Raw genomic sequence first — 72,089 nt, 5'->3', positions numbered from 1 at the left:
TTTAAATTAAGCTGCCTGTAAATTTTGTTATATAATTTGCTTTCTTTTTTTAAATGTAGGCTGATCCTCAGTGTATTTCTGCTGCTTCAATAGTTTGCATTTTGCACCTTGGCTAGTGCAGAAGATCTAGGGGTGCACAACTGGTGCAGTCACATGGGGCACAGAGCCTCTGAGGTGCCACCTCATCCAACTATACAACCCTGCTTTTTCTCCGCCCAGACTTCTTTGAATTATGGCAGCTGCCCACCTGAGGTCAGAGGGTAAGGTGATTTCTGCCAGATAGGGCCAGAGATCTATACAGACCAATACAGTGGTACCTCTACTTATGTTCACATCTGGTTACATATCCTTTGGGATACATACGCGGCAAACCTGGAAGAATTTTTCTGGGTTTCTCTGCGCGTGCATGCACAGAAACACTCTACTACCATGCACGCATGCGCAGAAGCGGTCCCTGCAGTTGTGGAAACCTCAGGATCCAACCGGAGCTCCAGAACGGATCCTGTCTGCAACCAAAGGTACCACTGTATCTTGTTCTCACAGTGGCCAACTATGGAAAGCCTGCAAGCATTACCTAACAACAACCCTCTACACACCTGCCATTTCCAGAAACTGGCATTCAGAGGCATACCACAGAGACAATAACCAGCCATCACACCTATTGAATTTGCCTACTCCTTTGTTGAAGTCATCCAAGTTGGTGGGAATCACCACATCTTACTTAGAATTAGGTAACTGCTGAGGTTTGGGTGGTTTTTACTAATTCCATAGTGAATAGTGTAGTAGTAGTTGCAGCAGCAAGAATGTTACTCGCCCCAAAATGGAAAGAATCAGAAGTCCCAACAAAGGACGAATGGATACCAAAACTTATGGAATATGCAGAAATGGCAAAACTTCCCGGAAGAATAAGAAATCAAGATTAACAAACTTTTTATAAAAGAATGGAAATGGTTTGTTGAATATTTACAGATAAATTGTAAACAGATAAGAACATTGGCAGGATTTTTGTAATAACCTGCAGTTACATAAGAGTATATATTTAAAGAAGATGAATAAATGAGCAAATTGAGTTAATTTGGATATGCAGAAGATATTAAAATAAATTCAAGGAACCACTGAAAGAGGGGGAAGGAAGTCAGGTTTTGAATTGTTAAAATGATTGTAAAATTAATGGAATGTATAAACCTGAAGGGGACATCTAGGACTTGCCGATCACATGGTCAGCGGTTCGAATCCCCGGGGCGGGGTGCGCTCCCGTCGTTCGGTCCCAGCGCCTGCCAACCTAGCAGTTTGAAAGCACCTCCGGGTGCAAGTAGATAAATAGGGACCGCTTACCAGCAGGAAGGTAAACGGTGTTTCCGTGTGCTGCGCTGGCTTGCCAGATGCAGCTTGTCACGCTGGCCACATGACCCGGAAGTGTCTGCGGACAGCGCTACCTCCCGGCCTATAGAGTGAGATGAGCGCACAACCCTAGAGTCTGGCAAGACTGGCCTGTACGGGCAGGGGTACCTTTACCTTTACCTTTATAAACCTGAAAAGCATAATTCCCCCCCCCCAAAAAAAAAAATTCATAGTGCATACTTGATGATGTGTTGCTTTTGGCACTGTGATGGCTGACATGATTTTGTCAATAGTGCCCAATACTGCACCTGATATTTATTTATTTTATTTATTATAAGGATGCTTGTAAGCAAAATGACTAGAATCACATGATTACATACCCAAGGGAAACTCCCCTCTGAACCTTCTTATCCTGACTTCCTTTAGTTTTGGTCAAATCATTTGCTATCTTTCCAAACCTATACTAATTTATAGTTTGGGACGATGTTGCTTCTGACACAGTGTCCTTTCAGGATGTTTGTCAGCACCTAAATGAAAGGAATTAACAATTTATCTGCACTGAAGGGGCTGACTGTAGAACAATCTGCGTAAGCAGTTTTACAAGCTTGTATTCCCTGTTTACCAGCCTGCAAATACATGTTCTTTTCCTTTATAATCACACTATTTGCCTCGGGAGCTTGTTTACGACACCACTCTCTTTTTTCACTCTGGCATTTTCTCATTAACTGCCCACTTCCCCCACACAACATATTTATTGGCGGTTTTAACATCATCAACATACTCTCATGAAAATAGGATCATTTGATTCTGCAAAATTTGAATTAAACGCTATTAGTGCCAAGGGAAAGAATAATTCAGAAAATGTATCAGGCATTCCCCCCCCCCACTCCAAGCGAAACTAGATTATGAGTGCTGTGTATCCTGGGGCACGGAACTACAAATAATTAAACAGCAAACACAAGTACGACATCCATGGTGTGTACACTCTATGATCATTCAGCACCACAATCTCATCAGAATGGATTTAATACGGAGAGACTGATTTGTTGATTTGATGGGGACACACACAAACACAACCTATCTCCAGTATTCCTATTTATCTTTTGCTTTCCCATTATTTTCAAGCTTAAAATAATGGAGCATTATCAGTAGTGTAGTTACACCAAATTACTATTACATCATCAGAGGTAGGCATTATTGGGCACATGCGAATGTCCACTCTCAGCAAGGGACCCACAGTCAACCTGTGGAGCCTCCTGATTCTCCTATTGTTCCTCCTTGCAATCACTGCCTGTTTACATATCCTCTCTAGAAAAATAAGCAAAGAGGGCAAGAAGAAGAAGAGCAAACCCCTCTCCCTCTGGGTTGCTGTGTGGATATAGTCCAAAGGAGGATGTAAAGTGAATGGGTGGTGGTGACACTAATGAAAGGGATATGGGTCCACTTGGTGGAGGAGGGGAAGGAGGCCACTGATGGGATCTTGCCCAAGGGTCTTCCAAAACTTGGAGCCAGTTTGATTGTCATCATCACCAACACCAAATTATTTCCACCATTATTATTCCTATTACAGTGGTACCTCAGGTTACAGACGCTTCAGGTTACAGACTTCGTTAACCCAGAAATAGTACCTCAGCTTAAGAACTTTGCTTCAGGATGAGAACAGAAATCGTGCAGCGGCAGCGCAGCAGCAGTGGGAGGCCCCATTAGCTAAAGTGGTGCTTCAGGTTAAGAACAGTTTCAGGTTAAGAACAGACCTCCAGAATGAATTAAGTTCTTTACCAGAGGTTGTTGTTGTTTAGTCATTTAGTCGTGTCCGACGCTTCGTGACCCCATGGACCAGAGCATGCCAGGCACTCCTGTCTTCCACTGCCTCCTGCAGTTTGGTCAAACTCATGCTGGTAGCTTCAAGAACACTGTCCAACCATCTCATCCTCTGTCGTCCCCTTTTCCTTATACCCTCAATCTTTCCCAGCCTCAGGGTCTTTTCCAGGGAGTCTTCTCTTCTCATGAGGTGGCCAAAGTATTGGACCCTCAGCTTCAAGATCTGTCCTTCCAGTGAGCACTCAGGGCTGATTTCCTTAAGAATTCCTTAAGAATGGATAGTAACCAGAGGTACCACTGTATTATAAATTGCATTAACTATGCTTGTGTAGTATGAACCCATTTTTTCAAAGACTGAAGCAGTGTGTTGGCATGTGCATGTATAAGCTGTTCTCACTGGCTTAAAGGTCGCCACATTATCCCAGTGGAATAGGGGAGTGGTCTGCCAATCTTGTTGGGCGTTGGGTGTATGCACCATGGAAGCTCAGTCAAGTGGTTAGGCCGACCACAGGAAAAGCTGTTTAGCAGAGTTGTCTTTACTAGACCAACACCAACATACACCACTATACATAAACACATTATTTACAGATGTTACAAGTAGTCTTATCTCTCGGAGCCCAGAAAGGGTTCTTTGTTTCAAAGTCCTTGCTGCGTTAAAGTCCACGGCCAAGTCCTAAATTCAATTGCTTTCAAAGTCCTGCAACTGATGAGTTCTGAAGTCTGGCAATTTCCCAACTCCTTCCTCAGGTGATCTCTTCAAAAACTCTTCACTCAGTTCTGCAGTTCCAGACAGATAGCGTTCAACAATTCCTGTAATCTCCTACCACGACCCACACAGTATTCTGTAACCAGAGCCTTTTTAGAGAGGGAGAGGAAGAGGGAGAATGCTTTGTCTGGTTCACTCTAGAAAAAGAGGCTTCTCTAGACACTATTATTCTGACCCAAAGGCACACATTATTGGTCTATGCCTAAGCATTTACTTGAAGGAGAATTGCACCTCCATTCTTTTTTTGACTTCACCTCCTTAACATTAAGCAACATGGTGACAGAATTGGATGAATTTGTTCCGTGTTCAGACCCAGAGACCTCCCCCCTAAATAAAGTCACACTTGACTCAAATTTTAGTTTTGGTTTTTGGCAGAATTTAGGCCACAACTTTATTGATTACAGTAGGTGAGTGGTTGCATAGGCTCTGGTTCAACTAGCTCCCTACACCCTCGCAGGCAGCGCTGACCCAGGGCACCAGCATAGGTCAGCCAGGGGTGAAAACCTGGGTAGGTGAAAAGCCAGGAACAGACTATGTTAACCTCCCTGATGCCCCCCTGGACTCAGGCATGGGCACAACTCCCTCTCGGGGGTTGACCAAACCAGTTGAGTCCCTGGATTCCTTTAATGGAATACCCTTCACATAGGGATGGCGAGACCGTTCTCCCATCCCTATCAGGTGAACCAGTACCTATCCGCAACCTTACAAGTTGTGACAATTTGCTACGTGGCAGGCAAAACCCAAATGGCAACAGCCAATCAGCCAAGTGGGGAAATTCCTTCCGTTCCCCTGTCCCAATGACAGACGACACACGATGGCATAGCAAGGTCAATCGCAAAATGCCCTAAAAGTAGGGAGAGGTGGGCGGGTGTTCCGAATGCACAAGCCAAAAGAGAAGCTCTGGGTCACATGCATGGGCATAAATAGGTCCCTTGAACCGTTTAGACTGCGCCCCATTGGCCAGATTGAACCCAGCATCGAGGGACCTACCAATCAGGTGTTGTGGCCGACCAATCTTACCCACCCACAACACAGGTTGTCAGTCTCCAGGTCTCACCGCAACACGTGCCCTCTTTTAGGGAGGACACGATAAACTGGAGAAGGATTTTAAAAATCCCAAATCATGCCTGGTTTCAGCCATTTGTTTACAACCTTTTCCTACTATCTCTTCCTTGACTTCCTGTGAGATCATTGATGCTGCTCTCCATTTTAACTTTTATAGAAATATGTAACATCTCTAGGTCAGTGGGGGGCAACTCTGCCTGTTTTCCACACTAATTCAGGTGGATGTCTGTGTGGTATAACAATGCAGGCATTCAGGCCTTGAAACACTTGCATTTGATCTGAGCAATTAACTTGCCTTGGCCACAAGGAAGGCAATTACAATGTTTGTGTGAGAGAGAGCATAGAGGGGACAGCATTTCATGTCATTCACAAATCCAGCGACACATTTCTTCTTATTTTCCCAATTCCTTTGTGCTCAGTGTTCACCCTGGCTTCCGTAATCATCGCTGACAGAGCCAATGCAATTGCAAGCAGAAATTAAAATTGGCATTTTTTGAGGTCATTTGTATGTCAGCACTTATACACTGAACAAGAATTACTTTGTGCTTTCCCAATTAGTGTTTTTAGAGTGTGGGATTTCCCCGCCCACCCACATCAAGTTTATGAGATTCTGAAAAATCATTTTTGTTTTGCTGCTACTGATGTCTTTCTTTTGTACTTCAGTTTTGCTGCTCCTCTCTTAATGGCTGCAGCCATGGATCTTGTCTTTACATGCTTGGGTGAGAGATAAAACTATGCCTTCTTAAAGTTGTTTTTAGTTTCAGAGAGCCACTGGAGGAAGCTCTCATCATAAGTGGTGAAAATAACACCCTACCTGTTCCTATTTACAGACATCCACTCCAAAGCAAACCGAGGTAGGATTAAATTTGCTCTGCTGTGCCCTCATGTTTTAACTATTTCAAAGGTTGCTGTTTTTGATTTAACCGTTTTGTTAAAAAATGCTTTAATTGTATTTCTCAAGGTATTTGTGCTCTCCTTTTCTCCTGTTTCAGTTGAAGGTATTTTCTTCACTGCTTTTGATATAGGGTCATTTAAAAGTTGAGAGTGATAAAATAGACATTGTTAATTTACTTGTTGAAAACAGGTTAGAGGGTCCCAATTATGGTACAAGTTTTTAAGGAACGGGGGGGGGGGAAGAGTCTGTGTTGAATAAGAAAACTGGGTTTAGCACATAGCTGTCAACGTTTCCCTTTTTTAAAGGGAAATTCCCTTATTCCGAATAGAATTCCTCGCAAGAAAAGGGAAAAGTTGACAGCTATGGTTTAGCAAGTGGGCCTTGTCTCAACTTGTCAAAGCAGAACCACATGAAAGTGAAATATATTTTCTTCCTTAGCATAAATTAACTAATTTGCTTCAACTTTCACTGTTTGCTGCTCACTGGGTTCGTTTCAGATCAGGGGTGGGAAACTTGTAGGCCTGCAGACATGGCTAAACTACAACCCCCATCACCCTGGACCATCGGCCATGCCTGATGTGGCTAATGGGAGCTGGGAAACTAACAACAGAACCCCTGTTTTCGATGCTACATTTTCTTTCTTGTCTCCTGTTGCAACTTATTATCTCTGTAGATGTTGCTGTGCTCATGACTACACAGCTATGGGCAGCCTGAGCCAGTTCAATCTGGTCTAGTTGTTGGCCCCCAAAAGCAAGTCCTACTGTGGGAGGTGGGATCTTGGTTGTAGGGTTGCCTCCAAAGGGAACAGCCCCTTTGGTTCTTCCATTGCCATAGGGATGGGGTGCCAGTTTCTTAAATTCTGACAGCTATGATGAATGAGGTCTGAACCCTAGAGTAAGAGATTAGAGTGAGACCAACAGATTCGCGAGACTCTCTCTGTTGTGAGAAGTTCGAGGGGGCACTGTTTGTTTGGGCTCAGGGTGAGAGCCATGAGGTCAGTGCTGAATTTAAGGTGGCATGTGTGGTTCTCCTACAGGGCACTGTGCTGAATGAAGGGGTGTAAAAATGTGACACAGTACGCTTCAGAGCATGCGCAGAACTGAAGGCAAGAGGGGAGAGGGCGCCAAATTTTGTCCTTACTCAGGGTGCCATATTACCAAATCTGCCCTGGCATGAGGTCAAGAGATGTTGAATTGGGAGGTGTATCAGAATAAGGGGTGTGTGGTACTCTCATTGCCCAACTATGGTATACTATGTCAGCAGGTAGCACTTGATTAGTGCTTTGTGAGATATTGTTAGCACTTTTCTCAGTAGCCCGCACCTTGATATGAATAATACATCTTCCAGTTTGTATTTTCTACTCTAGCAAAGCACTGTACGGTTTTTAATCCTGCATTTTGCACTTCATTTTGCACTTTGCTGTATGGCACTTTGAAAGCAATTTACATTTCCCTTGTTAGGGCTACTTACCAATACCGCTTCTGTAATGAATCAATGAATTCCTTTTGTAATGAATTTATTTTGGTATTCACCCCATAATGTATTCTGCAAAGTTATTGTCTTGCGATTATGGGTAGGCAGAGTTGTTATTTATTGCTGTTTTTATTGCATTGTGTTTTTACATACTGTAAACTGTCCTGAGAACTTCTGATAAAGGGCGAGTAAGAATTAGTAATATTAATAATAATCCCCTGCTGGCAGGGCAGAGTGGGTGAAGTGGTATTGCTTACCTGGCTTCCCATCATTTCAAATCATGGTCCATTGCCCCAAACAAATAATAGTGTGAGTCTGGTAAGGCTTGGGCATGAAGACAAACCAGCATTCAGCTAAGCAATTCATGGCTTAGTGTTACATATGGACCAAGCCAAAGTTTTCTGTCACACTGAAGAAACTGGGGCAGATTCCCCCCCCCCAGGAATTCCATGAATAGCTAGAGTCCAATTACTATTGTGATTGAAATTGCCAAGTGTTATAAACATCTTTAGTTTTATCACAGAAATGGACACTTTCCGAATGGCATAGCAGCATCTGAAGAAGAAGCAAGATCTACAAGCCTCGGAAAACCAAAACAACATTTTCCCATATCTAAATATCTGGTATGTGGCATAGGATTGTAAGCATCTTATCCTGCTGAAAATTCATAGAGCAATTTAAGCATCTATATTGGAAACTGACTAACATGTTAGCACTAAAACTCTCAAGATTTTTGCTATAGGAATTGTAATGACTCTGAGGTTTCAACTAAGCATCTCATTCAGAGGACACACAATTTTAAGGAAAATTCCTATTGGAGCATTTATCCCTTCAACAGGTTCAACTTATGAGCGTCATTAAAAAAAATAATCAATGGAGTTACATTTTAAGAGTTTCTGTTCAACCACTGACCAAACCTTGAGTCTATTTGCTTTTAAGGCACAAATTAATTACAGCCTGAAGTAGTAAACTACAGTGCCAGTTTGACTTCTGGGATAAAAATAGAGAGAGTTTCAAATTGTCATGAGAGGAAACAGATTGGCACTGGCCAATTCATTTATTCATCATTAGAACCAAATGCATTCTGTAACTATCTTCATTGTGAAGAACAAATCCCTTATTAATTATAGGCCTATCTCTGCAGAACACTAGAAAGATTGGTAAAGTAAAATAGAATAATGAATGGCAGACACCACGAACAACACAGGGTCTGTCTTCGGGGAGTTAATTCATCACCCATCAGGAAATGCGTAAAACCACACTTGAACTTTCCAAGGCACTGAAAAGCAGGACCGAGAGGGAAAGGTACATGCACCATAATTAGAAGCAAGAAAGGAATCAAAACCAGCAATTATTGTTGCTATCTATGGCACTTCTAGGTTATCTGATTGTTGCTAAGCACCCGCCCTATCTCCTCTAGTCATCCTGGGCAGGCACAATAGGCAGCAAATTAATAGGCCCTCCAAACAAAACAGATTTTTGGCCTAAAGCCACAAGTCGAAAACGAATCCAGGAATCTGTAGTCCTTAATTTCAATTTCAGATTAAGGATGATTCTAAAGTTTGCAAGGATCATATATTAAATCTAAATGTGGAAGTTTGCAACACCCAAGCCAGCTATGATAATTTGACCAACCAGTTGAACGTCGTGGGGGCAAAAAAACATACCTTCAGATTCCATTCAAACATTTAATAAGGAACATCTCTCTGGTGGGGTGGAGCCAGAGCAGTAGACTCCCAGCAGCGGAATTTCTGCTGCTTACCAAGAGGGGTGAGGCAGTAGCAAGGTCAGGACTTCATGGGTGTGCCAGCAGGAAAGTAGAACTAGTTCTGTTGCTGCCTCTTCGCCACCTTGACCTCACTGCCATTTCAGCCGTCCCCCTCGTAGTAAATGGCAGCAAACAGTTGAGCCACTCCTGCATTTATTTCCACACTTCTGTTTTGCTCAGTCATGTTTGCAACGACGTAACTTAACTGTTTATTGCAATTGAAATTTTTCTTTCTAAAAAAAACCTGCCCTCCAAAAGAATACATAGTAATAATGCCATGTATGCATGTATCACAGGTATACACGTGTCAGCCAAAGTGAAAACCCAGATCAGTAAGAGGTTTCTGGGCAAAATGCAGGAATACATGGAGAGCATGACAGCTGAGGAAAAGAAGAAGGAAGAACCAAGCAGTCGATGAGAGAGCTCAGTAGGAGCCCAGCAAGGGGCCCAGCAGAGATTGCTAGGAAGAACCCCAAAGTTTCAGGTGGGGTTTATGAGCAGCAGTTTGTCAGAACAGAAGGTCATTAATATGTGCAATCTGCAGTGATATCGCTGCTTGAAATGCAACTGCACAGTAAATAAAACCACTTGTGTGAAGTGACTCTCCACATGGTGTAAGTTAGTTCAGCCATGTGATCAGAAACCACAGGGAAGCACTGATATTCAGGCTGTAGTTCAAAATGCTGCCTTGAAATGCACATTCTCCTGAGAAATGCCATCGGTTTTACCAAAATTCCTGCCTTGCCATATTTTACTTAAAGAAGAACTTCAGGGCCCTCATTCTTTTTTTGTTTTGTTTTACAACATATGCCAAATCACCAGCAAGAATTTCAGCTGGTCTTACTGGGACTTCATGTTCCCCCACATCGTTTGGCCCCCACCTCACTGAAGGAGAAAACCACATATTGCTTTGTTGTTGCTGTTTAGTCGTTTAGTCGTGTCCGACTCTTCGTGACCCCACGGACCAGAGCACGCCAGGCACTCCTGTCTTCCACTGCCTCCTGCAGTTTGGTCAAACTCATGTTCATAGCTTTGAGAACACTGTTCAACCATCTCATCCTTTGTCATCCCCTTTTCCTTGTGCCCTCCATCTTTCCCAACATCAGGATCTTTTCCAGGGAGTCTTCTCTTCTCATGAGGTGGCCAATGTATTGTAGCCTCAGCTTCACGATCTGTCCTTCCAGTGAGCACTCAGGGCTGATTTCCCAAAGAATGGAATGGGAAATGGAATCCATTTCCCAAAGAATGGATAGGTTTGATCTTCTTGCAGTCCATGGGACTCTCAAGAGTCTCCTTCAGCACCATAATTCAAAAGCATCAATTCTTCGGTGATCAGCCTTCTTTATGGTCCACCTCTCACTTCCATATTGCTTTAGGCTCTTTCAATGGCTGCACGTTCTTCACTGAATGCAATCCTCTACAGATGCAGATCATTACTAAATGGCACAACAAAACCCACAGTTTGATTGAGCTTGCCTTATCCATCCAAACAAACAGGCTGGTTTTTTACACAACCATCTGACTCAACCATCTGCTGGAGCCAAAATAATTTAACTGGTAGACATCTAGCCATGAATGAGAGCCAGAGAGTGCATTAATGCTTTGTATGGGTTGTGCTGTCAGTGAAAATACGATGCACTGTGCTGTTATAACTGTAGCCTATTGTTTCATTCACTATCTTGTGTTGCCAGGCTACAGTCAATGTCCAAAGACATAGGGGCAGAGCCACTACCCTTGAGACAGTACACAGACTGCAAAGAGAGGCTGTATTTACTCCTCTAAAAGGGCTTTTGGTTTGTTTATGCAGCAAAATACAATCTCTGCTAATTGTTGCCCTTTCCTGTTATGACATTTAACGTCCATTCCTAAAGTCTGAAAATGCCACCTGTTCAGGGGATTTCTAGTTCTTCAAGGTAAAATATATTCAATAGAATTTCAGTCCTTGAGAAAACAAACACTCCCTGCTGCGATATCAGCAGACTATGAAGAGGCTGGAATACGAGTATATTAGCATTTCAAAGACTGATTACAGCTGGATAAATTTTTATCAGAGGTGGGGGGGGGGACTTTGATGGGAGGGATTATTATTAGACAAGTCAAGAATCTGTTGAAATTTGGACTCAGTGTTAGCAATTAGTTCTGTGTTTCTGTCCCAAGCCAGTATCACTTTGGCTCAACAGGAGCTCTGATCGGCTGCAACGTTGGAGAACCTAATTTCTGCAATGCAACTTTGCAACTTTGGTTCCAACACATTGCAGATGCGATAGTATTTGGTACACAACACAGATTTCAACTTGGAATGCAGATGTCTTGTGAGTCAAAGCAGGGTAGCGAAAGAAACAGTTGCCTCAACCAATCATAAACATCATATTTCCAATGAAAGTAGCTCAGGAAAAGTTCCTGCGATTATCACCAGGGCCAAAGCCTTCACATTTTTGCTCTTGAGCTAGTTAAAGGACTGCAAAGTCCTCTGTTTTTCAGGACCAGGAAGCTTTCTGCGTTGTCTCTTTGCTCAGAGAATCTTATTTATTTTAAAGTTATTTATACCATGTAACCAACAGACTTTCTGAGAAGTGTACCTCTTAGGCTATCCTCATAAGCCCTTCCCCACTCCCTCATGATTGGTTTTATTTTCTTATAGTTTGCCTCCTTTTTCTTGAATAGATTTTGAATAGATTTTGGTAACAGGACTAGAAAATTCATCATGAAACTAGAATATCCATGGTGAATTTAGGATAATAAACCCAAAGTGGAGCACTTTATGACCCAGTTTTGTATTTTATAAAATTGAAGGTGTCTATCTTTGATGCATGAAAGTTGGACTTAGCATTTTTATGTAGAAATTCTTGGATATGGTTATATTTAAATGGTAAATATAGGCAAAATTTCTCTCAGCACTACTATTTTAAATTCATTCATAGCCATTAAACTGTTTTCTGAGAGTTTCTTATTTTGTTTTGTTTTACAATCAAGTGGTGTATAATTTTTTATTAAATAAATCAATAAATATAAAATGTTTGGTAACAATGGTTGGGAGTCATTCTGGACTCACAGCTGTCCATGGAGGCACAGGTCAATTTTGTGTCCAGGGCAGCTGTTTATCAGCTCCATCTGGTATGCAGGCTGAGACCCTATCTGCCCACAGACTGTCTCGTCAGAGTGGTGCATGCTCTAGTTATCTCTCGCTTGGACTACTGCAATGCGCTCTATGTGGGGCTACCTTTGAAGGTGACCCGGAAACTACAACTAATCCAGAATGCAGCAGCTAGACTGCTGACTGGGAGTGGCTGCCGAGACCATATAACACCGGTCTTGAAAGACCTACACTGGCTCCCAGTACGTTTCCGAGCACAATTCAAAGTGTTGGTGCTGACCTTTAAAGCCCTAAACGGCCTCGGTCCAGTATACCTGAAGGAGCGTCTCCACCCCCATCGTTCTGCCTGGACACTGAGGTCCAGCGCCGAGGGCCTTCTAATAGGTTATTGTATTTTAGTATTTTGTTGGAAGCAGCCCAGAGTGGCTGGGGAAACCCAGCCAGATGGGCGGGGTATAAATAATAATAAATAAATAATAATAATAATAATAATAATAATAATAATAATAATAAAAAACATAAAAAGAGTGTCATTGGACCTTTTCCTAGGTAGGAATTGCCAAATACAGGACTATATCAGTTTCCAGGTAAAGGTGATTTATAGAATTAAAATGTTCATGTACTATTAATAATCCTAGTCTGCCTTGAGTATTAGGCCATTTTATAGTAATTAACTGATGTAAAAGGTCTTTTTCCCCATCAATTAAACTAATTGCTTTTCATACTAAGTGTAGATTGGATATTGATCTTTTTTAATTCTGCTCAATTACATAAGCAAATTACATCTAATTGCATGCTTACCACATCATTACTCATTTATCAGCAACATCAGAAAGACTATAGATCATGTTCCTCCAAGGTTTCCTTTGTGATGTTTTGAAGAGTTTGTTGTTGTTAACAGCAGTGATGGAACATGCCTACCCCTAGCTATCAAAATATTGTACTTATGCAACTTGAACGGCAGGAAAAAAACCAAGAAAAATTGTAACTGAGAAAGCCAAACTATCATCAAAAAGAGATATCCTATGTAATGTGATGTGACTAATAAACAACCACTGCTGTAAAGAACAAAGAACAAATCACATATGCTAAGTATCACATCTATAAATTCCACAAAATGGCACCAGCTATCAAGACATACAATAAGATGCTCAAAATGCTGAGCACATATGCATTCTATCTAAAACAACGTCTCTGCTAAACTAATGCATAGCTGGTGGTATTTAAGCAGAAGTTGGGTGGTAATCTGTCAGGGATGCTGTAGATGCAACCTGTATTGCAGATCACACATTATGGAAGGAGCAGGACCCGATGGCCCTTAAGGTCTTTCCAGCCCTTTGACACTGAAGGGAACTAAATACATCTATTTAATTTATTTTTATTAATTAAATTTGTACACAGAGCTTCACCTGAAGAGTGCAGGGCAGTTTTTAACATGAAGAAAACGAGAACACAAAATACATAACAAGAAAACAGAAACAAACCAATAACCCCCTCCCAACTATGTGGTATTCCATGAAGATCTATGCTGCCTGCTGTCTCAAAAATGCTGGCAAGTATAGTCTATAAATCCACCATTGTTAAAGAGCATAACCTGCATCCGTTTGAAAAGCTGTCCTTGGCCCATGTAGAGCAGGACTCTCGAGTCCACAGGGATGCAAGTCTATACTCTGATTTTGACTGTGCATTCTTAATCACGAAACCACGCTGCGTGGCATTCAAGGCTCTTCTGCAGGATGCCAGAGTCAATACTTAATGAGTGGATAAGCCATGTCTTCTCCACTGGATCACAAATAATTGTAGTCTTACGGAACAGCCACCCTAGTCTCACCATTCTAGTTAGTCAAGAACAGGAAATAATGAGAAAGTGGGACATTTACACAGCAACCAAGTAAAATCAAGAAACAAATGCAGTATTGAATTTGACTTGAAAACAAACTACATGATGTGCTACACTGGGGTCCTACCTGCCTCCCAGCAGTGTACATGGGTCTCCCAGCTAATTCCTCCATTCAAAGAGTTCTTGGTTCCTGAACTACTTAGCTTCTAGAGGAGAAGAACAAGAGTTCAGTGGCGCAGGTATACACAGGAAGTCTCTGGCATCTCCAGTCAAAAATGATCAGATGAGGTGAAACATCTCTGCTGGAGACCCTGGGTTGTTGCTAAGCTATGTAGGCACAGCTATGACTACAATCCTAACTCCACTTACTGGGGAGTAAGCCACACTTAATTCAATGGGATTTATCAATGGACGTGGTTAAGTTTTCCCAGCTCTACAGCTTCCTAGTTTCCTCTGAATCTTCATCAGCCACTTTGTTGGCATTGATTGGAATAAAAATGAGGACACCTAGTGAGCCTCTAGGTCTTCACGACAGATAGCGCAATGGTAGCTTATTTGAAACGGATAGAGATGTCTGCTCTTAACCGTGCAGAAGCTTCTTTCCTTTCATGGGTTTGGATCCAAAGGTGTCTTGTTGTGTGAGTGGAAAGGCGGTTTCATCACTCCAAGGTTGCATCCCAGGTTCTTCCAGTTTCCCAGTCCTGCTGCAGCCCTTATGCCCCATGCCATGCCACTCCTTGGGGTTTGTTTATTTCTTACCTCAATTTATAGCTCACCTTTCCTGGAACTAAGATCACAGGGTGGCTTACAATAAAATTTAAAACTATTGAGAAGCAACCACAACAAATAATCCAGTGGGCTAAAAAGCATTGGCACACAGATTATAGAGTCCTCCACGAAAGATGTCACAGTTGATGCTCAGGCATCTCTGACAGGGAGGGTGTTCCACAGTTCAGGTGCGCGATGGAGAACCTTTGGGCTGAAGTGATGGTAGAAGGAGACACAGAAGTCCTCTTTCGAGGGCTGAGTCTCACTTGCTTTTCTCTAGAGCCAACACAGTGCCTTTAGCAGACATCCAGTGTCCTAAATGGGAAAAAAGGAACATAAGAAGAGCCTGCTGCATCAAGCCAATGGCTCATTCAGTCTGGCATCCAATTCTCATAGTGGTCAAACAGTTTCCTGTGAGGAACCAGCAATAAGTATTCTAGCAGAGGAACACTCTCCTCTCCTGTGGTTTCCAGCAAATTTCAAAGCATTGTTGCCTCTGATTGGAGGCAGAGCATAGCCAGCACAGCTAGGAGTCATCAATAGCCCTCTCCTCTATGGATAGGTCTAATCCTCTTTCAAAGTAATGCAAATGGTTGGCCATGACTGCCTCCTGTGGGAACGAGTTCCATAGTTTAACTATGCACTGTGTGAAGATCAGTTGCATATTAGTTCAAGAAAACAGCCTGGCAACCACCACAATATAAGTTACTTATATACTGGGTGTTGACAATGTATGATTATGGTTAAATCTAAATTTAGTAAATTATACTCTAGGAGCAGGGGTCTTTTTAATCATTTCCTTTTAAGTTCATAAGATAAATAGAGCAAGCTAATTGGCACAGTTATGAAGGAAGCACTTTTTCATACTTCTTTGTAAAGGTGGTAAGAAAATAATAATGTGACAAGTGCAATGGGGTTAAGAATTTCACGTGGAAAACGCACAGAGAGACACCACACAAAAACCTTGACATCGTGTTGAGGTGACAAAACTGAAAGTGCAAGGCTTGTAGCAGCTAGCATTTGTTTCTTTCTCTTTCTCTCTTTTTTCTGTCAAAAATGAAAGAACATGAAGGGTTTTTTAAAAGTAAAATAAACTCAGACCTTAAAGTTCAAAAATACCTGTGTTTGCCAGATACATAGTAGCAATATAATTACATACAACCCTCATTATATCACAGGAAAGTCTGCTCTTTTCCTGCGAAACCAGACACACAGAGATACGCATGTTTTTCAATGCCTGCTTCGTAGGCCTTGTTGTCACATTTAACTATAGGCAGCGGAGCCCAGGTATTCAGCATCTAATGAGGAGAAGAGAATGAGCTGCATATGTATTTATAGCAAGGCCTTTTCTAGATGCAGCCTTCAGAACAAAATGTCTCATATGCTTTTTAAGCTTAAAGGAGAGAAGGTGTTGCTGTCTTGAATAAGGATACAATCCTTTGTCGACTTAACCTGAGAATAAAACTGACTGAATATACTGGAGCTTGATTCTGATCAAATATGCTTAGGATGACACTGTACATGATACAAAATATTTAAGATAATTTTACTTTTCCATATATATTTTTAGGCTGATCTGACCCAAATTTTCAGTTTTGTTTTTGTTTTTCTGTCTAATACAATTACTAAAGCTGCTCGGGCGAACCTGCGACTGATGGCATTCAGGATAGCGCAGCGGTCAGAAGCTGCCTAAAGTGGTTCTGAAATAATCAATGTTTGCATGTCATCTCTTTGCAAGTTATCCAGCACCTGCCCAACATTAGTCGTGTTTCTTTAAAAGATGTAGAAAGGTATACTCATGGGTATAGCTGTACTCTTTAAAGAATAACTGACAGGTGATTTTGCTGTTCCACCCTATGCATTTCTAATTAGGATGTTCGTTCTTGTTTAGATTGTCTCTTCTTCTTCTGTTTTAGTTTTGACACTTTTTTAAAAGTAAAAGTGAACATTAGCTGCAAAGCATGGTGGGATGGAGCAACAGCACTTTCTTGCCCTCTCAGCAGGTGGCTTGCTACTGCTTACTGGAAGCATGGGAGGGACAAGGTAGCAGGAAGGTCAGCATTCTGCACATGCACTAGTGGAGGCAACACAGTGCTTCTGCCAGTGCAGTAGCACAGTGCTGACCTCCCTGACATTTGCTCCTCCCACCCTCATAAACAGCAGTGACTACTCTGCCTGCAGGTCAGGCTGCTTCGTCCCACCATCTGCTACTGAATGTGAAGGAAGCATTCTACTTCCATTATCGTTCCAGGTGCATGTTCTCCCAGAAGGCAGTTTGGCCATCAAGTCTAGCAGCGGAAGTTGGATTTGTTCCCCAGTCATTATCTGACCCCCTGCAACAATGAAGCTACCTTGTGGAAGGTAAGCAGGGCTGGGGTTGGTTCACTGTCTAAATGGGTGATTGAAATCAATTGAAAACCACTTCTCCTTCACTTAGACAAGAAAGTGTGGTGAAGCAGTTAGACAGCAGGGGTCAGCAAACCTATTCAGCAGGGGGCCGGTCCACTGTCCCTCAGACCTTGTGGGGGGCCAGACTATATTTTGAAGAAGAAGAAAAAGAACGAATTCCTATACCACACAAATAACCCAGAGATGCATTTTAAATAAAAGCACACATTCTACTCATGTAAAAACACGCTGATTCCCGGACCGTCCGTGGGCTGGATTTAGAAGGCGATTGGGCCGGATTTGGCCCCCGGGCCTTAGTTTGTCTACCCATGACATAGAGTAGGAATGTCCAAAGTCCGCTTCGGGGGCCTAATCCAGCTTGCCCGTCGATTTAATCTGGCTCCAGTGGCAGTGTATGTCCTGGCGTAAAATCCTAAAAAAAAAGCTCAACAACTTTGGTCAGCTTTAGACATGTTCACTTCATCAAATCTGACCCTCTTTGAAATAGGTTTGGCCAACCCTGAGTTAGAGTGTTGGGCTAGGACCTGGGAGGGAAGGCTTCAACTCCCCGCTCAGCCATGAAGCTCACTGAGTGATCTTACTTTGCAGGTTTGTTGTAAGGATAACTATGTGCTCCACATTGAGTTCTTTGGAGGAATATCGGGATAAAAATGCATTCAATCAATCAATCAATAAACAAACTTTGGGGATTTTTCATGCATACAACCATTAAAAAGACTGGGCATGACCCCAGATTATTTTCATGTAACTGCTTATAAAGATACTTGTAGTGCTGTGGACAAAAAAAAAATTTAATGTGCCCAGCTGTTGCACATAAATGGCACTCAACTTGGTTTATCTATTACAAGCATGACGTTTTAGGCTTCTGATTCTACAGCTCTTGTTATCCATTAGTTTGATTATATTTTACAGTTTCACCCAGGAGTGTTTAGTTACACTCAGATCAGGTAAAAAGCAAAATTAAAAATTCTAATCCTCCCAATTAAGTAAATATATATATATATATATATATATATCTCAGCCACAGTGCTAACACATACCCAATGTTATAAATGATCTGTTTTGGCTGGTGATTGCAAATGGGAAAATCTAAGTAGGGATTTCCTCAGGTACTAATACCTTTCCTCTACACATTTCTATGAAATATCTCCTTTTGCCTGATGAAGATGATCAGCTTTTAACACAGTTTATGGACAGTGAATTTAATTAAGATATCAGCAGGAACACGTCATATTAATGATGAATCTAACTTGGAGACTTAAAATGGGTCAAGACATGATTAATACTAAATACAGACACAGAAAATCACCTGGTTTAGTTTCCAACACGGATATTGCTGTGCAGACAATTATTCTCAACCTCACTGATCACCCATGCTTTCCTTTCCATCAGTAGAATGACGTTATGGTTTCCATTTGAATTTCTTTGTGCAGGACCAACAGTGTGGGCTGCTCTGAGGCCACAGCTGGACTTGACAAAGGCGCTTTGACAGCAGGGACATGCACTGGATTCATGAACCAAAGCGGGTGCCTTGGAAGAATTTTAAGATAGAGGTGAAATGGGAGCTGCATGAAATGGCATGAATTGAAGTGGGAACTCCTGAAACACTTCGTGACACCCTGGCATTCAAGATTTAAAGGAAAAGGGAAAAGAAATGCTGCAGAAATGTTTCTACTAAAACCAAAAATCAGTACCCCTAACCTTCCCTTATAAGAAATAGCACCAGTGATGGAGGAAGAGCAAACACCAGAAATGGGAGTGGCTGGGCAAACCCAGCCAGATGGGTGGGGTATAAATAAATTATTATTATTATTATTATTATTATTATTATTATTATTATTAGTGATCAAAGAGGGAAAGCTTTACTGTGAAAGACCACCAGGTCAAGAACGGAATCCAGAGCGAATGGTTTTACCCAGAAAGGGAAACCCATTTTAGTTCTCCCAAAATCAACTCTAAAGGGGCATAGCACAAAGCCCATGGACCTGCTTGTCTGCAGTTTGTCAGATTTCATATTCAACAGGACCTCTCTCACATCTGAATTTTTCAGACCAACACTCTTGGTCAGCCCCCTGTGCCCTCCTTCCAAAGGAAACCAAACCTGGGCGAGCGCTAAACCCCTGGAACATCTCACTGTTGGAGCACCAGGGTGAGCATAGGAATATAATTAGCAGCTAGATGTCCACATTCTCTCTCAAAACTGTTTAGGGAAGGTCAGGAACAGAGACTGAATTCACAGCAGAACACACATGAGTAGGAATGCTGATCAGCGTTGCACTTCTCTCCGTGACATGCCCATTTTGATATGTCTTTTCCATCCACAAGTAGTTAAAATGTACGTGCCAGCCCTTTGCTATAAAATCAATTGTGCTTTTTTGTGTAAGGGAGGAAGAACTTTGTACGCACAGAAGTTTTCCAGAAAAGCAAGTTTATCAAAGACATCCCACAGGCTATATGAGAAGTTGAGGAAGCAAAAGCAAAAAACTCCCCGGAAAAGGGGTATATTTTGTACATCTTTAGTATGGAAGCTGTAGATGTATGGGTTATCTGTTTCAGAACCATAGCCTGGTGTTCCATTTCAGTATTATTTCAAAAGGTCTGCAAAATCCTTTGTGTTTAGGTCTTCTTGTTCTCTTCTAAGAGAAGGGAAGCATCTTGTATGCAGGAGCTTTCCCCAAACTGTTCCTTCTTATTCAAAAGAGAGAAAATCCCCTGTACATGAAGGCCTGGTGCATTTGTGTGAACTCAAAATTCAAAGGACAGTCTCCTAGCCATGGTTGGCATATGCTGCTATTAAAATATTCAGCCACCCTTTAAGTTTCAGCCGGCCTGTCTAATGCATCACAAAGATGTGGCACAAAACCAGAAAAATGTGAAATGACATGGTAAAGTGTCATTTATTAGAACTTTGCCTACTGGAGCAGAGGCGGAGCAGGGGCGGGGCTGCCCATGGCAAGCGTCCCGGGGGGCGGCATGACGATGTCACCCCCTCCCCAGGATGATACCCGGGGTGGGCCACACCCACCGCACACCCCTTCCTCCGCCAGTGTACTGGAGACAAGAATGAAATTTGGAAACCTCTCTGGATTTTTCTTTCAGACAGTGCAAGTTCTGAGAACTCTCAGGATTATTGCATTTCTAGTCAATGGTATCCATAAGACCTAATAGTCACTCCTGTTGGCTTCAGTGGGAGTTCCCCCCATGCAAATTGCAGGCAGGCATGTTTGTGTGTGTGTGTAGAACTGGTTGCATTAAAGTTCCAATCTGTGGGTTGTATCCACCACTATCTTTCTGCTGCCACAACAGGCACCCACTTGCACAACAGAACTTCCCTCTCCTCTCCCTTGCAGCCCACCCTGTGCACCCTCAAAATCTGTTCGGGGTGTGTGTCAGAGGAAACCCTAGAACAGCTTTTAAGGTCACACAAGAAGAGGTGAGGAAGGGGATCTCCCACTGCACAAGTGCAACTGTTTACGTAGCACTAAATGCAACCTATACTTGCACACACACGCATTGCATATACTAGCGATTTATATGAAGAAAGAGAGCACCAAGATACAAAGGCCCAGCTGCAGAGCTCAGATAATGTGTAGTCTGGCTCTTTGCATATGTTAACATAGGCAGGAGCAGCTATGTGGACTCCTGACACATAATCCAAGCAGTATGGAAGGAAACCTGCACCTGCTTCATGCTGGGAATGAAATATGGTCATTATTCGAACCTGTCTGCAACAGAAGTTGACCTGAATGTGGGCTACAGCTTTTTTTAACCACTCCGACTGAAAACTGCAAGGACCTAACTCTGGAGTCTAGTATGGGTAACCCTCTCAGCTGATGGTTGTGGTAGGTGGGCAAAGTGAGAAACCCAGAATTTCTGGGATTTAGGCTGAGTTTTTGTTTTAGGTCATGGCCTTGTTCTTTATTATAACAGCTTGGGACAAAATGGCAGAAGATTCAGAATGGAAATTGGAGGTGATGGATAGGAACAGAAGGACACTTTTGTAGGGCAAGGGCCACATTCCATCCTGATTTGCATTTTGGGGGCCACATGCCAAAAGTGCTCAGGAAAAAGGCCAAATATGGCGAGGGACATTTTACACACACAACCACACATCCCATTCTCTCTCATCTGCCCACACTCCCCCTTTCTTATCCATCCATCCATCCTTCCATCTAAACACACACACACACACACACACATTCACATTCACATACAGACATTTAAATCTCCCTTTCCTTTCCTTTCCTTTCCTCTTTCTACTACTTGGTCCCCTTCTTTATCCCTTCTCTTTTATATCTCCTCTTCCCCCCTACACAACCTCAGAAGAAAACAGAACACAATCAGAAACTGATTATGTAAAATCAACCTGAACAAAAATATTAGGCTAGTGTGCCAGTGTGGTGTAGTGGTTAAGAGCGGTGGACTCGTAATCTGGGGAACTGGGTTCGTGTCTCCGCTCCTCCACGTGCAGCTGCTGGGTGACCTTGGGCCAGTCACACTTCTTTGAAGTCTCTCAGCCCCACTCACCTCACAGAGTGTTTGTTGTGGGGGAGGAAGGGAAAGGAGATTGTTAGCCACTTTGAGACTCCTGAAGGGGAGTGAAAGGCGGGATATCAAATCAAAACTCTTCTTCTTCTTCTTCTAAATAATTCTAAAAGGAGCAAAAAGTGCTTTTCCAGTGCTTTTGCTCTGAAAATATTATACATAGATTATTGATCAGTTCTCAGGCGTTGCCTCTCTTACATAACTTCTGTATCCCTCCAGAGTTGTTTTAATTTTGCCTTTTGATGTGACTTGGGATGAGGAAGGGTTGGAATGATTTATGTCTTTTTAAAGTGAGCAACCACAAAATAGAGATATATAGTTAATTAAAAGTAAAGAAATGAATGAATGATACAAAGATTAGAAATAAGAATGAGTGTGCAGGGATTTAGTCAAGACAGTGGCACATTAAAATCACTTCAAACATTTGTATTTTTCTTTGAGCAACAGCCTACAAAAGCAGCCTGCCACTTTGTGTCCAAATCTCACACATTTCATTTAATTTAAAACAGCCCCCTATGATAAGAAGAAAATCCTGAGGGTATGATCCACATTTTATACATTTCATTTGAATGGCAGTTGAGATAGGACATGAAACATTTATTTCTGGGACAGGGCTTCCTGAGATGAATTGTTGAATACATTGTCTCAAGCTAGTAAAGAAGGAATGAAACACCTGGGTCATCATTATTGGATACAACCTGGTCGGGGGTGAGGGAGAGAGTAGGCTAAACAAAGGGCTTCTCCATTGACCCTAGAAAAAGAGGAGTTAAATTTGCCTTCTCTGATACGCTCCTTGCTCATTTCCTTGCTCATTTCCTTGGTCACTTCAAGCTTCTTCTCTGCAAAGCCTAGCAATAAGTCCTAGTTTCGACCTTCAGGAATTGACTCAGCCATTAATTCCTCTCAACATCACTAATAATTGAAACTAGAGCTTCTAATCTAGAACATTTGGACTTCTTAAGTACAGTGGTACCTCGGGTTACATACACTTCAGGTTACAGACTCCGCTAACCCAGAAATACTGCCTCAGGTTAAGAACTTTTCTTCAGGATGAGAACAGAAATCGTGCTCTAGTGGCACGGCAGCAGCAGGAAGCCCCATTAGCTAAAGTGGTGCTTCAGGTTAAGAACAGTTTCAGGTTAAGTACAGACCTCCAGAACAAATTAAGTACTTAACCCGAGGTACCACTGTACTGTATTACAAAGAGACATTCGGATAACCACCTGGGATTTTACAAACAAGAAGCCCACATTAAAAAAACAACGAACAACTCTGCAGCCTACTGGCTACTCAGAACTCCTGAACTGAAAAGTAAAACTACAGCTTAACTCAGGCCCTCCTGGTACCACAAGCCAGGAGGGCCAATGAAACAGTGCCACCTTTCCCTGATGTTTCAGGCATGTCCTCAGAACCTGCTTATTCCCCAAAGCTCTTCTGGCACTTCTCTTTCTCCTTACTGCCCACACAAACTTCACTCCAAAAGGAGATGTGCTATTGCATTCAGACACTGACTTGCATCGAAAACTTTTGACTCTTATTGCCACCCACTCCTTATCTAATTTTAGGCTGCAAGTTCTTGGCTGAAGTAACTGTCTCTTTCACCACTCTGTGAAATGCACAGGGATGGCACTGTGTAAATAATTGATAAGTTAAAAAACTTCTTATCCATCAGCCTAGATAAGAAAAATTGGTGAGATCAGCAACATGGCAGCTGTGCCAGTTATTCACAAAATATAACAACCCTTTGCTGTTTTATGATACATTTTGAGTTTTATACCAGGGGTGGAGAATCTCAGGCCCATGGACCAGATATAACCCTTCAGCTTCTCCCCAGGCCACATCCTGTCCACACACACACACAAACCCATACCCTTTCCAGTTCTTTTGCTCAGCTCGAATATGTCCTTTAACTGTACCAAAGCCTCATAGTTTGCCTGGGTGTTGAGGTGTACACGTAGAACCCTCTGACTTTTGCATAACTGAACTGTAGCTTGCTGAGCAACAATAAGAGTCAAACCTATTGCACTACCCCCCATTGGCATGTGATCCTCAACCTCAAGATGGCTGCCTACTTCCATCCTATATGACATCCATCATTCAAACATTCTGTGGGTTTCAGCATGGCCGGCATCCCATGCTATGAAAATGCTACGATCCATATGGACTGTGAGAATACCCAGGGAGTCCAAGGGAAAGAACAGAATTGGGTTTTTGCATATCACAGAGACAAAAGCCCTGTTTGCACATTTCCTCTCCTTACATGTGCAAACACATAAGACAAACGTGTGTGTGTGTGTGTGTGTGAGAGAGAGAGAGAGAGAGAGAGAGAGAGGGTGGGTGCTTCCAATCTCCACGTCCTCCACCATTTTCATATTTATCCAGTTTAGAGCCCAACACAAGGTCTGATTGTTTAGGATTCTAAAGCGTGCCAAGAGAATACTGATTAGTATTCATTCACTGGACTGATTTCCAAGTTAGGACATGGGCACTTTCTGCTTCTGTTTTCATCAGAATTCTCTGGCATAGCTGGTTCTTTTCTTGCTCACACCCACTGGGCCACAGCTAGCAGCAGGTCACAGTGGTGCAGAGCAGGAGCAGATGCAGGTATTTTCTCAGTGGGCATCTTGATAAAGTGTGGACCCTCAGCAGGTTCCTAACTGTGCTGACCCTTGATGCCATCTCTGTTCAGGACTGTGGGCATGTAGGTTGGCCAAGGAGGTTGAACTCTCTTTTTTGTGCTGTTTTGCATTTCAAAGAAAACCTCCATTGGTACCAAAGGAGGCTTCCTTTGCAATGTAAATTACAGGGAACCAGGCAGAGGGCCTTCTCAGTAGTGGCACCCGCCCTGTGGAACACCCACTAGATATCAAAGAGAACAACAACTACCAGACTTTTAGAAGACATCTGAAGGCAGCCCTCTTTAGGGAAGCTTTTAATGTTTGATGCATTACTGTATTTTAATATTTTGTTGAAAGCTGCCCAGAGTGGCTGGGGAAGCCCAACCAGATGGGCGGGGTATAAATAATATATTATTATTATTATTATTATTATTATTATTATTATTATTATTATTTAAAAGCAGCTTCAGAGAGGTGTTTTTGTCAAGACCATTGCAAGGAGGGAAAGTTCCACTTCTCCTGCCTACCTTCCATTCTATTCAGGTTCCTCACTGCTAACGAAAAGAACGTCATACTCTGAAAGCTCTAATAAGTTTATCCCAGAACTGAGCTGTGCATGCTTGACTTGGGTTGCGGTCCTATTCACTCTTACCCAGGAGTAGCTCCACTTATGGTGAAACTTACCTTTGAGTAAACAAGCATGTTGGATACACACACATAAAATGCACCCATCAAGAAAAAGAGAGAATAAGGACAACAGGGGGAAGGAAGCAAAAGTCATGCAGACCTCACTAATAATTTACACCTTCATAACCAATAAAAGTTTGGTAACCTTCCACCTGAGAGATTTAAAGATTTAAGACAGAGAAATGCCATCCCAGAAGAGAGAAGAAAAATATTGATTTTCAGCTTGCCCTTAACTCAAAGCTCTTTCTAGTGGCAGCAGCAGAAGTCTCTTTTCAAAGAAAACAAAAAGTGTCTAAGGTTGCAATCTTATGGATAGACACACTTACCTGGGATCCCACTGATCAGAGCGAGACTTATTTCTGAACAGACATGTATAGGATTTTGCAGTAAGAATGTTCAAAAACACTCTGATTTGTACCTATTAAAGAAGTAGGAGTTATAGGGTAGAACTGCCCTTTGCAATGAGCCACATGTGAAGGAAAAGTAGAATAGATATCATCTACACTACCAAACTCATGGAGGAGAGGGCTATTGATGAAGAAGAAGAAGAAGAAGAGTTTGGATTTGATATCCTGCCTTTCACTCCCCTTCAGGAGTCTCAAAGCGGCTAACATTCTCCTTTCCCTTCCTCCCCCACAACAAACACTCTGTGAGGTGAGTGGGGCTGAGAGACTTCAAAGAAGTGACTGGCCCAAGGTCACCCAGCAGCTGCATGTGGAGGAGCGGAGATGCGAACCCGGTTCCCCAGATTACGAGACTACCGCTCCTAACCACTACACCACACTGGCTCTCAGTGATGGCCACTAGTCATGATGACTATGCTCTACCTCCATAGTTGGAAGGAACAATACTTGCTGAAGACCACAGGAGGGGAGGGTGCTCTTGTCCTCAAATCCTGTTTGCAGGTTTCCCACAGGCATCTGTGTGGTCGTTGTGAGAACAGGATGCTGGTTTAGATGGACCACTGGCCTGGTCCAGAAGGTTCTCCCTTTGTTATTATGTTCTTCAATAAAAGTCAATTCGTTTTTTCCAAGGACAGTTCCAAAAGATTTTCTATGTCTTAATGTTTATACAAAGTGGGGATCAAATTATTCCTCCAGAAGGCTATGAGGAAGTTTAGCTGGAAAATGTCATAGAAAATATGTTTCCTCCCCTCCCTTCCCATTCAGATCTGAACATAGTAAAACAGTGTGTTGTTCTTCTTTATAAAAGCATCATATTTTGGAATCCATCACTAGATGGAACCAATCTTAGTCAGACCAGAATTACAGCAGGAGGGGTGACCAACTTGAAGATGAAATAGGTGAATGACTAGTGTCATGTCAGATAGCAGTATTAAATTTGCTCTTGTGTGAGTCACTAAATCAAATGTATCTTACTATGACTAGAGAGGTTGATGTGTTGGGTCAGAAATAAATGATAGGCTTTCAGGTGAAGGGGATCAGAGGTGATTTCAAGGTGGACTTTACAGTTTACCCAGAACTGAAATCCTAATGTATTTCCAAGTCAGGTTGACAGGCGTGATAAAATATCCATGCAATGGCCATAACTTCTTTCAGGTTGGCTGATATCAAACAGTAATGTTCAAATGTAAGGTGTCGTTGCAACTGAAAAGAGGCCATAAAAACTTCAGAGAAAGTTTAAAGGAATAATTAGAATTAAACAATGGCATGAATGCTAAGATCAGCAGCTTGCCACTGACATCAATAAAAGCTAAAACACCTTCACACCAACAAGCCTTCTCTCAGCCGGAGCCCTTTAATCCCATAAGCCCAAACAATTCTGGTGATAAATACAACCTTTCCACCATCATGGCCTGATCCTATGACATCTATTGCTCAAATAAAAAGAGAGGAAGATGCTTTCACAAGGTAAATATCAAGGAGGCAGTTTCCCTGGCAACAGGAAAGATTCAATAACTTTCTCCTTTTAATCATTTGAAAGTTTTGAAGCAACTTGGGGCAAATCCTAAGTAGGGATTCTTTGATTCTGCCTCCTTAACAAGCGAAATTAGTCATAGAGAGCCAACATATTTTGTTTCGAGAGAGAAAAAATTCTCACCCTGCCTCCCCCGCTTCCCCAAAAAAGCCACTTTGCAAAATTTTCATCAAATATTCTCCGTTTCCCCTTGCAACAGCAGAACAAGATGGAAGGAAGGAGCTGTGTTATTGTAACAGCTAATGGTGAGTCATATCCCCCAAAAAACTGTTGGAGAAATTTGGTGAAATTGTCATTGCAATTTCTTGGCTTGAAATATATTAGACATTTTGGGGAAGCCATATGTGGACAGCTCTAATTAGAAATATTTGTTACAAATGTTGGAGGAAATTAGGACACCTTTCATAACAGTAACCTATTAGTAGATTTGGTCAGTAATAGTATTCACTATAGTGAGGTTTTATTTATTCATTTAAAATGTTTTTTCTTTCAGCCAAATACACACACACACACACACACACACACACACACACACACAAATGACTGAAGTGCCTGATACTGAAAACCATGTACATTTATTTGTGAGCTGCACTGAGAATGGTCGGACTTTCCCTCAAGTAGATATGCATGTTGTCATTCCTCCCTACACTTCTGTGATCTTCTGTGTTTATGTTAGATAAATTTGCAGAACCATTTTTGAAGGGGAGAAAGTTACTACCAGGTGACATTTTCCCAACATACTCCCCGTGGAAGCCTTCTATTAAATACACCATCTTCTGGTGAAACTTCTGTTTAACCATATACCAGAAAACAAACATTTCAAACACCTGGTTTAATATGAATCTCACAAGAGAGTCAAGAAACCTTCCCTATGGGAAACATTCGAGAAATGTCACCACCCTGCCTGTCATCATCAGTGCTTGAGTTATTGGGCTGTCCATTAAAAAGTGTATGCCTTTGTCTTAGGAGTGTGTTGGGGTCTTCATTCTTCTTCCATCTCTGCTTGTGACGGTAGCAGTACTGGATGCTACTGTCAAGCTGGGGTAGAAGAAGAAATGGACCAGGGCTCTGCCTTTGTATACAGTAGCTTGATATATCTTCGTAGGTTCATAATTTTTGTGAATATGTTATTGTGTTGGTTTTGGCACATGGATTTGTAATAAATGCTTGCTGGATCCCTGAAGGCCTCAATACTCTTCACCAGTTACCACTATATCCAGGAACCTCAGGCCACAGGGCCAAATGTGGCCCTTTAGGTGTCTTTGTCTGGCCCTCAGAACCTTATCCAGGCTGCAAACTCCCATTAGTCCTGATTTGAATCCTGCTTGAGTATTTTTGACCTGGCTGGAGCATGTCCTTGAACTCTGAGAATGCCTGCCTGGATGGAGGAGAGAGAGGGGTGTATCTGTGTAAAAAAACCTATCCTCCGGTTGGAGGATGGGTGGTGACTAACAGATTGAGGTTGAATCCTGACAAGACAGAAGTACTGTTTTGGAGGGACAGGGGGTGCGCAGGTATGGAGGATACCCTAGTCCTGAATGGGATAACTGTGCCCCTGAAGGACCAGGTGCATTGGCTCCCAGTATGTTTCCGAGCACAATTCAAAGTGTTGGTGCTGACCTTTAAAGCTCTATACAGCCTCGGCCCAGTATACCTGAAGTGGAGTCTCCACCCCCATTGTTCAGCCCGGACACTGAGGTCCAGCGCTGAGGGCCTTCTGGTGGTTCCCTCACTGTGAGAAGTAAAGCTACAGGGAACCAGCAGACGGCCTTCTCGGTAGTGGCACCTGCCCTGTGGAACGCCCTCCCATCAGATGTCAAGGAAATAAACAACTATTTGAAGGGTGGGGTATAAATAAGTAATACCCTACTGTACAAAAGTAAAAATCACATCATAATCCAGTACTCACTGAATGTATAGGATCAACAATCAAGCAAACACAACACCTTTATTTAATTTTTTATTTCAAGATATCATTCTATGCGAAACAGGAGACCTGTATCTATGAGAGGGAACTCCACAGAGATAAGATAAAACTAACCACTGTCAGTGATGTCCCTTCCCTTTGATAATCACAGATTTGTCTTGGATGGCAGCCGAGAGACCAAGAAGAAAGAAGGGGTAGGGTGGGGAGAGGAGGAGAGATGAGCCAAAGGATAATGATTTCCTCAAATAGCAGCTGCTACTTCCTTGCCATTTGAAGAGACAACACAGACGTTTCTGGGGAGTTTCATCGCAAATCTGTCCTGCTTCCAAGACGTAGACGGTTAAAGAAAAGGATCGCTTAGGACTATTTGAAGCAGAGCTGGAATAATGTGACGCACGTGTGCATCTAGTCTGCCAGATTTCTGAAGAAGACTCCACGGGTCTTTCTAGGCTTACAATATGCCCTCTGGCCAATAGCTGTGAATTCTCAAGTTTTCGACTAACAGTTCCTACGCAGTTATCTTCAAAGTGTTTTCTTCTTAAAAAGAAGAGTAAAGCACAACTCAAGCTATATATCTGGGATTTTTCCCAGTGTTGCCCAGAGCTACACGAGAAAGTAATAATAAATGTCTGCTTTGGGGGGTTTGGGGTTGTTTTTTTCAAAATTGGCAGACTTGTTAACTGCCTACTTCAGCCATTTTATCCAAAGGGAGCTGGTCAGTTAAGCAAGCAGAATGCCTCTAGCTACTTTACTTCCTTCTGCCTCCAGAGCTTTGCAATGGATGCATGCAAACAGCACCTTCGGATAATTATCCTGGCTGTTCTTTTGGAGGGTATTCAGCTTGCATGTATCAAATAAATTAGCCCTTTCTAGAATGTACACTAATGTTGTGAATCTAAGTATGTAGATACTTTGTTTTCAGTGCTGAAGTCTGTTTTTAACCACAGCTGTTACCAAGTGGACAGTGTTAGATAGATGCCGTTGGATCTTTGCATTCAATAATTGGCATGTATCCACTTTCCAAACAGTAGCACTATACTAAGCAAGGGCAAAACACATTTCATGCGAAAGGACTGACACACCCATTACACACGCCATATAACTATACATAGCTCAGGTGGTAGAGCATGAGACTCTTGATCTTAGGGTAGTGTGTTCGAGCCCCACGTTAAGCAAAAGATTCCTGCATTGCAGGGGGTTGGACTAGATGACTGCTGTGGTCCCTTCCAACTCTACAATTCTATGATCCGATGAATTACTCCACCAGTCATAATGTTTTGCCCAGGCAACACATTTAGTATTCTACAAAGATGGAAAAATTAGACTGCCTCAGGATTTGGATCCCACAACACTTACAGCCCTATTCTATGAAGGGTTTATATTATTGAAATTGTTACATTTGCATTACCATAGGATCACAGGCCACGTTTGTAGACATTTTTTAATGTTCCTTTTTCTTCCTTTCCTTCTGTATTTTTGTTGGAAGTTGCCAAGAGTGGCTGGGGCAACCCAGTCAGATGGACAGGAGTATAAGAAATAAAATGTTGTTGTTGTTGTTGTTGTTGTTGTTGTTGTTGTTGTTGTTGTTGTTGTATTGCAGCCTTAAGCGGTTTCTACTAACCCAACCTATTGCTTCTCTTCCAGACCATTAGAAGTGCCACCTCTTAGCCAGTGGCAGCTGGTTCTGTGGCCAGGCGCAAACCCAGATTGGAATGGATCTAGATAACTGTGTCCTCCAAGAATGCTTGCAGCTGCCCCACCACCTGCCCCAAACATAGCGTATTTGAAACTGGCCAATGGTTGCTCCAATCCAAAGGCTCAAGAGCCAGCTTCTTTAGAAGTGGTTGTACCACTGACATTTTCAAAGCAGCAGGGACCACCCCTTCACACAATGAAGTTTAAGCACACCTTGGACCTAACCAGTCAGCCCTCTCTGCTGAATTTAATTGGCCAGGAAGGACAGGGCTCGAGGGGGTAATGTGGTTGGGCACATTGCTTCCAGCTCTTTATCAGCATCAGCTTATATCAGGCATAGGTGAACTCCGGCCCTCCAGATGTTTGGGACTACAATTCCCATTATCCCTGGCCATTGTTCCTGCTGGAACATCTGGAGGGCCGGAGTTCGCCTATGCCTGGCTTATATAATCGCATAAGGTGGAACTGATCCCAGAAAACATCCTCAGTAGCAACTGGAATTGCAACAAGTGTGGAGTCAAAGTCACTCTGAAGTTGAGTGACTTTATCCTCAAAATACTCCTGTCTCGATCATGGTTTTGCTAATGCGAGTTCACTGCAACTTCCCCAGTGTGATTTACTGCTGGCTCGCTCCTGACACACACACTCCCTTACAGGGAGACCACAAGCAGGGTGAGGGTTCACCACCTCCCTCAGACTATTTTTCAGGAGGATATGCCTCACCTCAGGTGAATACTCATTAATCACAATAAGCTGAGGCATGATGTAACTCACCATGATGGGTGTGACATGACCAATGGGAAATGAGATGTATCCCTCCCTACGGAACTTTACTTGTCTTAGATGGATTTGTTCCAAATCTCCACAGAAAATGTCAACATGCAAAGAGGGGGCTTGTAATAATGAAAAGTCACACCGTTGATAAATGGATGGAGCCACAGTGCTGGCTGCAGTTCCTGGCTTATTTTAATTTCAGATTTATTTTATTCAGTGCAGAGCACAACTTTTTCCTCAAGTCTAATGATATACTGGATATTCTCTTCTCCCACGAAGACTCATAAAACTTCTCTAAGTTTCTGTAATAAATAACAAGCTTGTGCATGCCCCTTTATCCAGATGTTTCAGCGAACGGCACTTGACTGCCCACTGGCTGTTGAAACAGCCATATTCCAAGATAAACTTGTAAGAAATGATTTAATACTGAAGTGACTTAAGTGGCGTCTGGCAAATTGAGAAAGAAAACACTGACTTTACTAATGCTTGGCCAGTGCAACAAATTAAGTATGCTAGACTGACATGAAGTGCCAGAAGGCATTTAATGGACAGTAACGTGGGTAAAGAAAAGGCAGCCTTCCATTATTGCATTTGGCAGACTTCAGCTCAACTGCTGCTTCCAAGAGCCCTCCCTTTTGCACTGTTGCCAGTTACTTATAGCGCTTTCTGATGTAGATGTCCCTGAGTCGGGGGGGAACATGGTGCCTGTTTAAATTTAACCGAGCCCACAATTTCATTAAGAAGAGCAGAGCTACCAATCCTCTAAACTGCAGCTCCTGCAAGTAAGGAGGAAGCTGTCCCCCCTGGGCAGGGGTGGCTGCTAACCTGGACCACAACTCTCATAATCACTGACCACTGGCCATGCTGACTGCAGTTGATGGGAACTGGAGGCCAACAGCACTTGCAGGGCCACGGATGAGGCACTCAGTTCCCCAGGGCAAGGAAGGAAGGTAGCTGTCCTGCAGCTGCCTCTCATATATCTGCCCAGTCCAAGGATGATTCAAAGCCCAAGTATTAGGGGTGCACATTGGTGCTGTGTGCACCCCAAATAATGAGGTAAATGACCTCATGTTCCTGTGTCAGAGTTCACCATTTACGAGGGGTGGGGTTTGACCATTAGCAATGACAACAGCATAACATTTATTTATATTCATTTATTTATACATATACAGGATACATCTATCTATCTCTATGTCTATCTCTATATCTATATCATCTATATCTATATCTATATCATCTATATCATCTATATCATCTATATCATCTATATCTATATCTATATCATCTATCTATATCTATATCTATATCATCTATATCTATATCTATATCATCTATATCTATATCTATATCTTGCCCTTCTTCTGAACAAGGACCTAAGATGTTTTGCAATCTAAAATTACATAAAACAGCTAGTACAATTTTTAAGACTTGTTGTTGTTGTTTAGTCATTTAGTCGTGTCTGACTCTTCATGACCCCATGGACCAGAGCACGCCAGGCACTCCTGTCTTCCACCGCCTCCCGCAGTTTGGTCAGCCTCATGTTTGTAGCTTCGAGAACACTGTCCAACCATTTCGTCCTCTGCCATCCCCTTCTCCTTGTGCCCTCCATCTTTCCCAACATCAGGGTCTTTTCCAGGGAGTCTTCTCTTCTCATGAGGCGGCCAAAGTATTGGAGCCTCAGCTTCAGGATCTGTCCTTCCAGTGAGCACTCAGGGCTGATTTCCTTAAGAATGGATACGTTTGATCTTCTTGCAGTCCATGGGACTCTCAAGAGTCTCCTCCAGCACCATAATTCAAAGACTTAAAATCACACAATTATGACCAGTTACCATAACTCAGCAGCAACAAATATTTATAGCAGGTTTGGAAACTTGCATGATGGATAAGTTAATGCACAAACTTAAAAGTGTAAAGAAAAAGAACTGTGTCAGTCAAGTTTCGAGATACATAGTACACCTTTATTGCAAGTGCCTGCAGTCCTCCAATCATTCATGGTCAACTACGGCTAAATATTAACGTAGTCCAACTTCCCAACTTTTATACTCTGATTATGTATTATGCTATATATCATGATGAAATTTTTTCTCTGTTTGTAGTTTTGTAACAAAATAAAAAGATATAAAGCACCATAACTCTCAGCAGCACTCCTTCTAGGGTCCAGCGCTTCATACAAAAAGGTGACAATGAAAGCCATCTAATGTGGGTCCCAGCCAAATATTACCTGGGAGAGAATTCCATAAATGGTCCATCACCATCAAGAACTGTGAATAGATTTATCAGTTGTTCCACACAGATTTTGGAGCTCTTTCTACTTGGAGACTCACCTCCCACTTCTCATTTTGTTTCCTGGATGGATGCTGAGGAAGAATCCCTTGTTTAGGGAGATCGTTGGTTTGGAATAACGCGTCTCTAAACAGTAAAGTATGCTATATGGCTCTTTTTTATGTTTCAAGCTACTCCTGCTCAATTTTTATATCATTTTTATTACCATCATAATATTGTTTGATGTAGTTTCACTGAATGCTACTTCGGGGGCTTGACAATTAGAAAATGAGTGAGAGAGAGAGGGAGAGAGAGAAGGAAGGAAGAAATGAATTATTGGAAGACTGCAGGCTGATGGGCACACGCCTGTATCTTATCACTCTCCCCTTGTGAATCACTTTTTCAAACCTCTATGTATTACTGGCCACGGGGGAGTCTGCATTGATGGAAGCTGCTTCTATACAGATAAAAGAGACTGGGGTTGAAACATTCTTTCAAATGGTGTTGAAAGTAGATGGTTAATATGCAAGGCCCCTAATAAGATGGCATAGCCCATGTTTTTTTAAAAAAATAGGAAGTTAAGTCTTAATATTTAACTAGAACCTCTAACTGCCATGGTTATCAGTCCAACAGTCCAGATACTATGCTAGGGGAGGGATTGGGACATGATCATGTTAATCTTCACAGTGCCGCTTGCTTTAAACGAAAATCTCTAAAGGAGAGATGGGGAACTTTCTTAATCTGAGGGCCACATTTCCTTCTGGGTGACCTTCTGAGGGCCACATACCAGGGATGGGCATGGTCAGAGGCAAAAGTGAGTGGTGCATTCACCTCTAAAGGAATGCATAAAATAACAACCCATGGATTTCATTTTGTGTTTTGTACCTTTAGTTTTTCATGTAATATATAAGTTATGGTTCACATTTTTTAAAAAAACATTTATAAGCAGTGTAAAATGTCATTATTGTTTGTTTTTCAAATGACACTTTGCCACTTCCATATGTAAATGTTTGTGCAGTTTTCCTCACAACGTTGTTTTTTTAAAAAATTCTTTAGAAAGGAAAAAAGGCACTGCTCCCTATCCAAACCTAATGCACACATTTCCCTCCAGTGCAAAATAAAAATAAAAATGTGGATGCTAAAAAGTAGAAATTGTTTACAGGCTTTTCTTTCAGGCAAGCCAGCTGCGTCAAGAGGATAAAAAGAATCAGCACTTTGAAAGAAAATGAAGAATGCATTGTCCGTAAAGTGCGTAAGGCATACACATTTATTTGGTCTCACTGTAAACAAAAATGTACTTTACCTTAATTAGTATTTGTCAAATAATTCACCGGTGAAAGAGTGCCATGGTTTCAATGAGACATTAGGTGATTTTCTTTTCAGCCATCATGTAGCAAGTGGTAAGACCTCTTTGTATGAGGCTTCTAGATAATTTTGTCATTACTCCTTGCTGTGCAGACAACTTTGGCAAGATGTGCTTGCTTTCTGCTGCCAATGCATGATCTATTCCAGGCTAGGGTGGCCAACTAGTGGAAAGAAAGTAAAACCTGACAGAAAACAAAATGGCCCGATTGGCCTCTGTGCTCCAGATTTCTGAGATTCAGAAATCAACTAACAAAGGTTTTGTCTTTTAGGGACAGGGAACAAAACACTCATCCCTGCCCAACAAATCCAGGGCAGGCTGGTCAATGAGGGCAAGTTGAGCACTGCTCAGGCAACCTCGGTCTGCCCCTACCTGCCTACTTCCTTACTCATAACGAGTCTAGGGGGCAATTTTTGCAAAGCTTAGCTCCGAGGAGGATGGCGATAAAGCTAGTCGGCTCTACAACAGGCTCTGACTCCTGTTGGTCTTCCTACACTATGACCAATGGACACCAGCCTTCACAGAAGAAGAAGAAGAGTTTAGATTTGATATCCTGCTTTATCACTACCTGAAGGAGTCTCAAAGCGGCTAACATTCTCCTTTCCCTTCCTCCCCCACAACAAACACTCTGTGAGGTGAGTGAAGCTGAGAGACTTCAAAGAAGTGTGACTAGTCCAAGGTCACCCAGCAGCTGCATGTGGAGGAGCGGAGACGTGAACCCGGTTCCCCAGATTACGAGACGACCGCTCTTAACCACTACACCACACTGGCTCTCAGAGCAAAACACAAAGCAAAACCTATGGCTGTCTAGGGAATTGTGCAAAGGTTTGCAACCCTATATAAAGGCCATTTTGAAAATGTTAAATGTCCTTTAAAAATAAAGGGATGGGGGAGGCACATCCTCCCATCACGTTCTACAAGTTACAATCTTTTTCAATGCTTTTTTTTCTGGAGGTACGCAGGGGTCCGCATACCCCTAAACATTGTGTGAGTCTAAATTTGGCCCCATTGAGGGGCAGAATTTCAATATGAGTAGGAAAATGAGAGTACCCCAAAACATTTTTTTAAGAAAAAAAGCACTGGTCTGATTGATTGATTGATTGATTGATTTCTCCAAAACTCTTCCCACAGCAGCTTATGCAATGATACGACCATTATATTGAAAACCATAATAAAGTAACAACAGCAATAAAACCAGCTGCTTTTAGAAACCAGGACAGCAGAAACCAGGCATGGGAGATAAATCATACAATTATGTTTGTTGTTATTTGAAGGCTTGGTCAGGGTTGCCTGACCCAAGCAAAGCTTTTGTTCTGCATCTGTGTGAAACTTCAAGTTCACACGTGCAGTTAATAAAAATATAGAGATGGGCGGAATATGCTCAATCATGTCTGGATTGGACAACTGAGCGTTCAGAATCTGAACTAAATTAAAAAGATTGTGTAGGGTAGGAGAAACTTCCTGAGCCAGCAGGTAGCTCAGGTGGATGCTGCTTGTTCCGATCTAATGATGCTGCTTCTGCAAGTGCTACAAGATTTGCAGAAATACAAGTATAATATGAACAAAGGAGTTGGGGTGCCTTTTGTGAGCAGGTGAGGAGCTTGATGATGTGGCTGGATCCGGCCCTGCCTTTTGTGAGGCAGGTGGGGGTTAGTAGCCAAGAACAGGAACCAATAGCACTAACAAGGCTCTCAGGAAACGAGTGGCAAACACCCTTTTCTTGTGGAAAAAGAAACTTAGCGCCACTCTTTTGATTGGTTGACGGTTGACAGGATGGCACAAGGGTTTTCTATATGAGGTTTCTAAGGAAAGAAAGCAAAGAAGCGGAGCTGTTTCTCTCTGTTTTGCTCTGGATATCAACAACTACTTCAAAAAGCAGAAGACAGCTGGTGAAGCCCACACACATATTGAAGATACTACTTCATCAGACATTGTGCAAGCAGCACCCAATGTGTCTGTCTCAAAAGAGGTAGAAAATATCCAGGTACCGGCACAAGAACATCACAACTGAAAATACTGAGGCCGCTACCAATGCTGTACAACCTGAATGCCAGGAAAAGCTGGGTATAGCAAACTACATATTGAAAGCAAATATATCAGGCGTGTTAGAATTTGAGCTGTTTACACAGTGTTAGACTCCTGTAGAAAGTTATAGTTTCAGGTATAATTGTACAGGTTCTAAAGTGCTCAGGGGCACCAACTTGAATGAAATCTTAGGGGTCAGGTAAGCCCCCAATGGCTGCCCATTATGAGGAACATTTTGCCCCCGCCCCCAGGGGACCGATGGACCGCAACCACCACGGGACCAGGTAAACAAACAATGTAAAAACAGAATGCTGGATTTTGTGGGTCTTTGCCCTAATTCAAGGAGGACTCGATATTTTTTTTTCATCTTATGCTTTTCACCAAAGGTTACATATCAAACTTCCTCAGTCCCGTTACCCAGCAATTTCCAATCAATTCTGCATCCAAGAAAATTGAATTTGTACAGTTCTAGGCACCCTAAAGGCAGTGTTTTTGTCCTTATTAGGTTTAATTAGTTAGGTAAGACACTTCTCTATTTTTATCGCAAAACAGCACCTGCATTCGACTTCATTCCATGTTTCTTCCTATTCCTATTCTCCCTATTATGAGGCCGTGAATAAATAATGTGGATTGTAGAATATCAAAGTAAATTGCTTCTTCACTGTGGTAAGCTTAATGAGTCATCAAGCTGAGACAGTCTGATGATTAATTTACTCAAATAAGTGCATTTGACAGAGAAGGTCAAAGGGTCATTGGTTTCCAGGATTTTTGCATGCACTGCCATTTAGAAGGCATCTTGCCTTGAAAATCAATTTTTGTAGGATGTTTTTGAAAGTATAGGCATGTGGATTTCATAAAATAGTTGGGTTCTATGGAAAAATGCCCCTTCTAGATCTGTTTTGTAGGCTGATTTTCCAACGAGAGGATAAAGAACAAAGTATGAAAAGGAGCCATCATCTGTTATCAGTTTCTTTATGGCATTCCTATTATTCTGTTTCAGCTACGTATTCTACACACATGATGGCCAGCTGCTCTGAAAATTAACTTGACATCTCCTGGGAAATTTCGGCATTTCAAAATCAAATTCAATTTGGAAGCAAAACAAAGAATCAATGTCAACCTGTTAAAAAAAATCTGGAAAACAAACAAATTTAAAATATTTTATGACTGAAAAGTGTGTTTTTTAAAAAAGTCAGTCTCAGAAGAAAATGTTCCTGTGGAAGAATACTGCGTCACTGTGCAATTTGTGCTTGTTCCCCCTGCCCCAAATTACTGATGCAGATAGAGTAATGTAAAGCTTAATGAAACCCTTTCTCCGCATCTTTGACTGGCTGTCAGTGCATCCACATTGACATGTGTGCAATGCTATACCCACATTCAGGCATCTACCATGACACTGTAAAACCACCTCTCCCTCTTTTAACCCAATAAGCCTACTGCCAGGGAGCAAGCCATGAGGCTTCACCCCATTGGAGGGACTGCTTCTGCTCCAAACTCAGTGTAAGTCTGAAATGGTAATCAACATTATGCCATTTTCTTCTGTGTAAACATGGATATGATCAGATTGTAAGAGGATACTCCTAGCACCTGTGAACACTGGCGGAGGAAGAGGGGGGCAGGGGAGCACACCACCCCCGGCACCACGATCCCGGTGGGGTGCCATCGCGGCTGCTTCCCCCCGTGCTGGGTGCCACGCCCCTGCAGGCAGCATGCCACGCCCCCGGGATGCTCACCAGCTACGCCCCCTCCTGCTCTCCACCTCCAGTGCTGGACCATGAAGGTCCGCCACTGCCTGCGAAGTATCACAGCCAAAGGAGATGGTGTGAAATCGCACTTTTATTTCAGCTTCGAGTGTAGCATAGTAGTGTGGTTTGGTAAGTCTAAAAGAAGTTTACTTACAAACTCATCAAATGTCAGATTCATGCATTTTCCCATTCAGCAGCAAGAAAAACTCAGGTAGAAAAAGTTAGTTTACAAAAAATTGTAAAAATTTCTGAACATGTGGTCTGACCTTGGAGTGGTCAAGCTCAGGTGCCCTCTCTGATTGGGTTCACATGGTGAAAGAGAACAAACAGCTGAAAGAAAACGAACAAAGAACTTTCCTAACCGTCCCTCACTGGAGATGAGGGGACATGAACTTGTCAAGTCTAGCAACAACAGCTTACTCTGTGGTCTTAACCCTCTCATGCATTTAACTAGACTAAACATGCTAGCTATATGAGGCTGCATCTCCCACAAACATTTCACATCTGCTGTTGTGCTATTAAGAGACTACAGATTTTGATGGACCCAAGGGAAGAAAAAAAAAGAATATTAGGACATGGAAGCTGTGTATGTAAAGTTCTCAAAATATTTAATCTGCATCGAAATGTGTATTTGGCTATACAAGGCGGTAAGTAGCAATCATTGTGTAGGTGATAAGGGTTAATGTTTTTGGCTATACTGCCTGTCTGTTATAAATGAGTTCACACATTGTATAGTGCACAATATTTGCATATCTGCACAATAGATCACACCTTGAACAACAAAAGACACTTGAAAAGAGCAATAGAGAAGGTCAAGGATAAATAGAACCACATTTAATGAGGGAGAAGTGTGAAGGGGGAGAAGTGAAGAGATTCTAATCAGCAGCTAGTTCAGATGACTCAGGGCAATTTTAGCAAGAGTTGGATAGCATAAATGTCAATGTTGGTAAACTGGACCGCTGTTTAGCTATATGATGCTTTAGTATATTTAGGAAAGACAATGCAAATACAGGAGAACCTTGCATCAGTGAGTGCTGTGCAATCAATAAATTTGCTCAAGGTAAATTTAGCAATGATCACCAGCATAAAAGCTTATTTTAGTAAACTAAACTGTTGTTCCACTATATGATGCTTCTGCCTATTTGGACAAGAGCACTGGAAAGACACAGAAAAAATGCATATATGTACATGCTTTGCAGTCAGTTTTATTTACATACATGCACGCACACAAGTTATTCTGTGTTTTGCAATGCGATCCTGAGACTATGTGTAAGGCCACATTCCTAGTTTCCATAACCTCTTCAGGAGTTAAAACTAACAGGCAAGTGAGAGTGAGAGCACTACGCTACTTCCCCCTTGTCACCAACTGCCTCCATGAGTTGGAAAGCCAATTTCTGAAGTGAAGAACCAGCACTATACATGGAGGCTCTCCTTGCCGTTTGGAACCCTGGATGATTGGGTAGGTATCTGCTACCTGGTAGACATCTGGTACCTTAGTCATGTGGTGTGTATGTGAAAATTTTGTGTCCACCCTTGGAAAGGACAGAACATCATGACATGGATAGATTCTCCTTCCTTCCCTTTAATAGACCTGTGGGCCACCCCAAGTTGTCTCTAGGAGGTCTCCTGGTATACCTGGTATGAGATTTCTGCCACCTGGCCTGAACACCTCTGCCTGTTTACCACCCCAGAGCCACTGTCTATTCCTCTTTACTGCTAGGAACACCACATCTGCTAATCCTGGCAGACCTGTCCAAAAAAAAAAGTCCTTCATTTGTCAAAGGGCTTTCCCCTATGTCACGGGTGGCAGGTTCATTGGAGGGCTGAATGACAGAGAGACAAAGTGGGCATTGAATAAAGCACTGGCATGGTGTAGAGAGGATTACCAAAACCAATCTCTCAAAGAGACTGAGCAGTCCAAGGGGACCTGGAGGAAGGATCCTTTCTTCCTGGGTGACAGTGGTCTCATTGAGCCTAATGCTTGCTGGATTATACTTCTGCATACCTTTCAGATGTGTGGCAGTGAAGAACAAAAATGCAGCTTATTACTGATCCAATGATTGGAGCTAGGGGGAGATAACCTGTTCACTTTCCAGGCTGTCTTCTAATATTCCTATAAAACCATGCTCTGATTGATCATACCAAAAACCCAGCGTCCAGTTCTCACAATGGCCTACCAGAAGCTTGTGGGAAGTTTACAAGCAGAGCCAGAGTGCAATATCCATCTCCCCACAAGGGATTCTCAGCAACTGGTATTCAAAGGTCAGACAGGTAAGGCAGAATATCGCCATCTGACTAGTAGCCGCTGATAGCCTTAACGTCTATGTAATTATAGAATCCTCTTAAAACCATTCAGGTTGGTGGCCATCAACATATCTTGCAGGAGTTTATTCTACAGTTTGTAACTATGTGCTGCATGCAGCAGTGCTTCTTTTTGCCTGCCATGACTTTTCCACCTTTCCAATTCACTCAATGGCCCCAGGTTCTCGCATTATGACAGAGGGAGAGAAACCTTGACCTATCCACTTTCCCCAATCATGGCATGCCTGTGCACATAGGCATGGGGCGAAGATTAGAAGAATGAGAAAAGAACCAGGAATGTGTTAACTTAAGTAGGCCCTCAGGATTTTAATGATGCTAACCAGGACTGAGGCAATGGAGAATTTATTATGCACACACACATAAAGGGGCCTATCACCAGGCAACTGAGAAGCTGTCAGGGACTTGACAAAAGAACATTAATCTCTCTTGATGACCACAGGGAATGTTGTCATAATTACCCAAATTCTTTCCCTTGCCTTTGGAAGGTGACACTACAGCTTCAGGAGAGCCTCTTTGACCACAACAAAGTCACAAAACAGCCATTTAGGAATGCCTGTTCCATTTTCATATTTACCAGCAGGGAAATAAGGTGGTAGTTTTTCATCAGGGCTGCAAGATTTATCTTCTGGTTTTGAGAATGATTTGTACCTTTGGAGCCTCTTCAGCTTAGTACCACAGAACTAAGATTTGCGGCTGTGATTTCAGAGCATGTCATAAGGGAAGCAGCTGTGTGTGGATTTAAATAGCAACAACAACAACACAAATTTGGCCTTCTTTTCTCCACCCAGTTCTGCAGCCATGGACAGTCTCCCACTTTTAATATGAATGCAAGAGGGGCAGGGTGACCTCTAAAAGTTAATATTGCATTTATTCTCTGGTTATTTTGCAGAAAGCTAGGACAAAATAGTTTTCTTCTTCCAATTGCCAGCACTGTTGAAGTTGATGGCATTTTGTGCTTCCTGGGCAATAAAAGCAGGTGTGTTTGTCTTAAATATAGCATTTAATCATTTTTTAAGATTGTTTCACATTTTAAAAAATCCATTTGCAAAATGAATTTTGTCTTTGGTTTTCTATGCCTAAGATCCAGGACAAGCATCTTTACATCTCCCAGGAATACTATCCATGCATGCATGGTTTTTTCTGCTTATAAGCTGTCCCTTTCCTATCCCACAACTTCAAAATAGGTAAAGGTAAAGGGACCCCTGACCATTAGGTCCAGTCGTGGCCGACTCTGGGGTGCGGCGGTCATCTCGCTTTATTGGCCGAGGGAGCCGGCGTACAGCTTCCGGGTCATGTGGCCAGCATGACTAAGCCGCTTCTGGCGAACCAGAGCAGTGCACGGAAACACTGTTTACCTTCCCGCCAGAGCGGTACCTATTTATCTACTTGCACTTTGACATGCTTTTGAACTGTTAGGTTGGCAGGAGCAGGGACCGAGCAACAGGAGCTCACTCCGTCACGGGGATTCGAACCGCCGACCTTCTGATCTGCAAGTCCTAGGCTCTGTGGTTTAACCCACAGCACCACCTGCATCCCTCACAACTTCAAAATACTTGATTGTAAAAGCAGAAAGAAGAAGAAAAATGCTCCACCATCAGATCTCTAACAATACAATCCTATACATGTCTTTTCAAATACAAGCCCCACCGAAGTCAACAATATCACCCCAAGATGTTTATAGGGTTGGTTATATCCAATGCTAGTTCTATTCAGAGCAGGCCTCTTGGAATTAATTGGCATTACTTGCTTAGGTCCACTTATTTCAATTGATCTACTCTGGGTAATACTTAATTAGTGTGTTTCAGGGCAATATTTGATTTCTAAATTTAGGGACTACAGAAGTCCCTAAACATTTCTGCAAGCATACAAGGTAGGAACCAGGGCTTCCAGAAACCAGAGTAGCATAGTTGTCATGGCTTCGAATAGCCCTGTATCACTTGTGGCTCACATGTGGCTTAGGCCATTATAAACCATGTTGTTCACCTGGTTGCAGTGGCCCATTAAAGTGATTTCATAGCTACATTTCTCCTGCTAGCCATTGCAAACCATGGGGAATGTGGTTCACCTAATGTTCTTTAGATTAGAGGAATGTCAGATATAGTAAGGACTCAATTCCTCCCCGCCCCCCCCAATAGCACTGAATTTTGCCACACAAGTTTACAGTAGCGCCTAACTAACTGAGGTGCAGCAGTGAACCTTCCTTGCTGCATGTTACTAAATTCAGGATGAGGAAAGGTGAGGGATGTCCATTCCAAGACATTAAAACAAAATAGAATTTTGTTCACAATCTGAAATACTTGTAGGTTTGGCTTGTTGATCATTTCTACAACAAAACAAAACTGATTGAGTTTAGTTATATTGATAGGTTTGCTGCTCAGGACTCTATTCTGAGTAAGGATGGGATATAAATTGAAATAATAATAATAATAATAATAATAATAATAATAATAGCAATAATAATAGTGAGAGAGGGAGGACTGGAGGCCTTTTTCTCAGATGCTTCCAAACATGCACTGTTCATCCAGGGTCACATCAAGGAATGGATGAAGAATCAGGTTGTTGCTGTTTTTAAAAAATGTATACATGGAATTTGGTGTTTTTGATTTGATTGTTGAGCCTCTTCCATTTACAACAAAACCGCAATTAGGGTAATTTCAAGATCCCCTCCTTTGAAATCCTGGTAATGTCAGCCCTAATCTAATGGATTATATGCAACATTATACACAAAATGTACCATTACTATTTTTAGTTACTGTTACTACATTTGCCACTTACCAGTCTTAGCAAATGGGTTTCAAATAATAATAAAAAATCCTTCCAATGATCTTCTTGTGAAAAAAGTTTATTAGGATAGCACAAAAATTAATAAAGTGACAATGTGCCTGCTTCTGAGGACTTCTGAGGACAGTGCAGCCCCCTCTGCTGTATGCACAGTAGATATAAGAGTCAAGCTCTGTGTTTTACTATACAGTGGTAGCTCGGGTTAAGAACTTAATTCGTTCTGGAGGTCCGTTCTTTACCTGAAACTGTTCTTAACCTGAGGTACCACTTGGGGCCTCCTGCTGCCGTCACACCACTGCCACGCGATTTCTGTTCTCATCCTGAAGCAAAGTTTTTAACCTGAGGTACTATTTCTAGGTTAGCGGAGTATGTAACCTGAAGCGCCTGTAACCTGAGGTACCACTGTATTATGATACATAATTTTATCATACCAAGTGGATTATTTAAAAATCATGTTAAAATCCAGCTAATATCTGTATTTTGATTTGAATTTATATATATATATATATATATATATATATATATATATATATATATATATAGGCTTCTTGTTTTATGATGCTTTGAGATATTATCATCATCATCAGATATATGGAATTGCTTTTTAATTATTTTTATACATGCAAATGATGTAAGTGTTTCATATAGGCAACAGTTCTGCATATGTTTTTATTGCATTGCCAATCACTTCAGGATAACTCATGGAAAGTAATTTGCAAATGAAATAGATTAATAAATATAAATATACAGTTAATGGGTTGTTGCGTGTATCTTTCTATGAGCTGGTGACTATGGGAAACCTGGAATGTATATGTGTGTGTGATGTCAAATGAACAAGGAATATTAAATTGTAAAGAAAATAACTCACAGGCAAGTTTCAACCACTCCTTGCTGCTTCTCCGATCAAATTAGCAGAGGGCAATGGCTTCATTCTGGTTAAAATATAAACAAAACTCACATGACGATATTCAGTCATAGACCACCAGTGTATAGTATAATCTGGCCCTCAGTTAAAACATCCCCATGTCTTCATTTTTGTGAGTGAAACCAAATCTTATGCATCAGGGCCAGCGCAAGACATTTTGACACCTGAGGCAGATCTCCAAAATGGCATCCCTCTCCCCACCAGGGAAGAAGGGGTGAGGGAAGATCTACATCAGGAACCAGGGGGAAAGAAAGATTGACTTCGAGATCTACTGCCCGGGGGAATCCTGCCCCCTGAAACAGTCTTCTCACCTTGCCTCATGGGTGGGCTGGGCCTGTTATGCATGACACGTTACAAAGTGACTGACTCTTCACACTTTAGTTTTCAATTATTATTCATAATGATGATACAGACCTAACAGACAGCACTAGAGGGAGCTAATAGCCTTTCAAGCAGGAAAAAAAAAGTAATTGTACTGGGGAAATTTGCAGTAGAATTCACAAGGCAATACTTACTAACTTCATCTGCACACAAACACACACACACCCTAGAATTCAGCTTTCATGGGAAGTTTTACTAAGATTTTGACTATATTTGAATTTCTGCAGCATGTTCACAATAGAAACAGTCCAGATTTAATTGAGACAATTAAAGCAAATAAAACATTTAGTTGTTCTGGACTATATATATATATATATATATATATATATATATATATATATATTTCTAATGCACATCAAAAGTTGTATGAAGCCAGTTCCACACCAAAAGCTGCATGCAGAGGAACTACAGTGGTACCTCAGGTTAAGAACTTAATTCGTTCTGGAGGTCCGCTCTTAACCTGAAACTGTTTTTAACCTGAGGTACCACTCTAGCTAATGTGGCCTCCCGCTGCTGCGCCGCCGCCACGCGATTCCTGTTCTCATCCTGAAGCAAAGTTCTTAACCCGAGGTACTATTTCTGGGTTAGCGGAGTCTGTAACCTGAAGCGTCTGTAACCCGAGGTACCACTGTATAGTACGGATGTGAATGTGCATCTTTGGCAGAACTGCCATCTGCTAGGCACATAGAAAGCTGATTCCGTGCACACTTCTCCTTTGCTAAATGTTCACCACTAATTCCAGCCAATATTCCTAAACCAGTTTGCCACCTTATTATGAAAACAGCATTTGACATTGGCAAAGTGCTTTAAATTAATATTCTTGTGGTTCATGTTTCAGTCAGTGCTGGAGACACAGTATAGTCTTCCGTCAGCGAGGTGGGGATTCATTTTAGCCAAATAAACCTGCTTTGAATGCCAGAATCTGCTTTGAATGTCAGAGCAAATTCAGAATATATCACAGAATTGTAGAGTTGGAAAGGGGCCCAAGGGGTCGCCTAGTCCAATCCACTGCATAAAGAAATAGAGTTTATTGCACCAGCCACAATATTTAGTTTGAACCCCAATTTGGAACTTTGTAAAAGAGCCCAGTGCTGCTCAGATCAATTTGGCGGCTGCTCAGTTTGGCTCAGAAGTGTGAGTTCACTTTGTGTCCCTTCTCCCAATTAAGTATTGTGAATTTTTTAAAAGGCTGTAATCACCCCCCCCCCCCGGTTAATGAGATGGATGAAATCTGCAGTCACACTAGCCTTTCACTCATAGACAAAGCCTGCCAAATTGCAGGGAACTAGGTGCAGGGTTTCAATGATGGACACCTCTATAATTTTTCTCCCTCAAAATGGATGGTCTATTTCCAGGCTAGGTTGCCCTTTCTGAAGGCATGGATCCTGCCAGTATCGATGCAGTGATTTTCCGGAAAAGGCAGAAAATAGCTGTTTGGGAAGGCTTTAAAGCAGGGGTCAGCAAACTTTTTCAGCAGGGAGCCAGTACACTGTCCCTCAGACCTTGTGGGGGGCCGGAATATATTTTGGGGGGGTAAAATTAACGAATTCCTATGCCCCACAAATAACCCAGAGATGCATTTTAAATAAAAGGACACATTCTACTCATGTAGAAACACCAGGCAGGCCCCACAAATAACCCAGAGATGCATTTTAAATAAAAGGACACTCTACCAATGTAAAAACACACTGATTCACAGACTGTCCATGGGCCAGATTTAGAAGGCGATTGGGCCGGATTCAGCCCCCAGGCCTTAGTTTGCCTACCCATGCTTTAAAGGGACTCACTTAATCTGAAATGTTTTGCAAGCATGAAAGAGATGCTCCTGCATAAGAAAGCTACCAAATTGCAGGCAAATAGGTTAGTTTGAGAGAGGGCTCCACCAGATCATGTCAAAGACCCATCTAGTCCAGCATCTTGTTCCCACAGTGGTCAACTGCATGGCTTTCAAGAAGGACCTGAGTGCAACAGTGCTTTCTCAGCCTGTGATTCCAGCAACTGATGTGCAGAGACATATTACATTTGGTAGTGTAAGTAGCACACAGTCATCATGACTTGTAGCTACATACACAGAGGCACATGGAAGTCAGTGGTGCTGGCAGACAGGAGTCTTGTTCAGGGGCTTTTATGGTAGTCACCTTTAAAGCTGGTTTTGAATTTTTGGGATGAAAAAAACTGACAGGGATTTGCCTTATGGGTAAAATTATTCCCTCTGATTACAGGGTAGACACAGCAGTAGTGAAGCAGTGTATCCCTTTCCCCTTTGTCATGCGGGTGCCATTCTTAAGCTAGTTTTGGAGATCCCTGGTAAAATAAGTCCGCCTGATGATAAGCTTGACCTGTCAATCACAACAGGTCAACCAGCTAGGGGAATAGATAGGACTCATAGAATTGTAGAGTTGGAAGAGACCTTAGAGGTCATCTGGGCCAACGCCCTGTAATGCAGGAATTCTGCCCTGGGTGGGCTCGAACCACCAGCCTTTTGGATAACAGCCAGATGCACCAACCCATTGCGCCACCTGAAAGGGTGAGTTTCCCACTTAGCACTAGACCACATTTCTCTGACGTACGTTTCTCTGTTTTATCACGAAGCAACAACAAATATAAGATGCTTTCCTGGTCTTTATTCTATGAAACAGAGTGTTAAGCAGTCAATAAGACTAATGCCATTTTAAAGAACAGCTGCAGAATCTGCAACAAAATGTTACAGGAGGTAGAGCTGCTTTTAAATGTAGTACCAAGCCAGCTACACCTACTTTCAGGATGTTCCATTTCACACACACACCCCTCCCAGTTCTCCATTTCCCTACCCCAACAGACACTCAGGTATAATAATAATGCTCATTCTTCATTGGTTCATTTGGGGAACTATTTACCCCCTCAAGGTCCCCTCCAGCTGTTTTCTACTTCTGCAACCCTTTTGCTTCCAGTTCTCCCATTCTGACTCTACAGCCATCTAAACTCTGCTCCTGAGCTTGTCATTATAATACAATTATGGACCAGATTGCCAGTAATTGCTTTTTCCCAGTATGCTTTCCATATATATATATATATATATATATATATATATATATATATTCTCTCTCCCCCCCCCCCCTGTGTGTGTAAAATAGCAGAGTGAGAATGCAGTCTGGGATCTGTCATACTGATGGTTCACTCCATCATTCTTGGTTGCCAATAAAAAGAAAGATATGTAAACAAAGCATTAACATTAATAGCATACATAAATATATTGCATGAATAATTGAGGCACACCTAATGTAGCAAAACTTTAAAATTATAGTCAAGTCATTTCTGAACCACATTAGAAGTACACGTCCCCGCATTACTTATAGATGGGGTTCTTACAGTTAATATTATTAGAGCGTGTGAGGAGTTATAGCATATGTGATTATGAGTCTCAGCAGTGCATTTTGCAATGGTAGATTATTTATTTTTCCCTATAAAAGAAAAGAAAGCAAACAGCTATATATTGTGAAGAGTTTAGTTGGGTTTTTTTAAAAAAAAATCAGTTATTTGAGCTTGATATAAATTATTTATCAGAACTAATGAATGTCTTAATGAATCTTAAGTCTTACTGGGCTAAAGGGTTGCCTTGGACTTTGTCTGGTTGTCTCTTCCTCTTTGGTAAAGTCTGAGTCATTGTGTCAAGGGATTGGATTAATGGCTCTTTTACTTGACTTTTATGAGCACGTGTCAATTTGAATTAGAACATTTCCATGATGAACGTTCCACCACCACAGGGCCTGAAAGGTTCTGTGAAATAATGAAGGAAGAAACAAGAAGATTGTCTACCTGCTGCACTTGTACCAACCTTATAGGGATGCTCTGTCAGTTCAAATACTAATTGTCCCAATCTGTACCTTCCTGGGCTGATGCATGGATCAGAACCACCCAGTGAATTCTGCACTTCCAGAACGTTTGAACACAATCCTTGGCTTAAAAACATATCAAAATATGTTTTCAAATGCATATTTTGAGTGAAAACACATTAATGCATATTTAAATGGGGATTTTTGTGCAGATTTTTTTTAAAAAAGAATAACCTCAAATTAATGTGGAAATATGATGGAAAAGACAGAGATGCAAAAGACACATGCAAAAATGACATGAAAATAGGCCAGTGCATCCATCCATAATACCCAATCTTATGGTTTATTATGGCTTGTGGTAACATGCGGTTACCCTTGTTTTTTACATTGCGTAAAAATGCATTCCTTTTACAACCCTGCAAGCTATACTTCAGGAACAAGGGTGAGATATTAAAATAAATGAAAGAAATTAGAGGTATTTAATATTGCCTGATATGATAAGATGCAAATCTAGTTAAACTATGTTACTAACAACCAGATACCACGAACTGCCACACTAGCAAAGTATTACTTAGAGTGGCATATGTGGATTGCTGCATTAATACTGTGTCCAGTTCTCGGCACCACAGTTTAAGAAAGATATTGGCAAACTGGGACATATATAGATCAAAGGTCGGAAACGAAGCCTTATTATGAATGGTTGAGAGAGTTGTGTATGTTTAGCCTGTATAATTGCATTAGAATAGCAAACTCTGGTGCTGAGGTCTGTTAAATTCTATAAAATTTATATATGGAGCTCAAATTATGGATGTGGGTTTTGGGCTGGTCACGTTGTGCGGATGCCTGATTATCGTCTTCCAAAGCAACAACTCTATTCCGAACTGAAAAATAGAAAGCGTAATGCTGGTGGTCAACAAAAGAGGTTGAAAGACTGTCTCAAGGCAAATTTTTAAAAAATGTAGTATAAACACCAACAATTGGGAAACACTTGCCCGCGAGCGCTCCAACTGGAGAATAGCTTTTACCAAAGGTGTCATGGGCTTTGAAGACACTCAAACTCAGGACACAAGGGAGAAACGTGCTAAGAGGAAGGCACGCTTGGGAAATCCACACTGTGATCAACTCTCGCCCGGAAACCAATGTCCCCACTGTGGAAAGACACGTGGATCCAGAACTGGCCTCCACAGTCACTTACAGACTTACTGTTAAAACCGTGTTTATGGAAGACAATCTTACTGGGCTATGAGTGATGGCCAAAGAAGAAGAAGAGGGCTGATGTACATGTGACCATAGGACTGATCTCCAAGCATTTGAGGAAAGGAGGTCCCCAAATCTCACTCTACCTCCAAAGCTGTGAAAGCAAATGGGGGCATTTTGATCACAAAAATGGTCCTAACGAAAGGTTTAAGAACATATCATCTTCCACCCCTACCTCTGCATTAAGTTTGGAGCTGCCAAGTCTACATACCCCAACAACACTACCACAAAAAAAAAATGCCAGCGGGTTAATCATGGATCACCTTTCACCAAGTATAATACTGTCCCTTAGTGACCCAAGAACAGCATGCAAATGTCAAATATAATTGGATGTCATATTTTGTTAAATAGCAAAAATGCCTCCAGGACAACCTCTGTTGACATGCTGATTTATAAATGCAGAGGGACTGTGGGTGAGAACTCGGGGGCAGGAGTGCTTTCTGCATGGGATAAGTGGGTGGTATCCAACTAATTTTTACTCAGAGTAGACCTATGTAACTTAGCAGACCTAATTCATTTCAATGGCTCTATTCTGAGTAAAATGTAGTTGACTACCACACTTGCTGAGTACCAACCAGTTGGATGTTGTCAGATGAATGATAAGAATGCATGCAGCCCCTCATTGCTATTCATTAGATGCTACTGTTCACTGTGTGCTTTATTATGATGTCTGTGTATATTTTTCATTCATAATTGCCTCTGTTATGCTAGAAAGATGGCACTGTATGAAAACAGGATAAATGGGACTTCATTGCATTCTGTGATCCTATATTTTATTTCCTGGTAAATTTTGCAATACGTAACTTCAGTTTCCAATGGATAGTGTAATGGTTTATATTAAAAGTAGACACTATGTTTCTATTGACAATTGCTATGGGGGGGGGAACCCTGCATGATCTTCTGTTATATTTGTAGTCCTCACCTGTCGGACAAGGCACCCAGGAGATGACATTGATTTTCCCCCCTTTACAGAAGGCAAAAATAAGTTACCGTATTTTTCGCTCTATAACACGCACCCGACCATAACACGCATATAGTTTTTAGAGGAGGAAAATCCGTAGGCATGCCACCCGTACGCATTCCCTCCATAACACGCACAGACATTTCCCCTTACTTTCTAGGAGGAAAAAAGTGAGTGTTATGGTGCAAAAAATACGGTATTTCTACTTCCTTGTAAATTTAGTATGCTACTATGTAGCGCCATACTAACATATCATACAACAGCTTATACAAGCAAAACTAAATGACTCATAATTCATTTACCAGTGGCTTCTGAACTGGATTTTGGTTGCAATCCCATGTAATCTTAGCACAAGAAGTTTGAGAGTTCATGTTGTTGCATAAGCAACAGTGCAAGTAGTAGCACACAAGCTTAACTGTTGCCAAGTATAGAAACATCAGGTCACACAGCATTTTTCTGCAAGCGCAAAACACCCATCAGACTTGAATGTTGTGCTACACTTCACACAAAGCCTGTTGCACTAGCAGAATGGCACCAACTTAAATGGCTTTAACAGAGGGTTAGACAAACTCATGGAAGATGAGACTACTAATGGCTACTGCCTTCAATGACCATGTTCTATCTCCAGTGTGGAAGGAAATATGCTTATGAATACCAGTTGTTGGGGCTCATGAGTAGGGCAAGTGCTCCTGCATTCATGTCCTGTTTGCAGGCTTCCCAAAAGCACCTGGTTGCCCACAGGATACTGGACTAGAAGGGTCTTTCATCTGATCCAAAAGGGCAGGGTTAGAAGGCAGGCTAGTAAGTGAATGGGTGATTCCACCCTGGCTCCAGTCCCTGGCACTAGTCACTGGATCAGTCATGTAACTTTTCTGTTCTTCCGGACACTGTGAGAATAGAATGATGGGCCTTTTGTCTGATCCCTATGGATGTTCTTCTAGCGCAAATATTTACACTGAAAATGTTCAAACATCTCCACCATGCCTTTGGAGAAACCTCTTTAGATGAATTTAGAAATGGGGCCTGTGCATCGTAACACACACTTTAAGAAAGAAGACCACATTCCTTCATCCCAGTATGAGTGTTTGTGGGTAAAGGGAACCGACAATCTACTCCAACAATCTTCCTGTACTTCAACTGCTGATGCTGGTACAATGAATAATTAGGAACCAAAATCATTCATTGTCACTTCACATCCATTTCTATTACTGCTACTACTCTTTCTATTGAAAACTGAACATATACAATCATAAGATGCAAGGTGAAAACTGAGAGTGGTGAGAAAGAATAAGCTAAAATCAAATACTGTTTTAAAATAATATTTTATATTTTGAAATAGTTTTCTTCCATTTTGACCCATCTTAAAAGCCTTTTAATGCCGCCAAACAAAATCACAGAATGTGCAAGAAAATATCTAAGGAGCAATTCACCTCACAGTAGATTTCCTAGTCATTTACTGGCAAATGATGGAAATGAGGATGGAATTGGGTCGTGTATTGAAAATTGCTAATGCTCCTTGAAATGTGGCAGTGAATGTTGCTTGTGGTACAGAAAGGACTTTCAATTTTAACTTTAAACTCACAGCATAGCTAAAAACCAAAGAAGAACCCTCCTGGATCACACCACAGGTCCATCCGTTCCACCTTCCTCATTTCCACAGTGGTCACTGGCCTTGAGATCCTATGTGGGACAATAGCTCTCCATGACTACCACCAAGCTGGACTGACAGCAACTGCCCCATATCTCAAAATGGTTCACCAAAGTCTCATAAGGCTCCCTGACACCTTATGAACCTTGAGTACTTGAGATTTTGGGCAGGCCTATATGAACCTTCTGCAGCCTGGCATCAGTCTGTGGGCAACTGCTGCCCATTTTGGTGACCCAGCTGCTGGCCCAGCTAGTTGATATGAGCGATAGGCTGCTTGACCAGGTAGCATCTGCCTTTGTTTTGTCTCTTTTGTTCGAAGTCCAGTGGCTGCTGCACATCACTTAATAGAGAAAGTGACCTACCTGCAGTCATTGCTTGATAAGGTGCTCCAAGCCCAGCAGGGTGCTTGGCTTACTATGGAGCATCCGAGCAGGCAGACATCCGCCATAGGATCTTGAGCAGCAGTGGCAGAGAATATATGATCATTCTGGCATAGTGGATTATTACAATTTGCCAACCAGAGCATGTGATGGACAGGAGATGGTAGCACTGCTGTTTCAGGTGGGTAGCTGAAGAGGAGGAGGAGGAGGAGGAGGAGGAGTTTGGACTTGATATCCCACCTTTCACTCCCCTTAAGGAGTCTCAAAGCAGCTAACAATCTCCTTTCCCTTCCTCCCCCACAACAAACACTCTGTGAGGTGAGTGGGGCTGAGAGACTTCAAAGAAGTGTGACTGGCCCAAGGTCACCCAGCAGCTGCATATGGAGGAGTGGGGAAGCGAACCCGGTTCGCCAGATTATGAGTCCACCGCTCTTAACCACTATACAATGCTGGCTGAGTGAGTGCTCATTCTGCCACCATTCCCAAGATGAGCAAAGAGGCTCAGCATGCCTTATGGAATGGTTGGTCCTGTGAGATAAGATATTTTATTTGTTTAATTAGACTATTAAAAGCCCACTCCACCTCTACTGATCTCTGGGCAGGTAACAATAAAATTCAATGAAACCGAAGCAATACAATTTTGAAAACTGCAACAAGAACAGCATTTAATGCAATCTCAAATAACAGGGACACAATTGTCCTAAAGCCTGAACGAATAGCCAAGTTTTAACCTGGCGTCTAAAAACCACCAGCATAGGCCCCCAACCAGGTTTCACAGGTGAGGGGTTCCACAACAGAATAGTCCAGCCTTGCCTGCCAACCAGATGTATAAGTCCCTGGTAGTGGGATACTATGGAGCATTGTCTCTTTTACCAATCTTAATACCTGGAGTGGAAAATACAGGGAGAGGGAGAGATATGTATGGAAACAAACACAGTAATTATACATATGCTAGTCTAAAGGTTTTTCCTATATGGATGTACTTTATCTGTAGAAACACACAGCATTTCAAACAGCCCCAAGTTCTCATTGAATCTGAAACAATAGCACTAAAAATGAAGGAACAGTGCTGGTGATTTTCTTTTGACTCATTGTTGAGAATCCATTTTACTTTCCAAAGGAATTCACCATGTGGCCTCCTATGGTGTGCTAGCAATCATGGAAATAACTAACTGATGTGATGGAGCATAAAACATCACACCTGCAAAGTTTGTTAGCCATGGAAATTTACAGCTGTTTCCCTCACAGAACTGTATATTTCACATTATCATGTGCCATATTACATTATTAAACTATAAATTTTCATGGCTAACAAACGTTGCAGGTGTGGTGTTAAATGCTCAATTGCACCAGTTAATTATTTGCATGATATTTTTAACACCTTAGTAAGAGACTGTGAAAGCGATGTGGAGCCAATAAACGTAGTTCAGGGGAAGAAAAGGTAGAGTAAAGGTATGTTGACCTGGACAAACTACAAATTTATGATTGATAGGAGCAGAGTTATAAGGGATTAGGTGGTCTTTGAGGTATCCTAGACTCAAATCATTAAGGGCCCTGTAAATTTATACAAGAAGCTTGAACCACCTCCAGTATGAGCACTGGAGTTACGTGCTGGCAAGAGTCTGTCCCCATCAACAGTGTTTTTGCACTAGCTGGAGCTTCCTGATCATGCATAAGGGTAGCCCCACATACAGTGCAGTGCAATAATCTAGCTTTGAGGTTACCAATGCATGATTACCATGCCCAGACTATCCTTGTCCAAGAACAGATGTAGTTGACATACCAACCATAGTTGGCAAAAGGCACTCCTAGCCACTGAGACCACTTGAGCTTCCAGTGAAAAATATGGATCCAGGTGCAGCTTCCCAAATCCAAAGCAGTTCTTTCAAAGGAAGCACAATCCCATCCAGAACAGGCAACTCACCAGTCTCCCAGACACAGGAACTACCAAACCACAGTGGCTCCATCTTCCCAGGGTTCAAGGTCAGTTCAATGGTCCTCATCTATTCTCCCACTCTGTGGGTTTCTGGCCCTTGTTTGTCTGCATCATATACACATGGATTTTCACATGAAGTAAATGATACTAACACCTTACCTTGGGAATGAAGTGAAAGTTCTTCATTGGAAAGCCCTTGGCCAATTTATATAAGAGCTGTGCTACCAAACAAATGAAGTCCTCAAAGCAGAAAACTATTGGTTTTCAACAGCAACAATAATCTCTGAGTTGCTCCAAAGGTCAGTCCACATAGCAGGCACGTCACTTGACAACTCGCAGCATTACACTGCCATTGCATTTGAGATGATGACTACAATTAATGACTACAATGACTACAGTGCCATTGCATTTGTGTGTTGCCTCCACCCAAAGCCTCTATGGGACTTACAACATTAGAAAAGACCAGAAGTTAAAATACATAGTTACAATCTTATAAAACAACACCCAACAAACAAGTCCCTCCATTAAATTATTATTTTATTACTATTTTAAATGTAAAGCAATAATAGTAATAATAATAATAGTAACAATAATAATGTCATCATCGGCTATATTAACACAAAGTGCAGAATTGTGCCGCTGTGAGAATTAATAAATCGTTAAAAAACCAACTATAGTGGACCCTCCAGATATGAACTTAATTCATTCCGCGTGTCCGCACGTACCCCGAAAATTCCACATCTAGAGGTGCCACTTTTGCGCATGTGCATGCGGCAAAACCCGGAAGTATACACTTCCAAGTTTGTCGTGTTTGCAACCAGAAAGTTATATTACCCAAAGGTAACGTAACCCGAGGGTCCACTGTACTGAAAGCCTGAGCAAAAAGAGAGAAATTTATTCACATGGTACTGAAGATATTGTACAGAGGGCCTACAGATGAGCTTCCCTGAGGAAAATGCACCATTAAGTAAGATTGAGCTCAAAAATTTGAATACTGCTGCCAGTGTGACATGTTCACCTGAGGTCCATAAGGTAACTGAGAGACAGATGCTCATAATTCCACTGGGCTGTCTCCAACTAAGTTATACTTAGAGTAGACCCACTGAAATTAATAAACCTAAGTTAGTTATGTCCAAAACCTCAATGGGTCTACTCTGAGTACCACTACTGTTGGACATAACCCATGATTCTGCATGATGCATCTCAAATACAATTACTTAAATAATTGCTACTGGTCTGACATGGAACAGGTTTCATTTTTACTTTATTTGCACTGATCGGTATAATAATAAAAATACATTCATTGCCTTATAAACTCTAATTTTCAAATCACATTTTGAGCATGTACAGAGACTAAATTAACACATGGAGTCCTGTGATCTATTGACCAGTTTGCTTTACAACTGACATTTTACAGAAGCTCACTGTCTGGAGAAAGGGGTGGGGGGAGTTATTTGAATCTCACTAGAAAGGAAGTGCAGAAGGTCATTTGAAATCTACCTAACATAAAATGCTTGATGTTTGCATGCTCATTTTGGATTCATGACACATTACTTAGTTCTACATTAGGCTAATGTAGAACAATATTAATGAGGAACCCAAGGTGTAATGTTCTTGCAAGATTGCTGACAGAAGTAAGGCTAAGTTTTAAACGGGGATTGCTTGCTTTAGCATTATCTCTATTGCAGTTAAACATGCTCTACATTTTCTGGGCAAACATCACTTGGAATTAATTGAATGGAAAGAGGGATGTTCAGAAATGCATCTTCAGAGTTGGTGAAGTATGACTTTTTAATCAAACTGAGTCACTGTAAACATAAATTAGCTCTTGTTCTTCCTGCTGACTTGAAAACAAAGAAGGGAGTGAATCCATTTAGGTCCTGAGGTTTTCTTTTTTTCATGAGCCTGCAATTTCGGGGGGGGGGGGATATAGGATAATATATCAACTATAATTGTCCTGAACTAATATTGTAATAAAATCTATTTGTTTTTGTTGTCCATGTAATGATTTCTAATTTATGTCACTGCCTTTTAATTGAAAGCCAACTATTATGACACAAGTCCAATTTAGGAAAAATGTGACCTAAGTTTCTATGGAAATCCATGGAATATCTGGACATATTTTTGTTTTTTAAACATTTCAAAATTCAGAATTTAACTTCCCAGGCTGATATTCACTTTCTGGTGGACATAACAGACTCTTAGAAAGATAATTATGGATCTTATAGGAAATTAACATATTGTATGTATGAGCTTAACACATTAAAAATGTATCCATCTGAATAACCCAAGAGCAATATTTGTTGGAGTCTCCTAAATAATAACATGACAGATTCCATATATTATAAAAAAAACTGGTATGCCTGTGCACATGGGCATGTGTGGACATGCTTTTAAATTCATTCAGAAATATCTCCAATGCACAAAAAAATGATGTCCCAGATTGAATGTACTCAAAACAGGTTGTGTGTGACCGGTTGTCACAAGGTTTCACTGTGTGTGTGCCCCAGCTGAGTGGGAGGCTAACTTCAGTCTTGCATGGTGCATTTGTGTGTGTGATTACAACCCCTTAAATCCACTGATACGTTTTAGATTTGCAAAGCAAGAGTACAGAATGGTTTCCTAACACTTATGCCACAGTTGATCTGTTTTAAGTGATTCTGAAAATGTACTCTTGCTTAAGAGCAGATGAAGTCCTTTGCTGGGTGAAAACAAGGCCCACCTCGTTGAGTATTCTTCACATGAATTCCAGCACAATGTGCTCTACCACAAAGTCACCAGTCTTCCGGCATCTGCTGCTTACCCCTGCCACAGTGTACTCCTTGTTTCTTTATTTCATTTATGTTGCTGTTGTTTAGTCGTTTAGTCGTGTCCAACTCTTCGTGACCCCATGGACCAGAACACGCCAGGCACTCCTGTCTTCCACTGCAGTTTGGTCAAACTCATGTTAGTAGCTTCGAGAACACTGTCCAACCATCTTGTCCTCTGTCATCCCCTTCTCCTTGTGCCCTCCATCTTTCCCAACATCAGGGTCTTTTCCAGGGAGTCTTCTCTTCTCATGAGGTGGCCAAAGTATTGGAGTCTCAGCTTCAGGATCTGTCCTTCCAGTGAGCACTCAGGGCTGATTTTCTTAAGAATGGATAGGTTTGATCTTCTTGCGGTCCATGGGACTCTCAAGAGTCTCCTCTAGCACCATTATTCAAAAGCATCAATTCTTCGGCGATCAGCCTTCTTTATGCTCCAGCTCTCACTTCCATACATCACTACTGGGAAAACCATATACCCCACCTTTTTCTCCAAGGAGCTCAAGGTGCCGTGAAGAGTTCACCACCTCATTTAATCCCCAGAGCAGTCTTGTGAGGTAGGTTAGGCTGAGAGGTAGTGACTGGCCCAAGGTCACCCAGTGAGCTTCATGGCCAAGTAGGGATTTGAGCCCTGGTCTTCAAAGCTCTAGTCCAACGCTCTAACTACTACACCACACTGGCTTCTTTTACCTCAACTCTTGTGAAATCTAGCATTACAGTAATATTTGCTTATGATTTTCCATTTTTTTCTGAAAGCTATGCCACAAGGTCTGTGATCAGAAAATAGAATCTGTTGTTGCTTGAGTTCTGGAAAGAAGACTGCCAAGATTCAAAGTAATATCTCAATCATTGTCAAACATTATTCAGAAGATCTGTTCTACACATAAATTAGATGACAAAGGATTCTCAGTGTGCCCACACAGTACCCTCCCCACTGCTGAAATTTAAAGAAGCATTCCATGTGATGCTGTGTGCCTAGTGTCCATGACAATTTCTCCAGTTAAGATACCCATGGGCCAAAAAGGTTGCCAATCCCTGGTATTTTAGCTCCTCAAGATACCACCTTTATTCTGCTGCATATATAAACCAAACACAGGCTTTCTGAATGGATAACAATGGGCTTCAGGCACAACAGGCATCAGAATCCAGGATCCTTGGGCAGCTGTCAATGCTTCTACCACTGACACCTTTTGGGGACTCGTCTTTTCTGAGCCTCTGATGAAAATAATGGTGGCTTGAACCACCATTTTAATTTCCTGCAGTGGCTTGAGTGCTCCCAGTACAGAATAGCTCTAGGGTAGAAATTGGGAACCTTGGGCTTGGGGAATGAAAGTGGCCCTCCAGGAGTCTCTAGCTGGCCCTTACGACTGTCCCCAGATCACATCCCCTTCAAGGCCACACTACTTCACTCAAGGCCACATTCCTCTCTGGCTTCCCTTTGTACCCACTTTAAATTATTTTGCTTGGCTACATTGTGCCCTTGAGCTCTGATGATGCTTCTTGTTTGCCTGGATGGAGGAGAGGTGTGTGTGTAAAATAACCTAGGGGGTTGTGGGAAATTTAAACGGTGAGCTCCAAGTCATCCAGTGCTCTTGAGAATGTGGTTGCCTCTACCATTTATCATCACCAGGTAAGCTGGTCAAGGCTCACTGGAGATGTCTGGATGCAGGAATCTACACACATATAAAAAAAGCTTTCTGAACATGCTTTTACAAAAACGTGTTTTTAAAAATACATTGAATTTTCCATGAGGCTCACCATCGTCACATTGCATATTGCACTTCAAACATTTTATTTGTGGTTGTATAGCTGAGTTCACAGTACTGGACATGCCCTCAAACTTGAAACCTGCCCTCTTTGATGTATGAAAGAAAAAGCAATAAAAGAAGCCCAGGATAGGGTTGTTTAGAACGATGGAAATAACCTGTGGGAGGAGCGGTGTACCCAGTATGTATAACTCAATCAACCTCTGAGGTAAATAACATTCCTGAAAAATAATCCCACTGCCACACTGAGGCAGAGCTAAGAGAAGAAATATTCTGATTGCGAACAAAGGGATAATACTCTCAACTGAGATAAACAAATGCTACTCCGTTATGATTAGGTTCCATAGAAAAGTTAAACTTTTGCTGTCCAGGAGCTAAAAAGATCAGCAAAAAGAAAAGAAGAAGAAAAGGAAAAGGAAAGGCAAAGGCAAAAGTAAATGTGTCTCTCACCTCACTTCTTACTCTAAGCTTAATTTCCTGGCTGTCACCTTGTACCCTCTTCACCTATTTGTTGAAATGTCCTGTGGAATGAAAAGGCCATGTTTTTTTCCCCAGCCCAAATGCTGAGGTTTATATTGAGTTATATTGAGTTTTCTTCCAGCCCACATTGAATGTATTATTGCAATATTGAGCACTTGCTGTAGAAATAGGACCTTGGAGAATATAATTATAAATGAACCCAGATTTCCACCAGAGGTCTTCATCGCCCCACATAGCTGGAGTCTGCATCCAAGAGATGACAGTTTCTGCTAATGAAACTGAATAGGTTAGCCTCAAGCCTCCCCACTGCTGCATGGAAAAACAAAGCAAACCAGGAACTTTAGAAGGCAGAAAGTAAGTTTGAAATAATTTGTAACATGCCAGCGCTGGCATTTGTGACTGAGAATACATATGCATCATAAATTGTTCTTAGTGGTTTTTTTTAAAAAACAACAACACACCACTGAGAATATCTATTCTACTCTTTGTGTTAGGGCAACAGTAACAACAACAAAATTCCAAAGTCACTAAAACCTTCAGAGAGAATTGAAGACCCAGTGGACCACCTGCCCCGTCCCTTGTTCAAGTTCTGATTTGTTTTATATTTGCCAGTTTCTTTGCTGGTTTAATATGCTGATCTGCTTTATTCTATGTATTTTTAATTCCTTTTTATACTTCTTGTAAGTTACCCTGAGAATGTCATTATGGGTGGCATATAAATATGGAAAATAAACTTTAAAATTTAAAGGATCATTTATTTATGTATTCATTATGTGAAATATTTATATTACCGCTGAGTATAAACAAAAGTACTTATACCTTTTCGGAGAAAATGTCAGAGAATTTTCTGTCTCACATCCTACTCCAAATAGGCCACCATGCAGAATTTTCTTTGAATGTTCTCTGTTTCGTGTGTGTGTGTGTGATAGCTGTTAACTTTTCCCTTTTCTTGCGAGGAATCCCATTCAGAATAAGGGAATTTCACTTTTAAAAAGGGAAACGTTGACAGCTATGGCGTGTGTGTGCCAGTCTCAATTTCTCTCCCTGCTGTCCAGTGGCAGGGGAATAATAACAAACCTTAGGATAAATGAAGAGAGCTGTGGCCTGCCTGTTGCTAATCGGAAACCCTAGCACCATGAAACTGTTGGAGAATATCCTCAGGAGAAATGCAGTGAAATGGCCCCCACAGTGTTTATGCCCACATTAGGATAGAGAATTTTGAGAGTCCATTTGTGCACGGCTTCAACTGGTTATTAAAAATGTTTCAAAATAGAATATGATTTAAAAAAAAATTCCTCCAGCATAATATTGTCTGTTCTAATTGGCTGCAGCTCCCCTAGACTTCAAGAAGGGTTCTTCCCCCCAGCCATACTTCCTGAGATTTTTTAAAATGATAGATGCCAGGGATCAAGCCTGATCTAGTTTGTATGCAAGATAGTTATTCTACACAGCACATTTTGCCTTTTTCCAAAATGGCCTCGCTGAATGCTCCATGTTATTTGTTAAGGGGGGGTGGGGTGGAGGGCATTTCTCAAAATATTCTCCAGCTTTCCCTTCTAAAGTTTTCCAACAGAGCCTGAATAGGAAAACTCTCAGATAATTTCCCAGCAAAGAACTTTCTGAACCATTTCAACTAGGGTTGCCATATTTTAAAGAGCAAAAAAGAGGGCACATTTGCAGACTTCTGCTTTTAACTATGGATGGCTATGACGACTCTACCCATGTAAAAGAGGGTATGTCCTGGAAAAAGAGGACTTAATGGCCACCCAGAGCACATTTTCAACACAGGTTTTGTGTCAGGAATCACAAAGACTATAATGGAGATGCAGAAGACTTTTGCATTGTGAGGAGTGAGTGCTGTGCAGCAATGGCTCCTATAACAAATACCTGCTATTTTCCACTCATTGGTTTGGTCATTGCATTAGAATATAGTAAAACTACCATTGCTGTTGGCAATAGAGAGGCTAAAAATGTTAAAACTTGTTTCTGTCTGCAACTGCCCCATGTGAGTTGGGCAGTGAATGGTTCTCAGATTCCAGATAGGCCCTTCCCACTCTAGGGTTACATAGGATTTCTTGATTGGGCTAAAATATTTCCTGGCCTTCCTGATTCTGATTTGTTTCAGGAGGTTCTTCAGTTCTTATTCCTGGATAGGGCATTCAATTTTGACTCCATGACATAAGCTTCTAGCTCCTTTGGACAGCTACCTACAACTCAGCCTTGACAGGCTGCAGTCTACTTTATTTTAATTGGCGGCAGAGGAAATTACAAAAAACTTAACATTTACTAAATGGAAGTAAAGATGCATAGGATTGTGTTGTAAGTTCTGCCAGTGTTTAAAACCTAAACTCCCTACTCACATGGTTAAAAACTTTTAGGAACAATCCACCATCAAGTTCTCCTGTGTGAACTTGAATGGCAGCAATACACATCCATTACAGAAGCACTCTTGGGGTGCAATCTTGACTATTACCTCACCCTAGTGGGGCTTTATGGAGAAGCAGGACCACCACTGCATCCCCAGCCCTGTTGTGCATGGCAGCTAGGCTAGAAGGTGAGGCACTAGGCAGATTATGGCATCAGCCTTGATTGGTCCTGATGCTGTCATGTGACGGCAGTAAAGCCAACTCAGGATCCAATGGCTGGTGCATCTTTAAAACCACCTTTAAAACTATGGTGAATAGAGAACGTTTGAATTTTATTTTCAAATTGTCTTCTAACATGGATGAGCATATATTAATATGGTGAGTCACTCACTGTCCTTTTTAGTGATTCAATTTTGCCTCATCTTGTAGGCTGGAGGTCAATTATTGAATCAAATTGTCAACAAACACAGCCAAACAAAAGTTCCTCCGCTCTAAGTCCTCTGTAATTAATCTGACAAAGAAGGATAACAGGTTTATAAAATGATGACATTTTAATTTATTAAAATACTGTAAGCAGGATTTATTCATAAATATATAGTCACTGCATCATAAAATTAAGCATGCAAAGCTGTAATAATAATAATGCAGATGATTGCATGCTCTGTATAAGAGACTCTTTGTAATTATGTGGGAGGATCTGCTCTCCAGTCAAAAAGTAGTTTGCAGCTGAATGCATCCCCTATCACAAACATAATTTCTAGGGAAGCATCTCAGTTTTCAGAAATGCATCTGTATTGCAGTTGTACAAACAGATGTCCAACTTTGAGCAAAGGGCAACCATAAGAAATACTCTCTTTCTTTTTCTTAATATTGCTTCAGCTTCTATAGTTACACCCCAAAGGGTCCATCATGTGCAAAATGTAAAATCTCTCAAGTTGATAAAAACCAACAAACTGGTCTCTTTTTCCAGGATTCTACCAGTTCTGCTCAGGTGGGATTCAATCACATACCGGCAAATTCAGATTGCACAATTAACATTGATTAGTGCTCCTGTGCAAAAAAAAAAAAAAAAAGCTGTTCCACCCAAAATTTGACTTTTTGCAATAAAGAAAATTGTGGCTGGTACATATATTTTAGATCCTTTCACTACAGTCCTATACACACTTACCTGGGAACAGTTTGCAGGCCCAATTCAAAGTGCTGGTATTAACCTAGAAAGCCTTAAACAGCTCAGGACTGCAATGCCTCAAGGACCGCCTCTCTCCATATGAACCACGTGGACGCTGTGATCATCATCTGAGGCCCTTCTTCATGTGCCTCCTCCGCAAGATGTCCAGAGGGCAGCAACACGAGAACAGGCCTTATCTGTGGTGGCTTCCCATTGTGGAATGCTCTCCCCAGGGAGGCTCACCGGGCACCTTCATTATACACCCTTTAGGTACCAGGTGAAAACGTTCCTCTTCAACCAGGCCTTTGGCTAATTAATCTGATTAATCTATGGCCTTTTAAACTGTCTTTTTGTTTGTTACTATGTTACTATATTTCCTTTTTGGTGCTTTTATATTGGAAACTGCCCTGTAATCCTAGGATGAAAGTTGGTACAGAAATTATTATTATTATTATTATTACTCCTGAAAGTGGGAAGAGGGACTACAGTGGAACAGCTAGAATAATCTGCAGCCCTGTTACTCACGCTGATCTAGACAGAAAGTGGGGCTCACATGCTAGTTTCAGGCTGGCACAGCTAAGAGATCCACATCAGGCCCAATAGCTGGACTTTGGATCCAGCACATCCTTAGACAGCCTGTGTTCATCCCTTCTCCCTTCCCATATCTGGCAGTTGGGGATACATCACTGGCAGCAACACCCACCCACTGGATTGGATTATTCTGTTAGTTGTCTATAGATCTACATCATTATAGGGATGCGGGTGGCGCTGTGGTCAAAACTACTAAGCCTCTTGGGCTTGCTGATCAAAAGGTCGGCAGTTCGAATCCCTGTGACGGAGTGAGCTCCTGTTGCTCCGCCCCAGCTTCTGCCAACCTACCAGTTCGAAAGCACACCAGTGCAAGTAGATAAATAGGTACCACTGCAGCAGGAAGGTAAATGGCGTTTCCGTGCACTCCGGTTTCCGTCATGGTGTTCTGTTGTGCCAGAAGCAGTTTAGTCATGCTGGCCACATGACCCGGAAAAGTGTCTGTGGATGAATGCCGGCTCCCTCGGCCTGAAAGTGAGATGAGCGCCGCAACCCCATAGTCGCCTTTGACTGGACTTAACCGTCCAGGGGTCCTTTACCTTTTACCTACATCATTATATTATCTGCACAGTAATTTCGTGTTGCACAGTATCTCACACTTATTGTGTGAGATATCTCCTTATTGGTCCGTAGAGAGGCAAATGGCAATGTTGAATGACTGAAAAAAATGACCTTTATGAAAATTTAAGGAAAATCCCTATTTCCCAGCCAATTTGAAGAAAACGTAGTGTCGGGGGGTGGGGGACAGGATTAAGAAAAGTGAAAATGCAGCTCTCCTTGAAAGTACTTTTGCTCCAGATGAGTGAACCCTTTAAAAGTTTCTATTATCACTTAAACAGTTGTATCTAAGGTTCTGGACTTGATACCTTGCCAAGTTGAAAAGTAGAATACAGTTCACACCTTGGCTGCTCAACTGAAAGCAGTTACATGCTATGCTGGACTAACAAGGTCAATAGACATTTTCTTCTCAAATTCTAATGAGAATGTAGGGTTGGTTTTCTTGTATTTCATTTCTTTAATTCCAGTAGTTATTGCTAAGGAAGCTGCCTTACACTGCGCAGAACCATTGGTCTCTTTAGCTCAGTATTTTCTACACTGACGGAAAGCTGCTCTCTTCAGGATTTCTGCTGCTTGTTCTCTTTATTTGGGGGGTGCTTTGGGGCAAAGACCAGTGAAATTCATGAACATGACTATGTTAGGTTCATTAATTCTGATAGGTGTACTCTGAGCAAAACATAGTTTAATACCACCTAAAGGGTTAACAAAAGAGCCTAAGCATGCAGGCAGCAATGAAGGAATTATACTGTCCTAGACACTGAAGGATAGGTGAATAGGATTTATTGAGAGCTAAAATGCAAAGTGTATCACTATGGCCAAAATTGGGGGTGCAGGAGAGAGGGTAGTGGCACTACCAAAGCAAGCAAAGAAGCAGCTTTGGGTTGCTGAACTGAGTTGGGGCGACTTATTTTGTTTTGATGTGCTGACTCGTCATTTTGAATTTTCATCATGGGTAGGGGTCTCAAAAGCTGGAAGCGGCTTGCACCTGTCTGGGCCTCTGTGAGATCCTCTCTGTACCATTACACGGCTCTGGTCAAAGGAGAAAACTACAGGGACACAAGATTGCCAATTTGCTTCCAGGACAGGTTTCAAAATTATTGTGTTAATTCACAAATCCCTCAACGACTTGGGCCCAAAGTACTTTAAGGACAAACTGATTCCTTATACTCCACCTCTATCACTGTCATCCACTGATGGAGGTTCCCCATGTCCCTGCATTTTGGCAGGAACCATTCCAGCCTTCTTTCAGATACCTTCTGAAATCAGCACTGTTTAGACAGGACCTGATCACACTCTGAACTTTTAACCACCCAGTATTTCCTGTTATTTTATGATGTTTTTAAAGAATGTTTTATAGATATTTATGAATGGGTTTCATTATATTTTGTATGCTGTAAGATGCCTTGTGATATTTTATAAAAGAGTGGGCTATGCATTTCCACACAAATAAGACATGGCAGCAAAGAAGCCATTGACCTTGTGTCACTGGCCATCTTGTATTTCCAATAATTATAAATAAAGCAAATGGAATCTACAACAAAATGTGGTGTGCTCTTGTCCAGGTTTCCATACCCTTTGCCAGGAAACTTCGTTACAGACACACGTGCACCAGTTTTCCGGACACACTCTTTAGCAGATACTTGGAATTGTACTCTGTGGCAATAGAACATGTTCAGTCATCACTGGGCTATTGTTTTTTTTGGGGGGGGCTTTTCTTCTTTTTTATTTCTGCAAAATTTGGGGTTCCTCCAAACTTCCTGTTCTTTCACTATTGTGTGTAGATGGTGCCTATTGATATATACGGTCTTCCAGGCTAGGATTGTACACTGATGTCTGAGCACGAAGAGCACTGTGTTGTAGTTTTACATCCTCAGAGGACTATTGCTGTCTTATCACTACCACCATCAAAAAAAAGTGGGTCTAACAGAACCCTGTGGGCTGAAGAAGAGGGGGAAATGCAGATAGACAGAGAAGGAAGCAGAGAACAAGGAGCATTGCAAGATCCCAGCTGGTCATTTCCAATTAATCAGAGCTTTGTTTTTAATCTGCAATCAAGCCATTAAGCAGTTACTCACATAATGCTTAATCAATTAATGTTTGCAGTTAGAAAGAAAATGCTGGCTTGGGGAGCTGACATTTGAGAAGAGGAATATCATATCATCTAGAATTGACAGAGCATGTCTGTTTTGGGGAGGCGGATTAGTCACACAGAGAATGTTAAACTGTCAGCGAAAATAGTATTTGCTGAAAGCAAATACTAGACCACTACTGGCATCAAACAAAATGAGAGATCCGAGCCCTTTTCTCATTATAATGCAGAACATCAGAAAATGTTCTCTCAATTTATATTTCACAGAGATCAAGGTTCACTAATGTATCTGCTTGACAGAAGCTGGCAAATTGCTAAACTGTGCTGACCTTGCTGCCACCAACCATTGTATGTGAAAGAGAACTTTTAAAAAAGCAAAGGGATAAATTTCCCTTTCAAGAGATTACCTTCATTTCAATGTTCACTAAATTATGTAATTAGGTTCAGGCAATATCCTCAAATGTTTAATTTAGCAGTTGTCCTACAGCCTATTAATTATGTCATCTGGTCAGTCCCTGTCCTTTCAAGTGTCTTTCCGAAAGCAATGTTGAAATCAGAAATATGTCTGATTCATTTTGCAAAAATGAAAAGCTCTGATTTTGTGACAAGATTGGAATAGCTAGGCCCTTGTCCTGATATGCTACACTGGTTTCCTAACTACCCTTGTACCTGGATAGAGAACAGCAAAACACTATGACTGTTTACTCAGAAGTAAGACCTGTTGAGCTCAATGAAACTTACCCTCGTGTCTAAAAACGCAGCTCCACAATCTAGTTTCAGCAATCATGTGTAAATCTGGGGGTGTGTTGATCCTTTGTCATGAATTCCTAACTTTATAATTGTTTCCCCTCATTAGCATGCTTGAATTAAGGGGAAATGAATGTTTTGAAGACTTTTAGAAGGAGAAAAAAGGACCATGGGATTCAAACTGCAAGTAGCCCTGCAAATCAGGCACCAGGCCTGGATGATAACAACAACAACAACAACAACAACAACAACAACAACAACAACAACAACTTTTAATTTATACCCCGCCCTCCCTGGTCAAAACCGGGCTCAGAGTGGCTAACCTCAAATGTATAACACATTAACATAAAATCAGACCATCAATTAAAATACATCCTAAAATCAAATCAGGATCAGAATAAAATTCATTCAGATGGCAACCTGCAGAATAGGGTTGGGGACATTAAATGCTCACCATGCCCAGCTGTTTGTGCTGAACTTATATGGGCCTGTGAGAAAAATTGGGAGGCCACTTTCATGCAACTTCTTATGAAAGTGAAGGGGGAGTCAGACTGAACCCTGACCAAAGGCCTGGCAGAACAGCTCCGTCTTGCAGGCCCTGCGGAAAGATCCACCAGAGGTAATGCTTAGAGGAAGGTTTGTGGACCGTAAATATTACAGTGGTACTTCGGGTTACATACGCTTCAGGTTACAGATGCTTCAGGTTACAGACTCCACTAACCCAGAAATAGTACCTCGGGTTAAGAATTTTGCTTCAGGATGAGAACAGAAATCGTGCTCCGGCAGCGTGGCAGCAGAAGGACGCCCCATTAGCTAAAGTGGTGCTTCAGGTTAAGAACAGTTTCAGGTTAAGAATGGACCTCTGGAATGAATCAAGTATTTAACCTGAGGTACCACTGTAATAATTAAGACTCTGCTATAGTTGGGATGCACCAAAGAACTCAACCGATTCCTCCTTTCACTTCTAACAGCACTTGCAATTTTACTACAGCATTGGTTCATGTTCAATCTTCACAATTTTTAGCTATTATCCTAATGACTTTAAATATATTTAAAAGGTAGTGCACATAAAATTCAACTTATAATCTCATTGTGTCCATCCGTCCTTTGCCAGCAGGTGCTTCTATGCTGAATATCAGCTACTTTGGGGGGGGTCTCAGTATTAGCAACTTGAGCTGACAGAGAGCCAAATTGTATTGTTACATTCAGTTGAGTGGAGGAAAGGCTAACAAATCAGCTAGTCTATATCTCTCCAGCAAATATGCTGCAGATGATATAGTACCTTTCATACTAAACTGCTTTACAAACTTGATACTTTTACAAAATTGATACTTACTGATCACCTCATCTCAAATGCGTTATCTGTGGCTTCTATAAGATGGACATATTAACTGATCAAGTCAAACCAGTAGTATTTGACCCAATGTGATTTGTTTTCACTAGCCTGATCCTGTGGCTTGCAGTTAGCTGTTGTGACACAAGCAAATGCTTGCAAAAGTTGCAATTTCATATTATATTGGTAAATAGCATGCACTGCAACAGGGGATAATCTTTTTTGTGTGGTATTTGTTTCTGGTAAATCACAGTTCCGGTTCTCTGCCTATGGGAGATTTGACAGTGTCATTCTTTAGCATTTAGCTGCTTCCCCTGGCTCTCTAAGAGTGAAATCACTGAGTTGGATGGAGATAGTTGTATTTGTTCTCTGGTACACAGGCACATAAATCCAGGTACGTGAACAATGCAGCACAGAGCCTGTTGTTTTGTGTATGGGAGCTGCTCAGGTATATTTTGAGCCATGGCAGGATATTATGAGACAATTATGTTCTCCTAAAACATGGTTAACACCACCTTGTTTTTATATCAATGAATGTGGCTCATGAAATGGCTTTCTGTAATGCACACTAGTGCAGATGGACTTCAGACAGCAGGAGAGCAGGAGTGTCACAAGCAACCCTTCATTTGCAAAATGTTGGATGATATGAAATAAGACAGAGACTTCTTGCTCTCCTTTGCTTAGGCTATGATCCTTTTACTGTCACGCGGTATTAACAACAACAAGGCGTCCCCTGCTCTGGCGATGATGAGCAGACTACTTAGAATGGTGGCTTCTGCTTTCCTGAGAATCTGAAATGATTAAACACGAATTAAAAAGATTTGGCCAACTTTTTCCAGTTTAAATGTAATGGCACTACTAGTACCCTACCCTAAGCCATGCCCAGTCTACCCAGGGCTGGATGAACTTTTAAGCAAAATAAGTATACCTGAAGGAGCGCCTCCACCCCCATCATTCAGCCTGGACACTGAAGTCCAGCTCCAAGGGCCTTCTGGTGCTTCTCTCATTGCAAGAAGTGAGGTTACAGGGAACCAGGCAGAGGGCCTTCTTGGTAGTGGAACGGTAGTAGAACGCCCACCCATTAGATGCCAAGGAAATAAACAACTATCTGACTTTTAGAAGACAACTGAAGGCAGTCCTGTTTAGGGAAGTTTTTAATGTTTGATGTTTCATCGTGTTTTTAATATTCTGTTGGGAGCTACCCACAGTGGCTGGGGAAACCCAGCCAGATGGGTGGGGTATAAATATATTATATATATATATATATATATATATATATATATATATATATATATACACATACACACACACACACACATACATATATATATATACATATATACATATATATATATATATATATATATATATATATATATATATATATATTATTATTATTATTATTATTAGGCATCAAAGGAAGGTGGGCACCTCAGAAATTTTCCATTGCTGGATTTACCATGGACTATATGGTGCAGCTGAACCAGGTACTACAGAAAAGACGCCCACAGTAAGTTCATTGTAACAAAAAATGTAAAAGCAAGATTCATTAATGCTCAACTTTATAAAATTATACAATTGTATAATTGTAGAGGGAAATATTTTACAGTTGATTATTGTTCTGAATTGGATATATATGGGGACACCAAAATCTTTTAAGTGCTTTGCAGGCATCAGTAACCTTTTTCAGCCATGGGTTGGTCCACCGTCCCTCAGACCATGTGGTGTGCCAGACTATATTTTGAAGAAGAAGAAGAAAGAATTCCTATGCCCCACAAATAACCCAGAGATGTATTTTAAATAAAAGCACACATTCTACTCATGCAAGAACACCAGGCAGGCCCCACAAATAACCCAGAGATGCATTTTAAATAAAAGGACACATTCTACTCATATATAAACATGCTGATTCTCAGACTGAGACTGTCCGCAGGCCGGATTGAGAAGGCGATTGGGCCACATCCAGCCCCCGGGCCTTAGGTTGCCTACCACTGCCTTAGGGCCTCTAAAGGTCTCCCATTTCCTCGCACTTTGCCCAGGATATTTGCCTCCCTCTTTGCTATTAACAATTAAGATATATCTACAACAATCCTCTGTTTGAGCCAGTAACCATAGCTACAAATTTCACAACTTGAAAACGTGGAATAATTAAATTGTGATTTTCATACCCCCACCTCCACTCATATTATAGATAAAATGTGTGATGGGGGGATGTAGCGAAATCTGTTTTTGCCATTCTCACACCCTTATAATGTAACCTTTGTTCTTGGAAAAACAGACTTGATCTGCAAAACTGTGCTTCTGTTTGTTCAAAGTGAAACATCTATATCATAAAAAGTAGTAAATTTATCATATGCTCACAAGAATTTATTGCTGTGGGACACCCTTTGCAGAAAGTTACTCATGCCAGCTCAATCATCTATTTTTTAAAACAGCAACAACAATACATATAACTAAGAAAGGGTGCATAACATAGATTCATAGAATTGTAGAGTTGGAAGGGACCCTGCAATAAAGCATCCATGATAGATGACCATGCAACTTCTGCTTAAAAACCTCCAAGGAAGGAGAATCCCCCACCTTCTAAAGGAGCCATTTCATTGTTGAACAGCTCTTACCGACAGAAAGCTCTTCTTGATGTTTGGTCAGAATCTCCTTTCTTGTAACTTGAAGCCATTGGTTTGGGTCCTACCCTCTGGAGCAGGAGACAACAAGTTTGCTCCATCTTCCATGTGGAAGCTTTAGATATTTGAAGATGGCTGTCATATCTCTTCTCAGTCTCCTCTTATCCAGGCTAAGCATATCCAACTCCCTCAACTGTTCCTCACAACAAGCCTTGGTTTCCAGACCCTTGATCATCTTGGTTATTCTCCTCTGCACACATTCCAGTCAATATCCTTCTTAAATTGTGGTGCCCAGAACAGGACATAGTACTCCAGGTTTTGTCTGACCAAGGCAGAATATTGGG

This window comes from Podarcis raffonei, chromosome 2 (assembly GCF_027172205.1).
Source record: "Podarcis raffonei isolate rPodRaf1 chromosome 2, rPodRaf1.pri, whole genome shotgun sequence".
Taxonomy (NCBI): domain Eukaryota; kingdom Metazoa; phylum Chordata; class Lepidosauria; order Squamata; family Lacertidae; genus Podarcis; species Podarcis raffonei.
Note: the sequence above shows the minus strand (reverse complement) of the source record.